The following is a 71,109-nucleotide window of genomic DNA, read 5'->3' on the forward strand; positions in this document are numbered from 1 at the left end:
AAAATGTTTGTGTCTATGTTGCTGATGGGCCTAATATCAATAAGAGTTTGGGTCAAACCCACGGGCCTTTTCCCATGCAATAAGAAATCAATTTTGAATATTTTTTTATACATATTTTAACAAATCGACGATTAGATCATTAATACAATGCTATTTTACATATATTTAGATCTTTTCATTTACTCAAAATTCGATGTAAAATAATAAAATCTAAAATATGATGACGAAATTATTGAAATATAAATTATAAAAATTATTAAAATAAGTAGAAAGTGAGTATATACATTGAATTCCTTCAATATATTCAAGCATTATTAATCCATCGGAAGACACTTTAGTTTGAATGACTATGATCTAGTAAAAATTTGGCATTGAATACTTCCATTCTGAATTGTTGTACTTAAGTGTGTAAATGAAACATTTGAAAATTAAGTTGATTTTGAAAAAATAAAAATTGAATTCAATTCGATAATTATCGAGTTGAGCTTGAGCTATAATTTAGCTAAATTGGAGCTTAATAGTACTTCACTCAAACGGATCGCAAACCTTATTGAACTTTTCATATTTTATATTATTAAATTATGTTATTGCCCTTAATATGTATTATTAACTCTAAGTTTAATTGTCGAGCCAAGTTCAAGCTTAAAAATAGATGTTTGATTGAGTTTAATAGTATTTAGGCTCGGCTCGGCTTCATCACACCCCTATTTGTACATACAATGTTTATCGTTGTTTGCTTGATTTTTGTTTGTTTGTTTCCGTATTGTTTTTGTGTTTTTTTTTTAAAAAAAGCAATTACAAGATCATATAGTCGGTGAGAGTTGTCCATACCAAATCGTGTCTAATATACACTAATTAAGCTCATATGGCTAATGCTATCAGCTACACTATTAGCCAATCTAAGAACATAACAAAAATGTAAAGAGCTAACCTCATTAACAAAAAGACACAAATGTGTTAAGCCTAGATTAACATTTGAGAATCTAGAAACAACAAAAATAAATTCAGTCTCAACAATAATCTTAATGAAGTCCATCTCTTAAGCAAAGTCAAGCCCATTCGAACAGCATAGGCCTCTGCCCATGTAGCATCTCAACACCCAAACAAGTGCAAACCACCTGAGAGCGCCGCACAACAAAATTTGTCGACTATTTTCTTTAATAATTTTATTATAAATTTTGATTACATTAATTTTTTTTAAAAATAATGTCTAAAACTATTCATAACCCCTCTTCAACTTATAAATAAGAGAATAATGCGCTTCAACGCACTCAAATCCATGTCCTCCTGTATTGATAACAATGCCCATGTCAATCGAGTTAAAACTCAATCGACTAATTTGTTAATTTTTTTTATATACTTCATCTGCATTTTATGATCTATGTTCAAGATTCGTAACTATCTCTCTTAACAATATTGTACCATTACACCTCACACTAATTGTTACTATTTAAGTATAATATAAATGTGATTATCCATCATACCGTCTAAAAATAATTTTATATGAGCAGATTTGATATTTAGGTAAAAACCATTGATATGATTTATTAACTATATCCCAATGTATAAACTTTCAATGTACCCTTTACCTCATTTTCGTTCAATTTGTGAGTATGTAAAATATAACAAACTCAATAAAGAAAGTTCATTTAATCTAAAAACAAATCAAATAGGGATAAATATTAAAATTATACATAAACTTTGATTCAATATGCAATGTCATATATAAAGTTTGATTTTATGTAATTTTATACATAGAATTTTAATTGAATTTAATATTAGAATTTTAATTGGATTTAATATTCACAAATCACTAACATTATTATCAAATTACTACCATTTTACGTTAATATACTATATGTATAAAAATAAATGCATACAATAATATAAAAATAAATGTATGTATTCATTTTTTTAAATGTGTACAATTTGAATCAAAGTTAAAATTTTATGTATATATATGATCCATAATTCAAATTTAATGTATAATTACACTAACTCAAAATTTATATATCGAATTATATATTAAATTAAAATTTTATATAAATTTAATATTTATCAAAATGTAACATATAAAAGTTTTTAAATATAAAAAACATAAAAATTTAAAAATAATCTTGACAGTGGATGTTCCTTCCACGTAAGAAAGTAATTAATTTTATGAATATATGGTCCTCATACCTTCGTTCAGTTATATTAGGTTTTGTTGCAGTAAAAGTATAATGGAAGCATCTATATTAAAAGTTAGATTACATTTTGTCACCTCTATTTAAAAATTAAGTAAATTGATAATTGTATATTAGATCAAAGAGTAATATGGACTTTTTGTTAAAAAACCTATCCATTTTTCTGTTAAAAACTGAGCTTTGTACATCAGCCTGTGGTGTACGTGGCATGCCACGTGCTTAGGGGCTGATTTAGGGAGGTTGACAGGGCCCCAATCCCCTTAAAATGGAAAAAAAGGTTATTTTGGACTATTTATAATTTATAAAATTTTAAATTAGTAATGGTAAATTACACTTTGGCCCCCTAAAATAATAAAAATTTGATTTAATGCTCTAAAAATTATAAAAATATAGGTTATTAAAATGATGAAATTATATTTTTATTATCATAAAAATATATAATTTAATTCCGGTCCCCTCAAAATATATAATTTACACACGCCACTGTTTGATTATTCTGTCAGCCACACCAATTTTTAAGAGTACAAATGTATGAAGTTTTTAACAAAAAGGACCAATTTATTCTTTTGATCTAACATATAAGAACTAATTTATCTATTTTTTAAGTAGAAGGAGCAAAATATAATTTGACTCTTGAACAGGGCCTCCATGATACTTTTAGTTATTCAAAACCAAAAGTTTTCAAAATTCATTATATAACAAGGTTAATGCAAGGCAAAAAGACAGTAATCTTAGAAAACCCTTTTGATATTGCAATGGAAAGAAACATAAAACTATGAAGAACAACATGCGTACTTGGTCTTAGATTGCTTCAACTCATCATCATTCACTAGGCTTACCCTGTTGACACTTAACTCGGCTTTGTACGAATCCGAACTCAAAACTTTTCGGCTCACATTGTTATAGATCTCTCGGATAACGATCTCGAACGCAGTCCAGACATTGGTCGAATCGAGCGCAGACGTCTCGATGAAGAACAACCCTTCGGATTCTGCCAAGCTTTTACCTTCGTCTAAGCTCACTTCCCGTGTGTTTTCCAAATCGCATTTGTTCCCTACCAGCATCCTTGCCACTGTTGTATCCGAATGTGCTGCAAATTTTGATTCGTGATAAACAATGTGAAATAACGTATAAAATCTAAAAGAAGCATGGCATATGTTATCAGTAGCAATAAAATTACAAAGGTTACAAATAAAAAATTGGGTAAATATTCATCTAATTATTGGTATTTTTTATGCCACTCAATTATGAAAAATTATAAAATAGTCACTGGACTATTCGATTTTATCTCCTTCTTTTATCACCAATTATTAAATGACTAACAAAAATAGTTTTAAATTAACATAATAGCAATTTTAATCCTCAATATTTATACATTATATCAATTTAATTTTGATTTCAAAAAATTAATCATCAATATTTATACATTGTGTAATTTGATCTTTTATAATTTTATTTTCTCTGTGACATTTTAATCGAAAATAAAAAATACACAAGTACAAAATTCAATATTAATATTTAGAACTGTACTTTTAACTTGACTCAAACTTTACTTGGTACATGGTAGAAACGAAGATAGTGTACAATATTATTATTTTTTAAAAATAATTTTATTATAAATTCTGATTATATTTATTTTTTTAGTATAATATCTAAAATTGTTTATAACTTCTATCCAATTTATGGAATATAGTATGTTTTAGAATTCATATCTCTGCATTAACAATAATATTTATGTAAATTTAGTTAAGAATCTAAATGCATTATTACCCTTGGTTTTCTGATTGTACTTCAACAGGAAAGCAAACAAATGAAAATCGGATACTATTGTTTCAAGAGGTCGAAATCCCAACCATGCAATTCCGAGCATAAAGCCAACAAGGAAAAAAAAAAAAAAAACTTTCTCAGTAACCCAAAAACCAGAACAAGAGCAAGAAGAAGAAAGAAGAACTTACAGTTAAGCTCATCAAGCCACCGAGCAACGTTATCGAACGTAGCTCTTCGGCTAATATCATAAACCAACAAAGCACCGAAAGCACCCCTGTAATAAGCCGATGTTACAGCCCGGAAACGTTCTTGGCCCGCGGTGTCCCAAATCTGAGCTTTAACTTCTTTTCCATCGATTTCAACGCTCTGGGTTTGAAACTCAACTCCAATGGTTGCTTTGGAGTGAGCGTTGAACTCGTTTCGTGCGAATCGAGAAAGGAGGTTGGATTTACCGACGGCTGAATCTCCTATTATCACTATTTTGAATAAGTACTCTTCCACTGTTTCATCGTCTGACATTTTTTTTGGCTTGTTTTCTGGCTATGGGTGGTTCCTTTTTTTCTCTTTGGGATTGTTTGGGTGGTGGGAAAATGAATGAAATAGGATTTAACGTAAAAGTAAACAGGGGAGGGAAGAAGGAAGAGGAGAAAGTTGCAGAAACCAACGGTGGACCTGGTTCTGTAATGGGGAGTTAATTACTAAGCCCACGCGCTTGTTATGTTTTTTTTTTTTAATTTTGAAAATAAACTCTTTTCATAATTTTCAATTTTTCCATCACATTAATACTTTTTAGTACATTTATACATATTTTACCAATAGTTTCTTCCTTTTAAGTCCCTCCTCTTTTCATACATTTTAAAATTTAATTCTTATTTTTATTTATTGAATATTAATTTTATTTATTTTTAGATTTAAAATGTAAGTCCAATGATTAATACAGTTAAAATTATGTTAAGTTTTTCATATTTTAAACGAACTTGTTTATCCTGTATGGTTTACTTTTCTTTGTCATTATGGCCCTATTATTATTATTTTTTGGATCACTTCGATCCTCAACCTTCAAATTTTAGTTGAATTATTTCTCTTTGGGTAAAAAAATTGATTGAAATGCAAAAATTTTAATGATAACGATGTGATAACCCACGTAACAATTTGTGTATACTTAATAAAAATTCAAAAAAATACATAAAATTAATAAAAGTTTCAATTATCTACGTTAGTAATGAAGTACACGTGAATTTTCATGCAAACTGTCACGTCAGTAACAATTTAATCAACTATTTGTCCAAAGAAAAAAAATAGACTAAAATTTGAAGGATGAAGATTAAAATAACAAAAGAAATAAATATTAAATGCTAATTTTATTATTAAAAGTTCTATCAAAAAATAAAATGTGCTTATTTTGATGTAAATTAAATATAAGAACAATTCGTAAATTTTCTAAATATATAGAAATATTTAAATGAAAATGAAAAATCTCCACAATTTTTGTTTCTTAATGTTTGTATGAATATAATAATTTATGGCATATATAGATTTGAAGAATAGAAAATGATGTAAACATTAATGGGCACCGCAAGTGGAAAGATGAAGCGCGTGGGGGAAAATAAAGCTTTCCTTGAGAAAATTGTAACGGATGTGAGAAAAAATGGCCGTTGAGACGCGCGTCGCTATAAAATCCAAGCAAAGCATTCACTTTAGAATTGAATGAGATTGAAAGAGAACAAACCTCCCCACATGTCTTAACCATTACCAATTTACCTTGCCAACCAAATCTTATAAAGCCTAATCAATTTAGCATCAATGCACATTTTTTTTTCAATTTTAGAATCTATTAATATTTATTGATTGAGTTTTAGCTCGATTGATACGGGTATTATTGTCAATGTAGGAGTACGTCGGTTCGAGTGTGCTGAAACATATTATCCTCCTATTTATGAGTTGGGAAGGAGCTATAAGTCGTTCTAGACATTATGTCTACCTATAATCCCTCTCCAACCCATAAATAAGAGGATAATGCACTTTAGTGCACTTAAATTCATATTCTCCTATATTGACAATAATGCACATGCCAATCGAGCTATAAGAGTGGTAGTTGAATTTATATTCCGTCTCCTGGTTAATACTTTAATACTAACACCGTTAGTTTGTGTTGACGTGACAGTGATGATCAATTCAATGATTACACATGACAACTTATAAATTATATAATATATAAAATTAATATAATATATTATATTATAAACTTAGAAAATAAACTGACCCAGGATTAAACTTTGATCTTCACCTATATTTTAGATGGAATTAAATTTTTTTGCCCAAACATATTTTTCGGGCTTAATATTTATGCTTAAATTCTTTTAATTTTCCTACAAACCTTTGGAGTTAGATAAATATCTCAACCTTTAAATATGTCTATTTTTCTATATCATTTCGAGTTTATTAATTTTTAAAAATATTTTAGTGTAATTTTAAGTTTAAAATAAATAAATATTTTAAAAACAAGTCAAATTAAACTCAAAATTTAAGGTTGAATAATATTAAAATTTTAAAATTTAATTTTATTCAAAATTCAAAGATTATAAACATGTACGAATTAAACGAACAAGTAAAACCTTACTAAAAGGGCAAAAAATTCAAGTCATATCAAAACCAGTAACAAGTACAATGAATGGTGCAATGGGAATTGAGGTAGCCAAACATGGCATGATCAAAGAGGGGGGACCAATGGTAAAAACAAATAGATTTTGAGAGGTAAATAGATGTGTGGGCATAGAAATGACACATAGCTTTCTAAAAACTGACCAGACACACCTTCCCAACTTGAATCAAATATACAAAAATCATCATCCAATCTTCTTCTCCAACCCATATTTCCCTTACCACCTTTTTCCCACAATGCCTGTATCCACTGCAACACTAGGCTCAGTTTCTTTCCTTTCCCAGCTCTTCAATCCCGATGTTTCCTCATTATCTTGTTTCTTAAACCACGCAAAGCTCTCCACTTTATACTCCAAACCTTCCCTTCTCAAAAAACCTTCATCGTCATCATTATATAATCTTAAAGTCTCTGCTTCATCTGCTTCAGCTAATCCCAAGACTGATAACTCCCAACAAGCTGAAGCTGCTGTTACTGCTATTCTTGACAACTCTGTATCCACTGATGAGATTAAACCAGCACCAGCACCAGCACCAGCACGGGTGTGTTTTGTTTTTCCCCTTTTCTTTAATGAGTTTTTCATTTTTATTCAACTTATGATAATGGGGGATGTATTTTTTTGGTTGTTCAAGTTCAGTGCTTTAATACGTTGTATATACAATCTAATACTTAGTTCCTGCAAAGAAGTAGAGGTCTGCTGATTGGAAGGCAGCTAGGGCATATTTGCACAGTGGGTTCATCTATGGAGGTAGAGTTGAAGGATTTAATGGTGGTGGTTTGCTGGTTCGCTTTTATTCTCTTGTGGGTTTCCTTCCTTTTCCTCAATTGAGTCCTTCACATTCTTGTAAAGGTACTGTTTTTATTGTTGATTTGCTCTCAATTTGGTTATGTATTTTGAAATTTGAAGTCTCAAATTTCCCAGTCTTTTTGACATTTTGAATGTAGGTTAAGTAACATAGGAAAAGGGTAAATTGCATACTTGCAAATGTGGATTATGGAATTGAGAAATGCTTGTTCTTACTTTCTAGTAAAATATCATATGGTGGGATGTTTTAGTAGACTGATTTGTATGCTTTAATTGAACATGTGATTTGTATGCTTGTTGGTTTTAAGTACTTAGATTCGAGTCCCGTCATGTGCATGCATATGTCACGTGCGAGTTTTGTCTTGTTTTTTTTTCAATTCTTTATTTATCCTGCTTTGTATTAGTTTGATTCTATAGTATTAAATCTTTTGTTTGTACAAATGAGGCCTTAATCTAGGATAGGGAAGGGGCTCAAATCCCACTCAATGTTTCCTTGTAAGAGTGATTACATGAATTAACTGAATTAAACGCGAGGTTCAAATACCTTTTATACCTTGGCATAGATTTAAGATTGAATTTCTATGAAATAAAGTAATTTCCAGTCCTTTTGCCTTCTTAGCCTTTCTGCACGGACTTAAATGCAAAGAATATCTCAAGATTTTCTTTTTTTTTTATATTTTCAGTCCTTTTTATGATAGCACTGAAACCTAATCTATTACCATTTTTTTATGACAACATATGATGTAGAACCCGACAAAACTATCCATCAGATTGCCAAAGGTTTGGTTGGTTCAATTCTTTCAGTGAAGGTAATGACTTTATGTCTTTTATTTCAATTTTAACCTTTGCAATGTTAATGTTCTTCTTTCATTTCATAAAACATCCCTTCGATTTTAGTAATTCAAGTACTTCATCTAATTACTTTAGGTAATCCAAGCAGAAGAAGAGAGCAGGAAATTGATATTCTCGGAAAAGGAAGCTGTATGGACAAAGTTTTCTACACAAATTAATGTAGGCGATGTTTTTGAAGGAAAGGTCGGTTCTGTTGAGGATTATGGTGCCTTTGTTCACTTACGCTTCCCAGATGGTATTTTCGGTCTTTGATTTGTATAGCTCTCGTTTTTCCATTCCATTTCTGCATTTTGTGAACTTTATTATTGTATAATTTCGATGCAGGACTTTATCATCTCACCGGACTAGTTCATGTCTCCGAGGTTTCTTGGGATTTAGTTCAAGATGTTCGAGACATCTTGACTGAGGGGGATGATGTTAGAGTGAAGCTTGTTAATATTGATCGGTGAGTTTGCTCAGCTTCTAGTGTTAACTACATTATCGAATGAACATTCGGACATGTGTATGAGAGAATACGATATTCCAAGGATACTTCGAATATGTTATTGTTGCGATTTTATGCAGGGGCAAGTCGAGGTTAACTCTATCGATCAAACAGTTGGAGGAAGATCCACTGTTGGAAACATTGGATAAAGTGATCCCTCAGGTTCGTGATTTGAACCTATAATTGATGATCTTCAACTTGAATTTTAGTTTCAATTCCATTGAGAATAAATGGATTTAAACTTCTCAGGAAGGTTCGGCTGATTCTGATTCCTTGACTACAAGCAATAGTAGTACCATTGAACCGCTTCCGGGGCTTGACGCAATATTTAAAGAGCTTTTGCAGGAAGACGGGTATGCTTTCGTATCCTTAATTGGGTTGTTTTTTACAAAATCAAAATCTTCATTAATGTTGTTTCATTTCTGTAATATTTATGTTCTTAACCAGTATAAATGATGTGCGAATTAGTCGACAAGGGTTTGAAAAACGGGTAGTTTCTCAAGATTTGCAGCTTTGGCTTTCAAATGTAAGTTACTCTGTTCTTGATCAATACATGTATACTTTAAGAAAAACGAAAGTCCAGACAATATAACATCGTTAATTGTTCGATCATCTGGTTGCAGGCACCACCTAGTGACAATATGTTCACCCTCCTAGCTCGTGCGGGAAGACAGGTAAATCCGTCATGTGATCATTTCGGTTTTTTTGTGTCGAGCTTTTTCGTGTTTAATTTAGATTTTATTTCGAGTTCAGGTTCAGGAGATTCAACTGGCAACATCCCTTGATCAAGAAGGTATCAAAAAGGCTTTACAGCGAGTACTGGAACGTGTTCCTTGATTCTAATTTTCACTGCGACTGCTGTTTATCATTTCAGGTTATTTATCCAGTTTTTATAAATTTTTTTTAAAACTTGTAATCTTGTTTTCCACTTTAATGTTTATTTTGTACAAAAAGTTATAGGAGTGGAGCACATACTCTAATCTATATGTGCTAATAGTTTATATCATAAACATTGATCCACATTCTTGGTGTTTATTTTGTTTAAAAATTAAAAGATTTAGTTTACCCAAAAAAAATAAAGAATTTAGTGCAGAGATCCGTTTATACCGGTATAAAACTTAAGTGATTTTACACTATTTCTTAACCTTTTATACTATTAGTCTTGTAACAATCTTAAGTTACGGAAAATTTTACACTAGCATAATTGGATATTTCCCTTATATTATAATTTGATTTTTGTTACCAACAAGTGTTGGGTGTAATAGTAAGACACATTATATTTTCAAGGGGAGACTTGGGTTTGAACCATAGATGACATTGTTAGGAGGGACAACTACGAACTGTAAAAGAATTGGTCTCTATGGACGGTAAAACAGACTTGGAGGATACCTTGAATATATAGAAAAAATTTATTGTTGAGGGGAGGTCAACTTTTTTCGGAGAAGTTTTCAAAGTGTCATTTATTGAGAGTCGATGGACCGCTTAATGGGTTTATATTATCTTCATTCAGGTTTTGTTTTTTGACTTTGTGGAGAGCACATATGTTTGAGGTGATAGATTCACATAACATAAGCGTCTCATAAGATTGTGCGTGGCACACAATCACTTGCCAAGTAAATGTGAGGATTTATGCCACCACTTGATATAGCTCACATTTACTTGGCAAGTAACTCTGCGTCACGCATGATTTTGATTGGAAAATGCACTTTTGCTATGTGAACTAGTCTCTTCAATCAATTGGACTCTTCGCAAAGTCGGAAGGTCAAATCTTTGATTAAGGACAATATCAACCTATTAAAAGGTTTGTCAGCTCTCAATGAAAATATTTCGGAATTTTTTTCAAAAAGAGTTGACCTCCCCGTACTTTATATTAAATATAAATTTCAAAAATAAAATAACAACTTTTAAAACAAATAAATATTGAGAAATATAAATCAATATCATATTTAAATATAAGTTAAAAAAAAGAGAGTAAAATACTAGTCTATTTACATGTTGAATCTGGGCACCTTGGGGCTTGCAAACACAAGGTGAATTGCATTGAAGTTTATGTTTTGGGACGTTTTTCAATGCTCAAGTCTGTAAGAATAAATTAGATGATGAGAGCCAAAAAAGAAAGAACAGTGATTCAGAGGTAAAATAAATCTTTTAAGAGATGGTTATACCGCTTTCCTTATACTCGAAATTGTCCATTCCGCGAGATACTCGAGAGCTGTCCCTTTGCTTGTAGTTCCATTGCAACTTGTTTCATTGTAGGTCTTTTCTTTCCATTGAGATACAAGCATCTTTTTGCTAGCTTAGCCACCGCTACAATTTCTTCTTTTGCATTAGCATTCATTACCAATGGATCAACAACGTTGAGTAAGGCATTCTCCTCCATTGAGAGTAGAAAAAAGTTTGCCAAGCTTCTCACCACTTCCTCTGATTCGCTTGAGGAGATGGGTTTTTGTCCTGTTATAAGTTCAACAAGAACAACTCCAAAACTATACACATCACTCTTTTCTGTGAATTGGTTTGATCGAAAATATTCTGGATCCAAATATCCAAAAGTTCCTTGTACTCGAGTGGTTACATGAGTTTGCTCAAGCGCAATTGATATTGAAGTTCCGAAATCTGACACTTTTGCTTTGTATTTATCATCCAATAGTATGTTGCTAGATTTGATGTCTCGATGATAAATAGGGACAGAAGCAGCTGAATGCAAGTAGGATAAAGCATTTGCAATTTCAATTGCAATTCGTAAACGTATTTCCCAAGTCAATGGGAACTCTTCATTTGGCCTATGTAGGAGGTCATATAGTGTCCCATTCGGGATGAACTGATACACCAACAAAGGGATTTTGGTCTCTAGGCAACATCCTAAAAGCTTAACCACATTTCTATGGTTAATTTGTGATAAAATTATCACCTCATTAATGAACTGTTTAAGCTTCTTATCATCTAATACCTTCTCTTCAACCAATTTAGACTTTTTAATAGCCACAATGTTGCCATCTGTCAAAATTCCTTTATAAACAGTCCCTTGACCGCCTTGACCAAGAATTCGATTCTCGTTATAATAATCCGTCGCCTTTTCCAACTCCTTTGAAGTAAAAACTTTAATTTTCTCAACCTTACCTTCATTGTTGGACAATTGTTGTTGCAGTAGTAAGCCTCCGTTTCTTTTAAAGTATTTCTGCTTCAGCTTGGTATTGTTTCTTCTTTGCAGAAGTTTGTGCGATTGCCATGCACCAAGTAGCACAAATATTGTCCCAATACTAGCTCCGCAACCTGTATTGTATGAAAGACATTATTTATTACTGCAATATAGAGTAAATATATAAAAACACAAAGCATATATATATAGGTATATTAATATGATTCATACTTTCTGCCAATAAGTGAATTACCATTAACTAAACGAAAACAAATTGGTAAAAAGAAAGTAAATTTAATGCATACCTACGATAATGGGCAAAATTTGAGATCTTTTAGGGTCTTTTGTCATGATACTTGGACTTATGGGTTTGCATATGTATTCATATCCGGCTGGACATGAGGAGGAACAATTGTTTCCTTGAGTATTCAAACAAAGCATATGACAGTATTTATATTTTAAATAGTCACATTCGCCTAATTCTGTCATTTAAAAAATGAATAAAATTGAGTTAGATCTGTGCATGTTATTTGGAAAGGTCAAGTGCAAAAACATATGATTAATACAATACCTTGGCATACATCATCAGAATCACCATAGGAATCCAAGTGGCAAACACATAGATGTGTTTCGCTCAAGCTTGCCCAACAGTATGCACCATCAGAGCGACACGTGATGTTTGAACCTTCTCTCAACTTACACAGCCCACGTTTATGTCTGCCCCATAGCAGTGTTGTGGGGAAGTATGACCGAGCCTGCTTACTTGTGTCATTGCGGTTTGGAATTATTCTCTCTAGTGAATCAGGGTAACGTTGATCAACAATGAAAGCAGATCCACATAATCTATTGTTTTCAATACTAGGATAAATCTGTGTCACTTTTGCAGCAAAGGAACTGAGATTCGGAGGAATATCTGCAGAGCACATAGCTTCGGAAGTCATGTTGTTACAATGTGGTTGCGCACACCAAACAATAGGATAATCATCCGTTGGACTACGAAGAAAAGCCGCCAAACTATCGCAACCTACAGACACAAATCTGTTGAAGACATGTGAGAATAGAAAGGGGGTGCCTGTTAGGTTGACACCAACCACATTAGTTTCTCTGAGACAATTGATATAAACTACCGAATTGTTAACGAGAACTATGCGTTCGGAAAATGACACATCCAATAATTGCAGATTGATGCTACTTATGAAAGGCCTTGACCCATCAATTGTTTCTTTGCAAGTTACTCTGAACCAGTTATTCATGTAACATCCCACTTCAATTCCCAATGGGAATGGAATACCAATATTCCCACATCTTTCAATGCATCCATACTTGTAATTTAAAGGTATAGTTGGTGATTGAACTGGAGGAGGTGGATTGTCAGCTGGTTTTAATTTTTGGCATATCGCAGCTGCATAGCGAAAACAAAAGCACCAATTAATATATAACATTTTTAATAAACGGAGAAGTCATTAGCGACAAGATGATAGTAAGTGCTGACCTTCCGAATTGCATAGGACGGAATACCACATCAGCGTTGCAGGAACATGCGTCGTATTAATACTTATATTGTAGGGAAATTGAGGATCTACATCTGATGATTTCAACCGACTAGAATCAAATATGAAAGCAGATGTACATCTATTGCTCCTAGGATTAGAGAACTCTATACCTGTAATATTTGTTGTATAGGAAACAAGATTATAATCAGAAATACTGGCATGGCAGCCACCTAATTTAGAAATCAGGTCGCCACATCTTCGTTGAAGGCAGACACTGGTTACATCAGCAGCTTGATTATTGAGATATACAATATTGCTGCAACCTACTGACCCGAATACGTTGTATTCAGTTGAGAAGAAAAATGGACTGTCTGTAAGGTCCACGCTTGAAGAAGCTGTGGTACCATTGTTTCCTTTATCACCGCAATTTATGTAACTTACCGGATTGTTGACGGATACGGCGTTTTCAACCGGTTGAAATTTACCAAGTAACTCCAGATTGATGCGACTGATGAAAGGTTTTGGCCCATTAACGGTTTGGTTGCAAGTGACTCTAAACCACGAATTGTTATAGCAACCAGTTTTGATTCCAAATGGCAACGGAATTGCAACATTCCCACATGTCTCATGACAATCAGAATTGGCTGCTCGGATTAGCCACGAAAGCTGCAGGATGAAGTAAAATACCAAGCTAGTGTCCATTCTCTCTTAATTTCTCCCACCACCTGTTGTTAATGAAGATTTTGCTGGATCAATAAGTCGATAATTATAGTCGGGGGGAAACTGGAGTGGATCTAATTGAAGGTTACGTTCAAAGAAATTTTTTAGCTCTGACGAGGTTACTCTCCGTTTTCTACGTTGACACCATTAACGCATGCACTAGTCGTGCCCCATTCGGTACGTTCCTCCCTCGTGTAAGCAAATTCATGGTTCAAAGATATTTCCATTGACTTAAATTTTTACCGACAAAACATTGAGTCTGGTAGGGTTAAAGTAAATGACCTTCTGCCAAGGGCTAACCTTAAAGGTGGCCAAGCTCAAAATTTTGGAATATTTTATTTTATTTTTAAAATTTTGGAATATTTTAATTAAATTATTCTAAAAATTTTGGGAAATTTCATTAATCTTATAAAATTTCTAAAATGTTAATTATACTCATCAATTTTTTTATAAAAATCTCATTAAACTTCTAAAATTATAAAAATTTAGTTAAACCCCAAAATACAGCTATGTAATTTTAACATCACAATTTATTTTTATATATGTAAAAGAGAAAATTATGTGTTTAAGTCTATTTGAACCAATAACTTAATCTGTAATTCATAAATTAATTAATATTCAGTCAATTTTAACAATACAATTTTAAAATATATAAAATAAAAAGTAATCATATTCAACAAATCAAAATAACACAAAATTATAAATTTGTCAAAATTTATCAATATAATACAAATGTAGAATGATTATTATTTGATAAAATGATGGTGAAATTTTCTTAACTTCACAAATAGAATCAAATAATGACCCGACAAATAAATTTTCAAATTTATATAATTTTTATGAAAATAAGTTTTATAAAACATGTCACATACTTCAGAAATCAAAAGGTATAATAATTTATTTGGTCCTCCAATTTTGTATCGTAAAAAGTCATTTTAGCTTTCTATTTAAGTTTTCACTTTTTTTAGCCTTTAAATTTGTGTTATTCATCAAATCATCCTAAAATAATGTTTATTAATTTTGTTGATGTGTCAAACACGTGGATTGTCATGTGAATGCCACATCATCAATTAATTATTTTTAATTTAAAAACTTCAAAAAATATTAAAAAATATAAAAATTAATTAATTACTAACACATTAATTTTTTCATTCATTTTGAAGATGATTTGATGAATAATACAAATTGAAAGAATAAAAGAGATGAAAAGTTAAATAAATAACTAAAATATGTTTTTTTGTAAAATTGAAGAGGGAAATGAAAATTATCTACATATTTAGTTCCTCATCTCTCTTGAATTTTCTTTAATCTCTCATTTTTCTTTAGTCAATGGTCAACTCTATGACTAATACACAAGTTGTCTCCAGATTGAAATGGAGCTTGAATTAAAGATTGTGAAAATATAATTGATTGAAAACAAAGCAATATAGTTTTAGAAAGTTAATTTTGTCATATTTGGGTTACTATTTTTTATAAGATAGTTATTATATGTATTGTTAATTGAATCTTAATTTAATTAATATTAATATTGTTGTTAATGTAGAAATAGGTGTGTTGAAATGTATTACTCTTCTGTTTATCGGTTGGAGAGAAATTATGGGTAGTTTTAGATATTATGTAAAAAAGAACAACTATAATCAAAAGAGTTTTATTTGTTCTAAAAACTGCATGCAAAATGTTGCTACAAGAAAAGTCGGAACCAGCTAAGCTACTATAGCCAGCTTTCCATGGTTTTCTTTTCATTTTTCTTCAGCTTCAGCCTTCACCATTCATCTTTCTAAGCTCTTACCAGTCAATTTCATAAAATATTCAACTTCCCGTAGGTATTTTCTTGCCCCATTTTGTTCTCACTTCACTGTTATAAATTATTATAAATCGTTCATGCTTATATTTTACTTTTGCCTTTTCTTTCTTACAATTTAAAATATAGGAAATACAAAACACAAATGAAACTGTTAGATTGCGTAGTTACTATGACTTGGCATTGCGAAAACCTGTGCAAGTAAAAATACAAAGAACACTAAGGTTTGTTTATGCAGTTCGATTTTCTTACGTCTGCAAAGCATAGCCTAATAACTAATTTTGCTATCTTTAATCAACATTACAAGTGATTTGCACTCTATCACTCTCTGAGTATATATATCTGACATTTGTACCTAAAGATTAGAACACTCACGTACAAATCAGTTCCTCAAATGAACATATTAGAGTACATTCAATAACCTCTCAAATAAAACCTAAACAAGACTCAAAGCTTATATTCATTTAGGCTTGCTAACGTAGCATTTAAGTTAATACAAAGTAACTTCTTGAAAATAATTATTATAATCTCAATAATCAAAATACAATCAATCGAAGATATGATTTCCAAAAATAACAAAAAAACTTGATCGATCCTCCAAGTTTTAAGGCTTGATTTGGTTTACTTGAAATCAATCCAATCTTTAAAAACCAATGATTAGTTTCTATAGAGTCTCACCAGGCTGATCCTCACGATTTTGCTTATCACCAGAATCCATATCAGTCTTGTAATTTAAAAGGTCTATAATTCTGAAGCCAAATACAAAGATAAATATCTAGACACTATAGTTCCAATCTTACAGAACTAATCTTACAATCGAATTTCCACTCGGACTAGCATTGGAGTCTCAAACTTTTTATTTTCCCAAAACCAGTGAAATCATTTTAAAGAATTATGGTATAGTTTATCAATTTTTTTTTACGAACACATGCGCACATGGGTACGTAAAAACACAGGCATAGTTTTTGCTAACCTGACTCTGATGCCACTAAATGTAACACCCCAATACTCAGCCCAGAAGTTTCGATCGGATGTTAGAGGTTACATTGATACCCAAGTGATCTAAAAGCAATTACAAATAAAAATATTTAATCCCATTATGAACACAGTTTGCTAAAATCGAACTGAATCATTTAACAGTTTATAGTTTAAAACAGTAGCTATGTGGCATTAAAAACATTTAGGAATAAATAATTTAACGTATTGGTTTTGTACCGTTTCAAAAAAAAAAATTCATCCATTTTGCCAAACGTATATCGGAATTTTCAAATTAGAAGTTGTGCGAAAAATATGTTGTTTTCTCAAATGTGTACGAACCTTGAGACACTAGCAGAAACCTAATTAAAAACTAAGCGCGAAATTTTCAAAATGATGTTCAACCCGAAATCACGTAATTTAATCAAAAATTCGAACCAAAACTCATACCATAGTTTATATAATCGCCTTACAAATTATCCTAAAACCAACCGTATAAAACTTATGAAAAATTTTAAGTAAACTGTATCAAACCAAACTTTCTGAGACCTCCAATGTGCCTAGTCTGTAGCCTAGTCTCGTGAAATATCTGAAAGAGAGAAAACTAAGGAATGGGCTACACGAGCTCAGTGTGAGTCCGAAACTAATAGTAACTAGCAAGTGATGAAGAAGTAAACCAATATATAGACAACTATGAAAAACTCGAATAAATGATCAGATACACGAAACTTTCCATCAGTCACACAATTCGCGAACACAATATTCCAAATACACCCGTTATTCAATCACACAAGATTAAGCTTATTAGCGGATATAATTCATTTCATAAGTATCCCAACATTCAGACAAACAAACATGTATTTTGATGTAGAATGTATGCAACGAGTGAAGACCCACCCAACCATTCGAACACCACTTCAACCACCCTACATAACACATATGAGTTATATCAAGCCCATCCACCCTGCACACCACATAGGACCATGATAGGTCCATCCATCTTACATACCACAAATGGTGGAACTAAGACACTCTAATAATAATATGCAGTTGAGCTGACATATGTTTTTTGCGGATGTACCGTTGTACAGAAATATTGCAGTTAAACTGCTCAAACAGACTCTCTTCTCTTCATAACCAAAATTCTAGAATTTTCATGGAAATTCAAAATGCACACTATTTGCAGAAAAACATATAGAAACAAATTACGGTATAAGAAATACACTTACTCAATTACACAGGCTCAGTATCAGGTTAACTCAGGTTCTATCATTAAATAGTGCCTCAGTTTCATAAATCACATCACATAAACACTTAAACAAGCAGTAAAATTAACATTATAATTACAAATACTCACAGGATTCTAAGCCGAAACAGAGTCCCTAACACAAATACAAAGACCTCTACGAACGTTGAGCGACATAAGAATTGAAACGGGTCAAAAGACGACACAAAACAAAAATCTATGAAACATGGCCACACGGCCGTGTGGAGGTCTACACACTCGTATGGTGGTCTACATGCCTATGTGCAATTTGAGTATGCCTGTATGGAGGAAACACACGCCTTTGTGACTGAGTTACATGGTCATGTGAGCAACCCGTGTAACTATCTGCCTAGAAGTGCCAAAATTAACTATAGAGTAGACACAACCGTGTGAAAATCTCAAACGCCCGTGTGAAGATCGACAAAATCCCCAAATTGCCAAAAATCGCTTAAAACCCTAATTTTCCAATTACACACGGCCGTGTGGACTGCCCGTGTGATCACGAAACCACACCGAATCAGGCTATAAATCATGCCTTTGTTGTTGAAACGATCCCCAACCCTTGGTAACTCAGAAATACACCATAATAGACCGAATTTCATGCGATTTAATAGCAATACAACACATAAATTACTCAATTATCGAAACACACAACAAGTTATCAAATTCTAGCAATTCGACACTGAGTTACACAGTTTAGAACACATGAGGAAAAATGATTCGCTCCACCAAACTTCTTCAATTTTGATTAATCGGACACACGAGGACAAAGTCCATTGGCAGACAACAAGTAACGATAGAACGGAAGAAGCAAGAAATCAAAAGAAACTGAATTTTTGGGGGAAAAAATAGAAAAATAAAATACCAGAAGATATTGGAGAGCACAAAAAAAAATGTGGAAGAACGTGTAAAAAAATGTGTTTTTAGAATAACTTCCTCTCTCAAAATAAATTAAATTAAAAATAAAATTAAAATACTAAAATATCTAAAACACTCATAGGGATTCAAACAGGAGACCTAGAGTTAAACTCCCACACTCATAACTACTAAACCAATAAACTCATTCTAACATTAAAACACGACAATAAACACAATTTCTCAACCGACTCACTGACCCTAACCACAAATCTCAAAACTTTTAACCAAAATTTCAGGGGTGTTACAATTTCAACGGACTAGAATCAAATATGAAAGCAGATGTACATCTCTTGGACCAAGGATTAGAGAACTCTATATCCCAGATGTTTTGATGTTTGTTGTATAGGAAAAAAGGCATCTAGAAATATTGGCATGACAGCCACCTAATTTAGAAGTCAGGTCGCCACATCTTTGTTGTAGGCAAGAGAGTGATTGCATCAGCCGCTTGATTATTGAGATAGAGAAAGGATTCTATGAAATATTGGCGCTGCTGCTTGATTATTGAGATAGAGAAAGGATTCTATGAAATATTGGCGCTATGTCATTTTAATTCCCTTTTTAATGAAAAATTATTTTATAGATTTTTCTCACCGCATCATCTATGATTAATATTCAATTATTTAATGATATTTTAATTTGTTAATTCTTTTAACTCGAATCTTGAACCTCAAACTCAAATCTTAAACTTTGAACCTTGAACTCCAAACTTAAGTTCAAGATTTGAAATTTAGTGTTTAAGTTCAATGTTTGGATTTGGAATTGTGGTTCGAGTTCAAAATTCAGGATAAAAAATTATTAAAATTATATGTTGAACTCTTAATCTTCAACCTTAAACCATGTCATTGATACATTTCAACAATTTTATCAAGGTTCAGGGTTTTTACTTTAAAAAATTAACAAAATTGTGGCAATTTAGTAATCCGAATATGTTGTATTCAGTTGACAAGAAAAATGGACTGCCTGCAAAGTCCACGCTAACAGCAAAATGGACTGCCTGCAAAGTCCACGCTAACAGCAAATCCAGGTTATCCCTCTGAAATGGAAAATATTTTATTTAGACTCATTATAATTTATAAAATTTTAAATTAAATAATAAACTTATACTTTAACCCTTACAAATGATAAAATATTTGATTTAATCTTTTAAAAATTATAAAAATATAAGTTATTAAAATGATAAAATTGTAAAAATTATATTTTTACTATATTAAAAATATATTTTTTAATTCCAATAAAAAAAATTGAACTTCACCGGTAGTCCACACTTGAAGAAACCGTGGTGCCATTGTTTCCTTTATCACCGTAATTTAGGTAACTTACCGGATTGTTGATGGAAACGGTGTTTTCAATTGGTCGAAACAATGAATTGTTATAGCAACCAATTTTGATTCCAAATGGCAACGGAATTGCAGCATTCCCACATGTCTCATGACAATCAGAATTGGCTCTCGAAATGGCCACGAAAGCCGCAGGATGAAGTAAAACACCAAGCTAGCGCCCATTCTCTCTTAATTTCTCCCACCTTCTGTTATTAATGAAGATTTTGTTAGATCAATAAGTCGAATTATAGTCGGGAGGAAACTGGAGTGGAGCAAATTGAAGGTTCAAAGAAATTTCTTATCTCTGACGCGGTCATTCTCAGTTTTCTAGGTTGACACCCTTAGTGCATGCACTAGTCCTAGTCGTGCCCCTTACGGTAAGAGTCGTGTTAGGTGAGGGACTATTAAATTTCAATTTAGCTTTTATTTTTTATTTTATATAAAATTATTTCAATAGAAAAAATAATTTTTAGCGTCTTCTAACTCATATATTCTTATATTAATAATAAAGTTGATGCCAATCAAATTAAAAGTCAATCACTTAACTTTTATTTTTAAGTAAATAAACTACATATAAAGACAACTATAAAATGTTAATTTTAAAAATTACAAAATAATAATTTAAATTATTAAATTTAACTTTTAGTCTAATCCCATTAAATCCTTAACTGCTTACTGAGGTGGCTGTTAAATGTATAACAAGAAAGTTTATAGTATAAAAATTTTGACACATAATATCCATATCATTTAGAGGTTATATAAATAAAATACAAAAACATTAAAACTTTGAAAAACTAAAGCCTCAACTTCATCTTCCGGGCCAGCAACTTTACTATATATTATATATATATATATATTATATATATATATATTCTTTTTTATGAAACTTCAGATATTACTGATTTGGGGCGACTATTTTCAATATTTTTTCGTTTAGCAATCAAAAGGTATAATAATTTATTTGACCTTCTAACTTTATAAAAAATTTTATTTTAATCTTTTATTTAAATTTTTAATTCTTTTAATCCTTAAACTTGCGTGATTGAATGGTGATAAAAATTAAAGGAATAAAGTTTGAATGATCAAAATAGGCTATTGGAGTTTGGGGTCTTAAAGGGATGGCACAAGAAAAAGGTATAGAATGCTTCGTTTCTTTTATTCACATCAAAACTAGGGTGAAAAGAGAGAAATATGGGCTGATTTTAAAACTTGATACATTTGCTTTAAAACTATTCTTAAATTAATCCCTTTTACTCACATTATTTTTAAAATTTGATTTAACTTAAAAAAAACATAGACGAAGACATTTCTGCTTACCAAGCTAATGAAATTCCGAGCATACTAAAGCTAAAATCCCTAAAACACCCCTAAAATTCCTAAACCTAATTTTAGGATGTTACAAATATCCTTAATCTATTTGGGATAAATCTATTCTTCCAATATGATCTTATTTTATGTCATGATAATCATTAATACATATTCCTTCATAAAAATAAATTACTATCAAATAATAATTAAGTCATTTATCACAAAAATATGATTTGTGATTACGTTTAATTTTCATCTATATATATAATTTCTCATTGTGTACTTCAGCTCATCCTTAATTTCAAGTTTCAATCACTTTTATTTTATCATTTTATTCATATTTATTTTAATTTTCTCCATTCACCCCTTATCTAAGACCATTTTTTATGGTTATGTTTGCTCATGAAAGTGATTAACGCAACTAAGAAACAATTTTTTGGGAAGTTATAAGATTATTTAAAAATTTAAAAAAATTATAAAAGTTTTTGTGACCCAAAATAAGAAACGAAATGTGTGGTTGCAAACTGTAACGAGTAGAAATTTTGCAAAAAACTAACAACAATAATATTAGTTTTTGTGCTAAACAAAATTATTTTTATGAATCTTGGTTTTCCCTTGAAATTTTTTCTTGGAGGTAGAAATAAAATTACATGTTTTTTAAATATCAAAATGTAATTTTATCATGATACTACGCTATAATTTCATTTTTTTGTACTGCCTTATGACTTCTCAAATTCATTAGTTAGTACCCAAATCAAGAAGTTCACATCAATAAAGCTTACTACCGTGAAAGATGTACGTGATCACATCAACAAGATGAGAGAATTAGCAACTCGATTAAGAGCACTTGAGGTTAAAATGTTTGAATCTTTCTTGGTGTGCTTTTTATTGAACACTCTTCAGCCTCAGTATGAACCATTTAAGATCTCATATAACACACATAAGGATAAGTGGTCTATCGATGAGCTTTTGACCATGTGTTATCAAGAGGAGACTTGACTCATACTAGAGATGGGAAAGAGTGCGTTGACGGTTTCTCAAGGAAAGAAGACGGTCCAAGCCAAACAAAAGGGGAAGGCTAAAATGCAGCCCCAAGCTGACATAAAAAAAGAGTCCAAGTGTTTCTTCTGTAAAAAGAAGAGACATTTAAAGTAGGACCGTGTTAAAATTTTAAAAATTGGCTTGAGAAGAAAAATAAATCAAAGTCACTTGTTTGCTTTGAGTCCAATATGATTGATGTTAGTTATAACACATGGTGGATTGATTCTGGTTCTACAATCCATTTATTAAATTCCTTATAGGGATTAAGAAACTTAAGGAAAACAGTGGGAGCTGAGTGACACATCTATTCAGGAAATAAGATGGAGTCGCATGTGGAAGAAATTGGAACATGTGAATTAGTGCTTAGGAGTGACTTTGTTTTAATTTTAGAAAAAAACTTTTTATATTCCCAATTTTTCTAGAAATTTAGTTTATATTTCAAGACTTGCACAATTTGGGCATTGTTTTAGTTTTTCAAACACTGGTTTCAATTTATTTTATAAATCTAAACTTGTTGAAAATGGTGTTTTATCTGATGATCTTTATTCTCTTTATTTGCAAAATAACACCACTCATTATGTGATGTACATTCAAATTGGTACTAAACACTGTGTTATAAATAAAGTTTCCTCTATTTTATGGAATTGGAGATTAAGACACATCTACATTGAAAGAATTAAGAGATTAGCAAATGATGGGGGTACTCAGTACCTTAGATTTTACTAATTTCAATACTTGTATAGACTATATTAAGGGCAAACAGACTAACAAGTTAAAGAAATGTGCCAAGAGGAGTTCGTCCATATTGGAAATCATTCATTCTGATATATGTTGCCCAGATATGGATGTGTAAGATCAGAAATACTTCATCACTTTCATAGACGATTACTCATGATACATGTATCTCTACATGCTTCATCATAATAGTGAAACATTAGAAGCCTTTAAAGTTTTCAAGGTTGAAGTAGAGAAATAATGCAATAAGCAAATCAAGATTGTGAGAACCGATAAATATGGTGAGTATTATGGTAGATACACTGATGATGGACAAGCACCTAGTCCATTTGCAAAGTTTCTTCAAGATAACGGTATAGTTGGCCAATATACCATGCCAGGTTCACCTGATCAGAATGGTGTTGCGGAAAGAAGAAACCAAACTTTAATGGACATGGTGTGAAATATGCTTAGTAGCTCTAAGCTCCCTAAGTCCTTATAGGTTGAAGCTCTCAAAACGGTTGTGTATATATTAAATCGAGTTCCAACCAAGGTTATCCCAAAGACACCTTTTGAGTTGTTTAAAGTTTAGAAACTGATTTTGCGACATATACGTGTATGAGGATGCCCGTCTAAAGTAAGAATTTATTACCCACAAGGAAAAAAATGTACCTAAGGATTATTAGTGGGTATTTTGCTGGATATGCGAATAGATCCAAATGATACAAATTCTATTGTCCATCACATAGCCCTAGAACTATGGAATTGAGAAATGCAAAATTTCTTGAGTATAATTTAATTAGTGGGAGTGATCTGTCTCAGGACACAATTCTTGTAAGTCAACCTTCCACCTCAGATGAGAGATTGGTTATCATACAAAACACCCCTCAAGCTCAACTAAGTGTTGAACCACCAATTAATGAAAATCCACAAGCTGCTGAAAACACTCTAGTAGATCAAGTTGTTCAAGAAAATTTGGAAATTATTGAATAAGAAGTTGAATAACATGATCCATAAGAAAATGTTAGTTCAACATTGAGGAGATATACTAGAGATAGGAAATTATCCATTTCTAGTGACTATATTGTGTATCTGCAAGAGTCTGATTATAATATTAGAGCTGAAAATGATCCTAGGTTATTTTCACAAGCCATTAGTTACAAAGAGTCAGAATTGTGGTACAATGCTATGAAAGAATAGATGAATTCCATTAAAAGTAACAATGTTTGGGATCTTGTGTTGTTGCCTAAAAGTGTAAAAGCCATTGGATGTAAATGGGTCTTCAAAAAAAAAAAAGACTCAATGGGCAACATAGAAAGATATAAAGCTAGACTTGTTGCAAAATGATTCACTCAGTGAGAAAGAATCAATTATACTGAGACTTTTAGTCCTGTATTTAAGAAAGATTCCTTGAGCGTTGTGTTAGCATTAATAGCTCATTTTGACCTTGAGTTGCAACAAATGGATGTGAAAACCACCTTTCTCAAGGGTGACCTAGAGGAAGAGGCATAAATGAAACAACCTGAATGATTCTCATCTAGTGATGGTGAATACTTGGTATGCAAGCTAAAGAAGTCCATATATGGATTGAAACAAGCCTCCAGACAATGGTATTTAAAGTTTCATGAAGTTGTCTCTTCATTTGGTTTTGTCGAGAATGTTATGGATTAATGCAAATACCAGAAGGTCAATGGGAGTAAAATTTGTTTCTTTATTCTATATGTGGATGACATTTTACTTGCAACAAATGACAGAGGTATCTACCTGAGGTGAAACAATTTATTTTTAAAAATTTTAACATGAAAGATATGGGTAATGCGTCTTATATCATTGGAATTAAGATTCATCGTGATAGACATCGTAGTATCTTAGGTCTATCTCAAGAAACCTATATCAACAAAGTTCTAAAAAGATTTTAGATGAAAGATTGTTCATCAAGTGTTGCTCTTATCGTGAAGGGTGATAAGTTTAATTTGAACCGGCGCCCGAAGAATGAATTTGAGAGGGAGCAAATGAAAAACATTCCATATGCTTCTATTGTTGGAAGCTTGATGTATGCTCAAGTCTGCACAAGACCTGACATTGCATTTTCAGTTGGAATGTTGGGCAGTTATTAGAGTAATCCAGGTATTTACCATTAGAGAGTTGTAAAGAAAGTTTTGAGATATCTTAAAGGGACAAAGGACTACATTCTTACATACGAACGATCAGACAATTTGGAGGTGATTGGCTACTCCGATTCAAACTTTGTCAACTACATATATTCACGTAAATTAACATCGGGTTACATATTTATGTTTGTTGACCAAGCTATATCTTGGAGGAGCGTTAAGCAGACCTTAACTGCTACTTCCACTATGGAGAATGAGTTCGTTTCATGATTGGAGGCTATCTCACATGGAGTATGGTTGAAGAGTTTCATATCTGGGCTTAGACTTGTGAATTCGATTTCTAGGCCATTGATGATATATTGTGACAATTTAGTTGCTGCCTTTATGGCTAAAAACAAAAAAAGTGGAAGTCGAAATAAACATATCGATATTAAGCATTTAGCCATAAGGGAACGTGTTAAAGAAAAGAAAGTGATCATTGAGCACATTAACACTAAGCAGATGTTAGGTGATCCTTTGACTAAAGGCATGCCACCATACAAATTCAAAGATCATGTTGTCATAATGAGACTTGTTCCCACTTTGTAAATTTTCGTTATAAGAACGATTATAATGGAACTCTGTTAAATTTGATGTTTCTCATATTTTATGTGCACATTAATTTGATTGTTTCAAGAGATGTTACTAAAGTTTAAACCTGGAATAAACATTGGGTTTATTCATTAAGAAATTTGGGCTAAAGCGTTAAGACATGATATATTATGATACATAGAAGATATTGATCAAATTCTAAGAGAAAATATCACCATGATTCGTGCATATTTCAACTTTAAGTATTCATGGGCAATATGAACCAAGTGGGAGAATGTTGGAACCGTTTTAGTTAATAGGTTATTCCCACTTTTGCTGCCCACTACTTTGTTGTGCGGTAGTGGGTGTATATGTGATAGTGGGATGGTGGTTTTTTATAGGAACCACCGCTATAAATACCTCCCAAGCATAAGGTCCCTAAGCACCAAAAACATTTTCTAAAAACGATTTCATCTAGTGAGGTTTTCGAGTGCTTAGAAGACTGACAATTTTGTGTTTTTCCAAATTTCGTGTTTTCATGTAACAAAATACAATGTCCTCGTCAGTTGTTTGACACCCTTGAAAAGTGGTGTTACAACATCTCGACTTTGGCATTTAATTCGAATAATGGTCGAAAGTATTTATATTTGATTTTTTCCGCTACTTACATTTTGTTTAAACCGTGATTTGTGCTTATAAGAAAATCTTACATCTGTGGTAGTGGGTTCGAAACAAAGCCAACAATGGACAGTCAAGTGCAATTGGTACACGGTGGAGGGTTGCCAATGACTAGATTGCCTCAACCTCAACCACAAGCTAAACTTTGAGAATTTATATGGACTGTATTTATTCATTATTTTAAACTATTTATGATAAAACATTTTCTTAAATGTCTGCATAGGTTTTGGTAAAGATTTGGGAAGCTGGACTGAGTAAATTAGGAGTTGAGTTTTCAATTTCTAAGTTTTTGCTTTGTATTTCTAGAGCCTTGAAGGAAATGTAGGTGATAACGGGAAAGGGGAGGGGGAGACTAACTTATTATATATACATATAGGGTATTTTCATAAATATAACGAGACGAATGGAGCGAGTTTACTTCAAACCTGATCCAACTTTATTAGTTTTTACAATTAATTTGGTCTAACGTATCCCGAATCTTTTTTTTTTTTGTCAAAATCGACTCTGGGCCTACTCGAGGGCTACAAGTCGTTGAAAATTAATTAGTAAAAAACAAAGCCTAAACAGCCAAGAGCCCAGAAATCGCTTCCAACCTTAAATTTGTTCAAGTTCAGTCTTTTATTGACTTGTCAACCCAGCTAAGTCTTCACAAAGAACTGATGAGAGAATGGGCATTATCATGGTGTTTTATTTCATCCTGCAGCTACCATGTCCCATACGATCAGCATCACCGTTCGAAGCAGGTGAGACTGGTTGTGAAGAAACATGTGGGGCTGTTGCTATTCCTTACCCATTTGGAATCAAAACCGGATGCTATTACAATTCATGGTTTAGAGTAACTTGCAACAAAACTGTTAATGGGACAAAGCCTTTCATCACTCGCATCAATATGGAGCTCCTTCATTCACGTTGGTCATTCGAAGATAACGTAGTCACCGTCAACAATCCAGTGACTTATCTAAATTGCGATGATAAAGGAAACAATGGCACTACTACTGCTTCAAGTGTCAACCTACAAGGCAGTCCATTTTTCTTCTCAAGTGAACACAATTCATTCGGATCAGTAGGTTGCGGTTATTTGGCCATGATTTTTCGCAACAATCAAACTGATCCCATCGCTTTATGCCTACAACGAGGATGTGAGGAAGCAGTTTCTTCTAAATTAGCTGGCTGCCTTGCTACGGTTCCTGAAAACCTCGCTTCCTATACAACAGCCTTGAGGTCAATGGCAGAGATCATAAGTCCCGAGGAAAAAGAATTCAGCAAGGGATGCACATCTGCTTTCATGTTTGGTCACTCTACTGAGTTATCAGAAATAAGCATTGATATGACGCATGTTCCGGAAACGCTGGAGTGGAATCCGGTCAGTTGCGATTTGGAAGGTGACCATTTACTATCATCACTTTACTTTTGATTTTATTAATTTTAAGTATAAAGTTTTTTTTTTATATTATTATATTTTTTTTATGGTTTGAATTAGAGGTGTTCATGGGTTGGATGAAATTTGAGTCGGGTCTAAAATTTAGGCCTTAAAATTTTGCTCAAGTTCAGCTCGAATAAAAATGCTAAAACCCAAGTCTAGCCATATTAATTTTTATATAATTTTTAAATATATATAATTCATAAAAAGTATTAAAATATTAAAATAAATATTTTCCAACAAATTGAAAATAAATTTTAAAAATATATATACTTAAATAACACTAGGTGTAACTTAACAAGTAAAGGCCTCTAAAATAGTAACAAATTTAATAATAAAACGAGTGTTATACAATATTCAAATAATAACAACAAATTAATAACAACATAATAGTGAAATGATAGTAAATAGGAGAAAACAACAAGAAAATAACAAAAAATAAAAAATAGTAATTTTTTTTGCAATTTTGTGAATTTGAGCCGAGCTCGGTCCAAAAATACCTTACTTAAGGCCTAGTACATTTTCTAAATGAATTTTATTTTTTTATCCAATCATATTTTTCAGATCTATCAAATTCTTATTTTCCGAGCTGGGACACCGAGCAAGTCTAGTTTCAATGAAGAGTTTATGGTTTAGGAAATTTAAAATTTTAATACTTCAATTCATTTTCATGGTCACTTTGCACTCTTTGCATAAATTAATAATTTTTATCATTCTTTTTTCCATTAATTGATAAGGCGTAACAAGTACAATAGTTATGGTGGTAGTAGTGGAAAATAAACATGTTTCTTATTCTTTTTCCATTACATTTTAGATATAAAATGATAAAACTTACAGATTAATAATTGTTTATTAGCAAATAGAAGAAAACACAAATAATATTATTACTAGTTATATAATAACTGAACAATAAACAAATTTCAAATAAGTCATAAATGATTTTTTTAAGAATATACAAATGAATTTAATAAATTTTATTCGAGTTCATTTTCATTAATAAATATGTACGAATGCACGGATCTCGTAAATACTACAGGGTACCAGGCATGCTAATATGGATAAAATACTTATTATTAACTAATTAATCGGTGTATGTATAGGTGCTTCTTTTTTAATTGATTAACTAATTAATTGGTGCTTATTTGTTCTTCCATGTAGCCTCACTATGCTCAACACTAGGACGACATCATGTATTTCCTTACAAAACAAGCTGTAATGAAAGATGTGGGAATGTTGATATTCCATTTCCATTTGGAATTAAAGCGGGCTGTTACAAGAGTAAATGGTTCAGAGTAACTTGCAACAAAACTGCTGATGGTGACAAGCCTTTCGTAAGTAGCATAAATATGCAACTTCTCAGTGTTTCTTTTTACGAAGGCACAGTTCTCGTCAACAATTCAGTAACTTATTCCAACTGCCCTGGCAAAGATCGAGAAAATAATGAGGGTAGTGTTAACCTAACAGGCACCCCATTTTTCTTCTCACATATCTTCGACAGCTTCATGTCTATAGGTTGCGGCGATTTGGCTACTTTTCTTCATAGTCCGACTAATGATCATCGTATTGGTGGCTGCAAGCTACCTCCTTGTGAGAATAATATGACTTCCATTTTTAGATGCGCTGTCAATATTCCGTCGGGTCTTAGTTCTTTTGTCGCAAATATCACACAGATTTATCCTAATAATGGCAGCAAGAGATCATGCACTTCTGCTTTCATTGTTGACACACGTTTTCTTGGTTTCCCCGAGTCAAATTCTGACCACAATGACACAACAACCAATCGTAGTTGGACGCATGTTCCCACAACACTGCAATGGGGTAAAACAAAACGTGGGCTCTGTGAGTTGGGAGAAAAGGCTGGCACCCTTTGTAGCCCCGATGGTCGATATTGTTGGACAAGCTTGAGCCAAATGCATCTATGTGTTTGTACCTCGGATTACTATGATGATCACTATGATTATCTTTCCACTGATGTATGCCAAGGTATCATATTAGTACAAGTCTTAGGCTTCATTCGTATAGGCACCATCACATGGCTTTGCTACTTTATGAAGCATTACTATCTTATAAAATATTTTGTTTTAGAGTGAAATTTTGTACAAAATAAAGGAAAATGAAACTTGATATCTATATTATAAATGTCCATTTTCTTTAATATTTCTTAATTAACATTTATTATATGGATCTAACTTTACTTCATTTCATAAATGGCAGAGAAAGGTGAATGTGTGGATACGAAATATAAAAATTGTTTTATGCTTTGTTTGAATGCTGATGGCAACAATTGTTCGTCATGTCCTGATGGATACAAATACTCGAAATTGGAACATATGTGCAGGCATGTTTCGGATTCATCTGAGTTTCGAACAAAAAAGTCTAAAAGATCTCAAAATTTGCCAGTCATTATAGGTACATGAACCTTAAAGCTCAAGTGATACTAAATAGGTATATATATATAATTTGAAATTTTATGTTTTGTTTGAATAAACCATATTTTTTTCATGCTAAATAGGTTGCAGCACTAGTATTGGGACAATAGTTGTGCTAATTGGTACATGGCATATGCACAAACTAATAGAGAGAAGAAACAACATCAAGTTGAAGCAGAAATACTTTAAAAGAAATGGAGGCTTACTTCTGCAACAACAATTGTCCAATAATAAAGGTAATGTTGAGAAAATAAAGTTGTTTGCTTCAAAGGAACTGGAAAAGGCAACAGATTATTATAACGAGAATCGAATCCTTGGTAGAGGCGGCCAAGGAACTGTGTTTAAAGGGATGTTAACGGATGGAAGCATTGTAGCAATTAAGAAGTCAAAAATGACAGAGGACAAGAAACTAGATGAAAATGAGCTTAAACAGTTCATTAATGAGGTGATGATTTTATCACAAATTAACCATAGAAATGTGGTAAAGCTTTTAGGATGTTGCCTAGAGACAAAAGTGCCATTGCTGGTTTATGAGTTCGTCCTCAATGGAACACTCTCTCAACTCCTACATGTGCCAAACGAAGAGTTCCCACTGACATGGGAAATGCGTTCACGAATTGCAATTGAAATTGCTAACGCATTATCTTATTTGCATTCAGCTGCTTCTGTTCCTATTTATCATCGAGACATCAAATCTAGCAACATACTTTTAGATGATAAATATAGAGCAAAAGTGTCTGATTTTGGAACTTCAAGATCTGTTGCACTTGAGCAAACTCATGTAACCACTCGAGTTCAAGGAACTTTCGGATACTTGGATCCTGAATATTTTCGATCAAGTCAATTTACAGAAAAGAGTGATGTTTATAGTTTTGGAGTTGTTCTTGTTGAACTTATATCAGGACAAAAACCCATCTCTTCATGTCAATCAGAGGAAGTGGTGAGAAGCTTGGCAAACTTTTTTCTACACAAAATGAAGGAGAATTCCTTACTCAACATTGTTGATCCTCTGGTAATGAATGATAATGCAGTAGAAGAAATTGTAGCAGTTGCTAAGCTAGCAAAAAGATGCTTGAATCTGAATGGAAAGAGAAGACCTACAATGAAACAAGTTGCATTGGAGCTAGAGCGGATTAGATCTTCAGAAGAAGCTAATTTCATTCAACAAATTGCAGATGAAGATTCTGACATGGATGAAATGATTGAAGCTTTGATTGCTTCCTTTTCAACGTCTGGTTCATTTCTAAAAGATAGTGCAAATTTGTCAATAGATGCATAGTTGTAGTTAGTTGGTTTCAAATACTCAGTTAAACGTTGCTCACCTCATCCTCATCCTTAATTACTCATCCTCACTTATAAGAATGGATCACATTTTAAAGCTAGTTGTTGAAGGTGGCCAACCATGCTGTTATTATGTTTTTGTTGAAGTGCATGCAGTCTGTAAGGCACAAAATTTACTCGGGCCTACCAAATAATAAAAAAAAAACAATCAAACCAAACCCAAAAAAAAAGCTAAAGCCCAATAGCCCAACACCTAAACAATTCTTAGCCAAAAAAGGAAACAAAAACCCTAGCCGCCGCACCTGGGCCCGCCACTACCAGCTGTCTGCCATTGCCACCTGAAATTATGGAAAAGCAACAGGGGCCACGCACGAGTTACTGTAGCAAATAGTAAAAAATTATTATTATGTTGTAAAAGCCATATCAATATGCTGGTTAAAAGGGGGGTGGATGGGATTTTTGAGGAGGGGAATCGATTGTATTTTAGAGGGGGAGATTACATAGAGAGAAAAAAGAGGTTTGAAGGATTTTCAGATCAATTTTTCTTTTTGATTCTTTTGGGTTCTAGTTTTTTTTTTCTTCTTAATCTTTACTTGCTGCATATTTATAACAAAAAAGAGAACATTACAAAGCAACAAAAATAGGAAAAGCAGTGATTTCAAGGTTTTCGTTTTTTTTTTTGTGTTCTTATTCTTTTCTTACCTTATTTCGAATCTACTTGACAAATCTAAAAGAGGAGTTTATTTACTATTTTTGGTGTCGATTTAGTCGACGTTGGCTCCTCCGGCCTGATGGTCGACAGATCCTTGTGGTCTGGCTGAAACCGCGACGGTGGTGGAGGCGTATTATGCGCCGGTGAAGCCTAAGAGTCTGCCAAGGTAAAGAATAAGAAAAAAAATGGGGGGGTTAGGTATAAGTTTCATTGAAAATGGCAGAGTTCAGTGGTTCTGTTTTTTGCTTTTTTAATATTGAAATGGTGGTGTTTAAGGGTGGGGGCCGCGTGTTGATCCATGCCCAGACCCAATTTATGCATTTATATGTCAAATGGGAAATTTCCACAATTAATCCCTCATTTTTGCATCACATTCCAGCAGACCCCATTGGCATCCATGTGTTTTATTTTAATTTTTCTCCAAAGAATTTGTACACCATTTCATTTTAGTCCACTCCAAGGTGCAGCGTTTTGGGACCTGGATTATTTCCAGTCCTAGTCCCTATACATTTATATACTTTGCACTTTTTATTTTTTTAAAAAAACTATCTTATTTGTAAATTCTTCCTTTTATTTTAGGTTTAATTTTAATCTAGTCTTTTATTTGTATAATCTGCTATTTTAATGCTTTCATATAACATCTTGTTTAAATATTTATATATATATATTACTTGTTTCAAATTTATTTTTCATCTGTTATTATTTTAAACCTCTTACTATTTATTTTAAATTGCTTTATAAATTATTTATTTTATTTGTTCTATGTATCATTTTATTGTTTTATACATTGATGACTTTAAATTGTTTCATATTATTTATTTTGAATTGCTTTTTGTAATATTTATTTTAAACGTGTTTTTACATATATTACTCATCTAGAATTAGCTTGTTATTCATTTTTTATTTATTTTAATTTACTTTGTACATTATTTGTTTTAAATCGTTTTATACCTCCTTCATTTTAATTTGTTTCATACTAGTTACTTCAAGTTGTTTCATTTATTGTTTTATTTCATTTCTTTAGCATTAATATTGATGCCAATATAATATGTGTTGTATGGTTTTTGTCATTAGATACTTTGTAGTTCGTTTACCCATATTGTCATTGTGATTTATTGTGGTAGGATTTTATTCGCTAATTATTATGCCACGTTTATACCATCATTTTTCCTCGTTTCATTCAAATCACAGCGTGCATTAAAGCTCGAATGCATACATTTAATGTAGATTGTTTTACCTTATTCCAAACAAATCAAATACACATAGTTTAAAATTTCATGTTTGCTATTATTTCATAAAAAGAGAATTCTCTAATAAAAGCAATATTTCGTATTCAAAAATTCGGGAAATCGTGCTCTAACTTACTGGGTTTCGATTTTTCTCATTTAACCTAAATAACGGAATACTTTTTTAAATCGCTATGCGAGTCTTGAAAAATGCTTATTCTCGGAGATACGAGGTGTTGTGCCCTAACTTACTGGGCATGGCATTTTGTTACCTCGAAATAAGATTTTTGAAAGTAAAGGCAATATTCGGTGTTTGGGAATTCGAGGAAACGTGCCCTAACTTACTGGGTTTCGATTTTCCTCGTTCACCTTAACTAACTGAATAACCTTTTGAAATACACGAATTTTTATATAAAAGGCAAGCTCGATCTCGAAAATTCAAGATGTCGTGTCCTAACTTACTGGATGTGACCTTTTATATTGTGAGACGAGAAGGTCCTTAACATTTGAGCATTTTCTTTACAAAGAGGGATCGTATTTTAAATCCTTTCAAGTTTTCAAATTCTCGACATTAAGACACTAATTAATCAACTAGGTACCAATTTTGGGCGTATCGAGGGTGCTAATCCTTCCTCGTGCGTAACCGACTCCCGAACTCATTTTCTGATTTTCGTAGACCAAAAATTATCGTTTTAGTAAATCTTAACTTTTATTAAAATGATTAACTTAAGGTGATCCGATCACACCTAAAAAGATTGGTGGCGACTCCTGTTTTTATTTTTTTTCCCCAAGTCGATACCCGTTTTTTTTTCAAAAAAATAGTTACGACACAGTCTATTTGCATGCTGCAGCTCGTGTGCATGCTGCATTAGCAAGTTTTTTATTTTTGATTACATTGTAATATAGTTTGGTTGAAAATGAACCAAGTGGATATGTGTTTAGTTGGTTTGTACGGTGTACAAGTAATGTTTTTTGTAGTTTCAATGCCGGTTTGTGGTGTTAGTTGAGTATTAGGTATGTAAACTCAACCTTTTATGTATGGTTTTCAAGTTGAATGAAAATTAGATCAGCTTCTTGCTTCATTTTTGCTCACTTTCTTCGTTTTTTTCTTTCTTTCTTTGCTTAAAAATACTAACATTAGTAGTTGACCTATTCAAAGAGCACCCACAACGAGAGAATTAATCACTGCTACTAGTAATAGATACCGTGGTTACGGTCACATACTTTTTAAATGTCCCTCCTTATTTCTTTCGCAAAATTTTTTTTAAAAAAATTATGTTTTATTCGAATTTTATTTGAAAATATCCCTTAATTAAGAAGGTAAAATAAATTTTACAACAAATACTTATGTGATTATTATTTTTTTATGATATTAACAACCATTTATATAATTTAAAATTTATGAACTTAATATTAAAATAATTCTATCCTTATTTAAAAATTAAAATAGTATCTTTTTAAGTTTAAAATATTATGTATTCAAATAATTAATTGATTAGTGGCCAAAAATAATAATTAATCGATCAAAATTTCAAATAAAAATTCTAATATAATAATACATGCAATTATTTTTAATTAATGCTTATGATGACATATAAGATTTATTCATAATGTATTAAACAATTGAAGTAATTAATACTAATAATAATGTGTAAAATTTTCTTAATCATAAAATCTAGAACAAATAATAATTTTTTTATAAAATTGCTTGACACGTGCATGTTGCAACAACCATGTATTTTGCTTCACATATCGAGAAGGCTATTGTTTATTGTTGTGAAAAATAAAATAAAAATAAAATAAATAAAATAAAGAACACACAAATTTTACGTGGAAACCCTTTCGGGAAAAAACTACAGGCTAAGGAGAAGAAAATTCACTATGTCGAAAAATTTGACTCAAATACAAGAGGAACAGACTATGTCTATTTATAGGCTTGCAAAGCCATATTCTAGTAGGATTGAAACACCTTATCCTAATCAATATAAAATAGATGGAGTTTAATAAGGTTTAAAAACCTTATTATAAAATAAAATAAAAGAAGTCTAGTTCTATATGGATTTTACTTTTATTTTATTTTCCATCATATTTTATTTAAATAAGAATTTGGGTCACTTAATTCTAACAATCTCCACCTTGACACAAATTCTCAATGAACAAGTTCTTCATCGCGAACTTTCAATAAACAAGTTCTCCACCTCTTCCATAAAACCCCTTAAGGGTTTAACTTCAACAATGAACACCAACCAAGTCTAAGCAATGCTCAAACTTGGTTATAGGAAGTGACTTAGTCATCATATCTGCAGGATTTTCATGAGTACTAATTTTGCTCACAACAATATCACCACAAGCAATAATATCACGAACAAAATGATACCAAATATCAATGTGTTTTATTCTCTCATGAAACATTTGATCTTTTGTAAGAAAGATGACACTCTGACTGTCACAAAATACTGTGCTAATTTGAAGGTCTTCATTGAGTTCACTAAGTAGTCCCTTCAACCAAATAGCTTCTTTACAAGCCTCAGTAATCACCATGTACTCAGCTTCAGTGGTAGACAAAGCGACTGTAGTTTGCAAAGTGGCTTTCCAACTAATTGCACAACCTCCGATTGTAAAGACGTAACCTGTGAGAGATCTTCTTCTATCAAGGTCTCCAGCAAAATCAGCATCAACATACCCTATAACTCCATCTTTAGTTCTTCCAAATTGTAAGCAAACATCAGTAGTGCCTCGTAAGTATCTTAAAATCCACTGAACTGCTTTCCAATGTTCTTTACCAGGATTTTCCATATATCTGCTAACTGCACTGACTGCATATGATAAATCTAGACATGAACAAACCATAGCATACATGAGAGATCCCACTGCACTAGAGTATGGAACATGTGACATGTACTCAATCTCATCATCTGATTGAGGAGACAAGGCCGATGAAAGTCTGAAATGAGCTGCTAAAGGAGTACTAACAGCTTAGCACTCTGCATATTGAACTCCGCAAAGAACTTTCTCAATGTACCCTTCCGACTTAGGTACAATTTACTTGCTTTTCTATCTCGAGAATCTCCATACCAAGTATCTTCTTTGCTGGTCCTAAATCTTTCATCTCAAATTCTTCACTTAGTTGGGCTTTAACCTTTCTTATCTCTCCTTTATCTTTTGCTGCTATCAACATGTCATCAACATAAAGAAGTAGATACACAAAAGAACCATCATTGTTTTTCTTAAAGTAAACACAACTGTCTAAACTACTTCTTTTGAAATCATGAGAAGTCATAAAGGAATCAAACCTTTTGTACCACTGTCTTGGTGACTGTTTCAAACCGTAAAGGGACTTTCTCAGCAAGCAAACATAGTCCTCTTTTTCTGAGACTATAAAACCCTCTGGTTTTTGCATGTAAATATCTTCCTCAAGTTCTCCATACAGAAATGCAGTTTTTACATCTATCTGCTCAAGCTCCAAATCGTGCATGGCCACAATACCAAGCAAAGCTCGAATCGAACTATGCTTAACAACTGGAGAGAACACATCTGTGAAGTCCACTCCTGGAATTTGACTATAACCCTTTGCAACAAGCTTTACTTTATATCTGGGTTCTTCAACTCCTAGAGTCCCTTCTTTCTTTTTAAACACCCATTTACAACGAACAACCTTTTTACCTTTAGGAAGTTTCACAAGGTCCCATGTTCTATTTTTGTGGAGTGATTCCATCTCTTCTTGCATAGCAAACATCCACTTTTCTGAGTCTTCACAGCTAACCGCCTCAGAATAATTAGATGGCTCTTAATTCGCATCTATATCTTCAGCCACATTTAAAGCATAAGCAACTAGATCAACCTCGGCATACTTCTTTGGAGGTTTAATTTCTCTTCTAGTTCTGTTTTTGGTGATAGAGTATTGTGGTAAAGAAGCAACTCTATTCTCAATTTTTGTTCTGGCTTGAGGAGTTGACTCTGTCTTAATCTGATGCTCTACCTGCTTTTGATTTTCTTTATTGGAAGGGTCTTTAAGAGATAAGTTAGGTAGCATAGCAGTTTCATCAAAAACAACATCTCTGCTAATCACAACTTTTCTATTTTCAGGACACCATAACTTATACCCTTTTACACCAGCTTTATAACCAAGAAAAATGCATTTAATAGATCTCGGTTCCAATTTTCCATTATCAACATGAGCATACGCAGGACACCCAAAAATCTTTAAATCAGAATAATTAGCAGGATTACCAGACCATACCTCTTGTGGAGTCTTTTTCTCAATGGTAACGGATGGAGATCGGTTGATCAAAAAACATGCAGTAGAGGCCGCTTTTGCCCAAAATGCCTTCGGTAAGTTGGCATTTGACAACATACATCGAACCTTCTCCATGATCGCTTCGTTCATTCGCTCGCAACGCCGCTTTTGTCGTGGAGTATGACGAACCGTCAAGTGTCTCATGATCCTTCCGACTTGCACAATCTATTAAACTCATCGTAACAAAACTCTAAGTCATTGTCTCATGGGAGGTATTTTATCTATTTTCCTTCGTTTTTCAATCATAATTTTCCAAGACTTAAATGCGGAAAACACATCGCTTTTCGCTTCGAAAAATGCCCAAACTTTTCGGAAAAATCATCAATAAAGGTTAGCATATAATTAGCTCCACCTCTCAAGGCACTCGGATAGCCCCACAGATTAGAATGAATATACTCCAACGCTCCTTCGTGTTATGGATTCCTCTAGTGAATCGAACTCTCTTTGCTTCCCAAAACACAAGGCTCACGAAATTCAGTTTGCAAATTTCTTGCCCATTAAGAAGTCCTCTTTGCTTAATTCGCCATGCCATTCTCACTCATATGCCCTAGGCGATATGCCAAAGTTTAGTAATGTCATCATCGACAAGGAAGAGGAAGCGACAATGCATCACCAATAACAAGAGAACCAGAAACATATAACTTGGCAATCTTTCTCCGCCTTTCATCACAACAAGGACCCTTTGAAATCTTTAAAACCCCACTTTCACCGTGTATCTCAGCATTCTTTGAATCAAGAATACTCAACGAAATTAAATTTCTTTTCAATTCGGAACATGCCACACGTCACTAAGTGTTCGACAACTCCATCAAACATCTTAACTTTAATTGTTCCAACACCGCGATTTTACACGAAGTATTATTTCCCATCAAAACAACACCTTCAGACATCTTGTTTAGTAAGTTGTAAACCAATCCCGATTGGGACTCATGTGGAAGGTGCACCTGAATCAAGTATCCACTCGCCACTTTAGAATCATTGATGAAGTGACTAGAAGTTCACCATCACGTAGTCTTCTACAACATCACTTCACCAAATTTTCCGGTTGTTTTCCTTTTGATTCGCACCTCCTTTTAATCTTATTTTGTAGCTTATAGCACTCAGATTTAATGTGCCCTTTCTTCTTGCGAAGTTACAAGTTTTACCTCTGTTTGAAGACTTGATCTACCCTTAGATTTACCACGAGGATTCCGTTTACGTGTCCTACCACGATCATCATCAAGATTCCGATCTTGTCTCCCATGAACAATGAGACCTCTCCCGAGAGTCGAGTTTAACCACAAGATGTTTCATCTTATCATACGAGGTTAAAGAATCATAAACCTCATCAACTGTGAGAGGCTCATGGCTATATAAAATCGTGTCTCTAAAGGTTGAATAAGACGGGGCAACGAACAAAGTAGAATCAACCCTAGATCTTCCTTATCATACCGAACCTCCATGGCCTCCAAGTTTGAGAGAATTTCTTTAAACACTGTTAAGTGTTCGTGTACAGACGCACCTTCCTCCAAACGATGAGCATAAAGACGCTGCTTCATATGCAACTTGTTTGTTAGAGTTTTCGACATACATATTTGTTCTAGCCTCTTCCATAATGCAGCGGCAGTTTTCTCTTTCATCACATCCTGCAAAATTTCGTTGGACAAATGCAGATGTAATTGTGTTAATACCATTCGATCCTTACGCTTCTTCTCTTCATCTGTTAATGTCGAAGGCATCTTATCTATCCCTAGCAAGGCATCCTCCAGATCTATCTGTGAAGGAACTACTTGCATCTTAATTTGCCACAACGCAAATCTGGTGTTGTGATCCAACAACGAAATTTCATACTTCGAAGACGCCATTACCGTGATCGAGATGAATAACCCGGAAGCTCTGATACCAATTTGTGAAAAATAAAATAAAAATAAAATAAATAAAATAAAGAACACACAAATTTTACATGAAAACCCTTTCGGGAAAAAACCACGAGCAGAGGAGAAGAAAATTCACTATGTCGAAAAATTTGACTCAAATACAAGAGGAATAGACTATGTCTATTTATAGGCTTGCAAAGCCATATTCTGTAGGATTAAAACACCTTATCCTAATCAATATAAAATAGATGGAGTTTAATAAAGTTTAAAAACCTTATTCTAAAATAAAATAAAAGAAGTCTAGTTCTATATGGATTTTACTTTTATTTTATTTTCCATCGTATTTTATTTAAATAAGAATTTGGGTCACTTAATTCTAACAATTGTTTTTTCGATGACCATGAAAATGCCGTAGGGCCAATATAGAATAAATATTCGGATCTGCTTTTGCGATCATCCAAGTCACTATCTAAATAACTAACCAAATTTGAACTTTGTGAGTGTGTATAAAATAAACCATGATCCATCATACCTTTAACATATCTCAAAAATCTCTTCGCTGCAATCAGGTGAACTTGTTTTTGTTTCTCCATGTATTTGCTAATTATTCCCAATGCATACATGATGTTTGACTGTGTGATAGTCAAGTACCTTAAACTTCCAACAATACTTTTAAACAACATTGGATTTACCAAATCTCTTGATGAATCAACACTTAATTTCATATTTGGTTCTGCTAGCATGGCTATCGGCTTGCAAACTTTCATTCTAAATTTTCTTAAAATTTGTTCTGCATACTTCTTTTGAGACATAAATATTCCATCTTTCATTTGTTTCACTTTGACTCTAAGAAAGTAACACTTCACCAATATCTGTCATTTCAAATTCTTTAGTCATAGTTTTCTTAAATTCATTGAACATACCTAGATTGTTTCTTATGAAAATCATATCATCCATGTATAATCACACAATCATGATGTCACCAACTCCATTTTTCTTCATATATAGGGCATGCTCGTATGGGTTTTTCATAACCCATTCTTTTAAAGGTATTCATCTATTCTTTTTTTCTATGCTCTCGGGGCTTGCTTTAGTCTATATAAAACTTTCTTCAAGCGATAAACTTTGTTTTCATGTCCTTATTTGCTATATCCAGGTAGTTGTTCGATATAGACTTCTTCTTCTTGGTAGCCATTAAAGAATGTTGACTTCGCATCTATTTAATAAATCTTTCATTTATTTTGTACTGCAATTGACGTAAGAAGCCTTATAGTGTCAATTCTGGCAACTGGAGCAAATATTTCATGATAATTCACTCCATGTCTTTACTTGTAGCCTTTTGCAACTAGTCTTGTTTTTTTTTTTCCTCTATTTTTCCTTTGTACACCCATTTGACTCTAATTGGGCTATGTCCTTCTAGTAGACTTGTTAACTCCCACGTGTCATTTCTTTTTATTGCTACAATTTCTTCATTTATTGCCTTTTTTCATTTGATATCTTTAATCGCATCTTCATATGTTATCAGGTCACATTCTGTCATTAAACAGAATAATGAATAATCGAGTGTTGTTTCTATGGGTTCTCTGACCTCATGAATATCGTGTAAACTATGTATTCTTACAGGTGCTTCTTCTGAACTACTGATTGGTGATGACGATGTTGTAGGAGCTGCTGCAATAAGATTTGACTGGAGGGTTTTAATCATCACCATGTTAAAGAAGATATGTTATAGGGTTAATTGCACCAATCATCCGTAAACTATTTCTCAAATTTTAAGTTGATCCTTAAACTTCAAAACATTTTAATTGAGTCATCAAAGTATTTGTATTGTATCGATTAGGCCTATGCCTTTTTTTTTTAAGACCTAAGTCTTAAAGTCATTCATAAGATACGTACATGTGTCTAAACAAATGGTAAAACCGTTATAATTATATCATATTTTTTGTTGTATTTATGTAATAAATTACATAAGTTTAACTATAAATTCATATATCATTGATAATTTCTATGTTATTTATATAATAGCTGTGTAACAATTTTTACATCTAACTCATTATTACATTTAATTCATTATTTTAATTTTCTTAATATTATGTAAATATATTGTGAATTTGAAGGCACAGTGGTTCGATTTGAGTAAATGAAATGGTGATGCGGCAGACACACAACAGGAAGCAGGACCCGTATGGTTGTTATTCTGGTTGGGCCATGGGCTTTGAGGGTGATCCAAAAATCATAGCAAAAAGCTAGGCGCCTTTTCCCAACCTTATGGTATGCTTGTTATTTGACCCAAAAATCATAACAAAAAGCTAAGCGCCTAAAACACCTTTTTCCCTACCTTTTTTTCATCTTTATTAAATTTCCATGTCTTAATCTATAGAGCACACCACCTATTGCGGCACTTGTTGCTGCTGCTGCTCAACCTCCCAACTTGCCTTGGCTATTATTCCATTATGCACAGGCACGTACTCCTAATCAAAACAAACCACTGTTACCATTTACAAGCAAACAAGACGGTGGAAAGTAATCTGAGAGGTTCCTTTTCCTTTTCATTTCTTTTTTTTTTCTTTTTTTTGGTTTTGATAAAAGAGATTCCTATTTCTAAACCACATTACATTCCATATATGTTGAAAATGTGACCAACCATGCTGCTAACTTGTTTAGGTAGTGAAAAATTTGCTTAACTGACTTGTTTTAGTGTACAATCAATGTTTTAGTGAGAAGTGCATATCAGTTTGCAAACAAGTTTTTTAGTTGCAAACATTAGCTCATTTGTGCAGCAAGTAACCCACCTCAAGCTTCTGGATTAATTCTTTGGCGTTTGGTGTAGAGACAATGATGTGGCGTTCGGAAGGTTTGACAAACTCATCATCCACGGCTTTGTCGATGAAAGCCAATAGATTATCATAATAGCGATCAATATTAAGCAAGCCCACCTGCATATTTTTGGAAACATAAGTTTGGTTTCAAAAGAGAGGAACCAAAGGACCTATAAATCAACTTTGTCTTTTCTATAATGGAAACAATAACATTATACATATTATTATTGCTTACAGGTTTGTTATGGATACCCAACTGAACCCAGGTTATCACTTCCAGTAACTCCTCCAAAGTTCCATACGGACCATACCCACCTGATACCCAACAAGAGAACAAAGTAAGCACTTTTTGGTTATATTTGTTGGAAAGAATGGGTAAAGTACGTATGAATTTGGATATTATATTTAAAAGGGTAGATGGGACCTGGTAGGGCAATAAAACAATCAAAATGGTTGGCCATTGCTTCTTTTCTTTGGTGCATGTTGCTGACTGGTTTCACTTCCCCTACCGTTTCACCAGTTATCTATGTCTCCACATGCAACATACACTCAAGACATCATTGAAAAGCTAGACTCATATCTCAAAAGAAAAAAAAGGAAATTGATATGCACCTCTTTCCTCATTAGGGTTTTACGAATGATACTGTTCACAGGAATATAACTAAATAACTAACTAAAACTAGGTATCTATGAACAAAGTTACACTATCTTTTACAACAGAACAAGACGTTGAAAAGGAAGCAACACCCAAAGCTTCGGTCATTTCATCCGTATTAGAATCTTCATCTGCACTTTGTTGAATGGCATTAGCTTCTTCTGATGATCTAATCCACTCCAGCTCTAATGCAACTTGTTTCATTGTAGGTCTTTTCTTTCCTTTGAAATTCAAGCATCTTTTGGCTAGCTTAGCAACTGCTACAATTTCTTCTTTTGCATTACCATTCATTACCATCGGATCAACAACGTTGAGCAAGGAATTCTCCTTCATTGAGAGCAGAAAAAAATTTGCCAAGCTTCTCACCACTTCCTTTGATTCACTTGAACTGATGGGTTTTTGTCCTGTTATAAGTTCAACAAGAACAACTCCAAAACTATACACATCACTCTTTTCTGTAAATTTACTTGATCGAAAATACTCTGGATCCAAGTATCCGAAAGTTCCTTGTACTCGAGTGGTCACATGAGTTTGCTCAAGTGCAACCGATCTTGATATTCCGAAATCTGACACTTTTGCTTTGTACTTATCATCCAAAAGTATGTTGCTAGATTTAATGTCTCGATGATAAATAGGGATAGAAGCAGCTGAATGCAAGTAGGATAAAGCATTTGCAATTTCAATTGCAATCCGTAAACGCATTTTCCATATCGGGAACTCTTCATTTGGCTGATTTATGAAGTGATAAAGTGTCCCATTCGGGATAAATTCATACACTAGCAAAGGGACTTTTGTCTCAAGACAACACCCTAAAAGCTTAACCACATTTCTATGGTTAATTTGTGATAAAATCATCACCTCATTTATGAATTGTTCAAGCTTTGTTTTATCTATTATCTTCTCTTCCATCAATTTAGATTTTTTAACAGCGACAATGCTTCCATCCGCCAACATTCCTTTATAAACAGTTCCTTGACCACCTTGACCAAGGACTCGATTCTTGTTATAGTGGTCCGTTGCCTTTTCCAACTCCTTCGAACCAAATAGCCTTAGTTTCTCAATGTTACCTTCATTTCTAGATAATTGCTGCTGTAGAAGTAACCCTCCGTTCCTTCTAAAATATTTTTGCTTTAGCTTTAATTTTTTTCTTCTATCTAGTACTTTGTACAAATGCCATGTACCAAGTAGTGCAAATAGTGTCCCCAAACTTGTGCTGCAACCTATGTAGTATAGAAAACATATTTTATTGAAACAAAAGCGAAAATTGCATATTATTAAATAAAATGAAGTCATACTACTAAAAATAAGAAAAATAAAATGAAAGTTAGCACGTACCTATAATGACAGTCGACATTTGATGTTTTTTGGACTTTTCTGTCAATTTTATGGGCTCACACATAACTCCCGAGTACTGATATCCATCAGGACATGATGATGACGACGAACACTGGTTGCCAGGAGCATCCAAACAAAGCATATAACAATACCTATAATAAGTACATGTATATGGTTGATCTGTAGACATTAATGAAATGAATAAAAAAATAGTTAGATACATATATAATACATATTATATAGGATAAACCAAAGTAAATAAAAAGTTTATAGTATAGTTAAGGTTCATGCGGAAAGTTCCAAGTAGCAAAACAATGAAGTACGATACCTTGGCATATATCAGTAGAAAAGTTATTGTCGTCCTCATTTGTGCAAACACATAGATAGCTTTGGCCCAAGTTTTTCCAACAGTATTCATTATTGATGCTTGAAAGATTATTTGAACTGCAATTACAAATCCCACGTTTCAGTGTGGCCCATCGCAGTGTTGTGGGAACGTGCGTCAACTTCCAATTGCTTGTGTCATTTTGGTCTGAATTTATTATCTCAAGATAACGTTGATCGACAACAAAAGCAGATCCACACGATCGTCTGCCGCTATGACTAGGATTAATCTCTCTCATGTTTACCGCGAAAGATCTTAGATCCGTAGGAATATCAATGGAGCAGGTAGCATTGGAAGTCACAGAATCATCACAATAAGGTTGTTGGCAGCCACGTGCAGGATAATTATCCTTTGGACTGCGAAGAAAAGTAGCTAAACTGCCGCAACCTATAGAGACAAATCTGTTGAAAGAATGTGAGAAGGAAAAATGGGTGTCTGTTAGGTTGACACTAACCCCATTAGTTTCTCCATTTTTGTCGAGGCAACTGAAATAAGTTACTGAATTGTTCACGACAACAGTGCTTTCGGAGTTATCGGAAAATGAAATCTTGAGTAGTTGCAAATTGATGCTACTTATGTAAGGTTTTGGCCCATCAGTAGTTTCCTTACAAGTCACTCTAAACCATTCATTCATGTAACAACCGGATTCTATTCCGAATGGGTATGAGATATCAAAATTCCCACAACTTCTGCTACAATCATCACGCTTGTAAGGTAGTGCTACACTTTTATCTACGTCAAAGCACAGTGCGGCTGCATAGAGATTAAAAACAACATACCAATTAATCAAAAATTGAAGTCCGTGGCAAAATTTAATCAAACAAAAGAAAAAAATAATAATAATGAAGTGAAGATAGTAGATAATGACCTTCCAAATCACATGGATTCCACTCGAGAATTGCAGGAACATGCGTGGTATTGATGCTTATCTTCCATGATGGTAATTTGTTAGAATCAAACACGAAGGCAGATGCACATCTCTTGCTCCCTGCAGGGTTTTTCACCTCTGCTATGCTTGTTGTATAGGAAGTGAACTGTTCCGAAATTAGAGCATAACAGCCACCGAACCCCAAACTCGGGTCGCCACAACTGTGCTGTACGCAGCTAACGATTGGATCGATTTGATTGTTGCGAAAAATAGTAGCCAGATTGCCGCAACCTATAGATCCGAATGTGTTGTGTTGATTTGAGAAGAAAAACGGGGTGCCTTGTAGGTTGACACTTGATGGAGAAATGGTACTATTGTTTCCTTTATCGCCGCAATTTAGATAAGTTACCGGATTGTTGATGGTGACGACTTTATTGTCCCGCCAAAATTTACCAAGTAGCTCCAGATTGATGCGAGTGATGAAAGGTTTTGGCCCATCAGCGGTTTCATTACAAGTTACTCTGAACCATGAATTGTTATAGGCATAGCAACCCCTTTTTATTCCGAATGGGTACGGAATAGAAACAGTCCCGCATGTTTCACTACACCCAGAATCGCCTGCTTCGAGCGATGTTGCCGGTCCTATAAGCCATGGTAGCTGCAGGATGAAGTAAAACACAAAACTAACGCCCATTCTCTCTTTAATTTCTCCCACCCTCGATTGCTAATGAAGATTTAGGTGAGTCTTTAAGTCAATAAATATAGGCTGAAAGAGAGTGCAGTGGAGCAAATTAAAGGTTTAAAGAAATTTCTTAGCTCTTGCTCAGTTAGACCCAGTTTTCTACTAATCAATTTTGACACCATTAAAAGCATTAGGTAAAAAATAAAAATCTTTGAAATTGAATAAATTGGAGCCTCTTAAAAGGGTTAAAGCAATTTAATCTCCGGTAATTTTGAACTTGAGAAACTAAGAATGATTAATCATAGGTTAATATCTTTCATCAATCGTACATGATTTTGATTAGTATAATAATAAACGTAACCTTTAATATTTACATATTTTATCATTTTAACCTTAATTCTAAAAATTTAATAAATTAAATTTTAACATTAACACATTTACATAAATATTACGAAATAAATTTATATATATAGTCACACAATTGAGTATTCCTCCTTGAAAAATCAAAATTATCTATTCTTTTTCTTTCTACAAACAAAAGTCTTTTTGGTTTGCATCAGTGGAGATTGTGATAAAAGACAATTGAGCTATCTAAAATGTAATAATTCCATACATCTACATCATGAGACCATTCAAACTTATTAAATTTCATAATTTCATATCTAATTTAATTACAAAAATAAGAATTTATTGTTATAAAATTTCTCATTAAATTAATCACACAACTTCAGTTCAATTAAATAATAAATTTTGTTCATACTTCCACTATCCAAAGGAAGTCCATTTTTCTACGTTTTCTCTTCCTTGAATTTTTCTTAGTCTTCTCTCAAATTTTTTCTTTAGAAATTATAGTCTAGCCGATGCTAGGATATATTCTATAGTCTTTGTTGCGACGTAAAAATTTTAGCTTTCGGTCGCTAATTGAGGTAATTTATTGGAAATTTGAAAAACTGACTTTCGTTTTTTTTAAAAAGGGGAGTCGCCACCGATCTTTTTTTAGGTGTGATCGGACACCTAATAAATTATCTTTTTTGAAAAGAAAATTTATTTGAACAAAAATGAAGGCCAAATTTGGGTCTACGCAAAAATCCAGAGAAAAATAGGGTTCGGGAGTCGGTTACGCACGAGGAAGGTATTAGCACCCTCGCAACGCCCAAAATTGGTATCTTGTTAAACACGCGTTGTCTTTAATTTAAAAGAACGAATTCAATTTAATATTTAATCATGATCCAATTGAAAAATGAGAAATTTTAAAACACGAAAATTTTAAAAACACGAAAATTTTTGAAACCTGAATTTTTTTTTAGAAAAACACGAAAAATTTTGGAAACACGAAAAGTTTACAACACTGGAATTTTGACAAATTACCTATCCTCATCTGCATCTTAAAAATAAAATTTGATTACTTACCAATAATCACAAAAATAAATATCCTATTTCAAAACACAAGAATTTTTAAGTTTTTCGATTTTTTTAAAAGGACGTCCCATTTTTAACACGAGCCAATGATATTCACCCAACATAGCGATGAAATCGATGGCTTAATGTTGAATCGGTACATCGCATTATTTTTTAAATTAATTAAAACATGAAAAAAAATATTTCTAAAGTGAGAATTTAAAAATAGATAAACGACGCAAACAATGATATCATTAATGAAAAATATTAACATGGAATATTAGAAACTAGAATAACAATAATAATAATATTTCCAAAAAAAGAAAATAAAACAAATCATGTACTAATAATAAGAAGAAAATGATATACTTGGTAATGATAATATAAAATAATATGTGCGTAAAAGATACTTCATATGTATGCATATAATAATAATAATAATAATATCTACAATAAAAGAAAATATTAGGAAATGTACAAAAATATATATATATATATAAAATATTTACAATAATGATGTAAATAAACAACATATAAAATATTTGAAATAACATATAAATGAAACATAAAAAAGGTTAAAAAATGAATTAAATAGATTTAGGACATGGTTAAAAACAAATGAAAATTCGGGGTATAAAAATATAAATATTGGATAGTTAATTAGGGATCAAAATGAAAACCAAACAAGATCTGAGGGCCAAATTTAAAAAAAACAAAGGAAGATAAAAAATGGGGGGTTAATTGAATGAGGTTGCGAGGAAGGAGGACTAAACACATAAATTTCCCTTTTAGGGAAAGTGCACAGACCCCACCCACCAAACAAAAACATGCCGTTTCAACACCATTACAAAGATTTTTTTTTTTTGTGTTTCATTTTCAACCCCCAATCTAAAAAAACAAAAAAAGCTTCCATGCTCTCTTCCCCTCCCTTAAAATCCTCTTAAGCATTTTCTTCTCCGGTGGAATCCGGTCATCAGGCCACCACTGCTGGTCGCGCCACCATTGTCACCGCCACCACAAGCATGGTGGCGAAAGTTCAAAAGGTAACTTTTTTGTTTTTTTCTTAATAATATATATATATATGTATATGTATATAGAAAGAAGAAAAAAAAAACAAAGAAAAAAATTGAAAAAGAGAAAAAATGCAAACCTTTTATTGATTTTTTCTTTGTATTCAAGTTCGGAGGATTTTGTGTTTTTCTCTTTTTCAATCTTTGTAAAATCCCCCCTCGTTACAAATGATAGATTTTGGCTTTTTTTTTTTGCTGGAAATGTTTTGCTGGAAATGTTTTGTTGGAATTTTCTTTGCTGGAATTTTTTTTTTGGCTGGAATTTTTTTGGCTGGAATTTTTTGCTGGAAAATTTTTTTTGCTGCTGGAATTTTTTGTTGGAAAATTTTTTTTGCTGCTGGAATTTTTTGCTGGAAAATTTTTTTGCTGCTGGAATTTTTTGCTGGAAAATTTTTTTGCTTCCCCCCCCCCTTTTTTATACTTGTTTTCATGGCTATAACAGCTGCCCCTCTTTACTCATTGTCGTGTAACGAGAACAGAGTTGTCGTGTAACGAGAATAGAGTAAAGACTTTAAGGAAAGACCAATTTTGCCCAAATTCGTCGAGCTTTGACCTCTTTAGCGCTTATCTTCTTCAGTAGTCTCTTTCCAGTCCTCGCATCTTGTAGCTTTAGTTCATTCCATCGTGACTTCAAAGAGATAGAAACTTGTATTTTCAGTCTACTCGCATCTTCGTAATGTAAGATCCGTCGTGTTCGCTTCTTCGCAACTTCAGAGAGATGAGATCGATATCTTCAATATGTTCCGCTACAACTTCGTGGAAGTGAGGTTTGTGGTCTTTTCTTCCGCAACTTCGAAAGGCAAGATCTTATATCCTCGATCAGCTCTCACGCAACTTCGAAAGACAAAATCGGCGCCTTCAACCACTTCAATCTTTATTCTCTACTCGGCATGTGATCTTGAGCTCAACTCATTTCTCGCAGATGAATTGATTCTTTAAAAATGACATTAAAACAGAATTGAAAATAGCTCAGCACATGAGCTAAGGCTCAACTCACTTCTCGCAATGTGAGTTGATCTTTTTGAAACTTAATTTGAAAAGCAGATTTTGAAAATACCTCGACATGTGACCCGAGGCTCAACTCACCTCTCGCAATATGAGTTGATTTTTTTTGATGAACAGAAATTGAAATTACCTCAGCGTGTCCTGAGGCTCAACTCACCTCTCACAATATGAGTTGATTTTTTTGACAACAGAAATTGAAATTACCTCAACGTGTCTTGAGGCTCAACTCACTTCTCGCAATATGAGTTCAATTTTGAAAATAGAAATTGAAATTACCTCAACGTGTCTTGAGGCTCAACTCATTTCTCGCAATATGAGTTGAATTTTGAAAACAGAAATTGAAATTACCTCAACGTGTCTTGAGGCTCAACTCATTTCTCGCAATATGAGTTGAATTTTGAAAATAGAAATTGAAAATACCTCAACGTGTCTTGAGGCTCAACTCATTTCTCGCAATATGAGTTGAATTTTGAAAACAGAAATTGAAATTACCTCAACGTGTCTTGAGGCTCAACTCATTTCTTGCAATATGAGTTGAATTTTTGAAACAGAAATAAAAGCATCAGAATACCAAAACATGTTATCTGGTGGAACTCAGGTGTCTTTTCCTTTAATTCAATACAACTATCATCACATCTTCTTATTCTCTTGAGTACTGATATGTCATGCATGATGTTATCATGATATGCACATGTTTGTCTTAAATGCCTTTATGCCTACATGATTATGCTATGCGCCTTAGGCATGTTTGTCGTATATCCCTTTCCGTCATGATTTTTAATGATCTGTGTTCATTGCTTTGACTCTTGACTTTCTCTTCAGGCCCTGTACCCGTCCTCTAGCTTCACGAGTAATCTGCGTTTCTCAGTTATCGCTCTCTTGCCCCTGGTTGAACTTTGTCCTTGCGTTGAGGCTCTTGTACTTATCAAATTTTCATCCAGGTAATGCTTAACATTTCTTTTGTTTAGAGTATGTCATTTTACCATTTATCATGTAAATAAACACATAATGAGATGCATGAAAAAGGTCAGATAGGGACAAAAATGATCTTTCATATTCATCTATTTCAAATGTGGCAAACAAAGCAAGTTAAACAATGAGAGTAAAAAATGTCAAAAAGGAAGAAAGGATCGTATTCAACGGATACAAATGCTCTAGATATTCAACACATGAACTCTTCCTCGTTCCTCAATCAAGAATCTTTTAGAGTCTGGCTCCTTGCGTAGAAGATTTCGAGCTTTCAGAGATGCTTCCAATACTGTAGTCTCACTGTTTGTCGTACAGTTTAAAACGCCTTGCCTTGCAAGCTTCATTAGAACGCCTTCTTGGGTCTTCATCCTAATCTTTTATGTTTAACCAAAGCGCCCTTTTCGGGTTTTCGCTCTGATCCCCCCCTTTTTTTTTGGTGTTTTTTTTTTTTAGATGCCCCTTTTCGGGTTTTCATCTCAAGCATAATATTTCTTTACTGCATCTGAGTTCACTGGATTCGGTAGCTCCTTCCCATCCATCTCAGTAAGGATCAAAGCTCCGCCTAAGAAGGCCTTTTTTACAACGTATGGTCCTTCCCAATTTGGTGCCCATTTTCCTCGCAGGTCTTTTTGTATTGGGAGAATCTTCCTCAGCACGAGTTCTCCTTCATGGAATTCTCTTGGTCGTACCCTCTTGTCATGGGCTGCGATCATCCTCTTTTGGTACATTTACCCGTGACAAATTGCCTTTAGACATTTTTCTTCAATGAGGTTCAACTGATCATATCGAGCTCGAACCCATTCTGCTTCTTCTAACTTTGATTCCATCAATACTCGCAGAGAGGGGATCTCAACCTCGATAGGTAGCACAGCTTCTATTCCATAGACTAGAGAGAAAGGAGTTGCTCCCGTAGATGTTCGCACAGATGTGCGATATGCAAACAAAGCAAATGGAAGCTTCTCGTGCCAATCTTTATATGTCTCACCATTTTCCCAATGATCCTCTTAATGTTCTTGTTAGTCGCTTCAATGAATTCCGTTCATCTTTAGGCGATAGGGTGAGGAATTATGATGCTTTATTTGGAACTGCTTTTTCACCTCTTTCATCATTTTATTGTTCAGATTCGTGGCATTATCTCAAATGATTCTTTCAGCAAACCATACCGCAAATGATTTCCTTCTTCAAAAACTTGCAAACTACATCCTCGTCACATTGGCAAATGAAGCGCTTCTATCCATTTTGTGAAGTAATCGATAACCACAAAATGAATCGATGTCCATTTGATGCTTTTGGAGAAATTGGCCTATAACATCCATGCCCCACATAGAAAAAGGCCACGGAGAAGTCATGACGTGAAGGGCGAAGGGCTACATGAATTTTATCGCCATAGATTTGACATTTGTGGCATTTTCCGCAAAACTAATACGATCGCTTTCCATCGTCACCAAGAGTAACCGTGTCTCATAATCTTTCGCCATATCGAAACCATTGGCATGTGTCCCAGATTCCTTCATGGACATCTTCAAGTATCTTTCCGCTTCGACATCATCCACGCATCTCAAAAGTACTTGATCCTTTCCTCTTTTATACAGATATCCCCATCAAGAACAAATCCACGCCATTCTTCCGATTGTTCTTTTGTCGTTCTCATTCGCTTGTTCGGATAGCTTTGATTCTTGATATATTCTAAGATATCATGGAACCATGGCCGTCCGTCTGCCTCTTTCTCAATGCTACAACAAGTGCGGGGACCTCGATATGCTAATTTTGAGGGCATTATTTACGCTTTACTTGCTTTGAACATTGAAGCCAAAGTGGCTGGGCATCGGCCAGTTGGTTCTCTTCTCGTGGAAGTAATGAAAAGTTATTTCTTTGAATTCCTTGATCAATTCACCACTAAATCGCATACTTAATCAATTTCAAGTCCTCACTTCCCACTCTCTACGGATTTGGTAAATCACTAGGTTTGAGTCCCCGTACACCTCCAAGATCTCGATGTTTCGCTCGATAGTGCACGAAGCCCCATGATCTGAGCCTCATACTCTGCGATATTATTGGTACGTAAGAAGTTCACCTTGCGGTGAACGGATAATGATTCCCATCTGGTGATACCAGGATTACTCCAATTCCATGCCCTAGAGCATTTGACGCACCATCAAAGCACATCTTCCATGACTTCTCTTTTGATGACTCGGATTCTATTTCTGTGATACACATTAAGTCTTCGTCTGGGAAATCGAATCTTAAAGACTCATATTCCTCCGTCGTTCGAGTTGCTAAGAAGTCAGCTATTGCGCTTCCTTTTATCGACTTCTGATTTACATAGGCAATGTCATATTCCGAAAGGAGGATCTGCCATCGCGCCATTCTTCCTGATAGTGCCGGCGATTCCATCATGTATTTTATTGGGTCCAGCTTTGAAATTAGCCATGTCGTGTGATACAACATATATTGTCTGAGTCTCCTAGCTACCCAAACCAGAGCGCAACAATATTTCTCAATGGACGAATATTTTGCCTCATATTCAGTGAACTTTTTGCTGAGGTAGTAGATCGCTTTTTCCTTCTTTCCTGACTCGTCGTGTTGTCCCAGTATGCAACCCATTGAATTTTCGAACACAGTCAAATACAAAATCAATGGTCTTCCAGGAGTTGGTGGTACTAGCACTGGAGGACTGGACAAATATTGTTTTATCTTATCAAAGGCCACCTGGCATTCCTCGTTCCATTCCCCCGGGTTATGTTTTCGAAGGAGCCGAAAGATTGGGTCGCATTGGTTGGTAAGTTGAGCGATAAATCGGGCGATGTAGTTTAATCTCCCTAAAAATCCTCTAACTTCCTTTTGCGTGCGCGGAGGTGGTAATTCTTGGATGGCTTTTATTTTATCTGGATCAACTTCGATACCTCTCTCACTGGCAATGAAGCCTAGCAACTTTCCCGAGGTAGCTCCAAATGTACATTTGGCTGGATTAAGCTTTAGTTGAAACTTTCTCAGCCTTTCGAACAACTTCTTGAGGTTCACTACATGCTCTTCTTCCCCTCGGGATTTAGCAATCATGTCGTCGACGTAGACCTCTATTTCTTTGTGCATCATGTCATGGAATAACGTTACCATAGCCCTCTGATATGTTGCCCCACCATTCTTTAACCCGAATGGCATCACCTTGTAGCAGAACGTTCCCCACATTGTTATGAAGGTAGTTTTCTCCATATCCTCAGGGGCCATCTTGATCTGATTATACCCCGAGAATCCATCCATGAAAGAAAACAATGAATGTTTTGCTGTGTTGTCCACCAATGTGTCAATATGTGGCAAGGGAAAATTATCTTTTGGGCTTGCTCAATTCAGGTCACGGTAATCCACGCACATCCGTACTTTGCCATCCTTCTTTGGTACCGGAACTATGTTAGCCACCCATTCTGGATATTTGGAGGCTTGTAGGAAGCCAGCGTCAAATTGCTTCTTGACTTCCTCTTTTATCTTCAACAACATCTCAGGCCTCATCCGTCTTAGCTTTTGTTGAATAGGCTTGCATTCTGGCTTTAATGGGAGCTTATGGACTGCTAAATCTTCATCTAGCCCTGGCATGTCCTGGTATGACCATGCGAAAACATCTTTGTATTCGCGGAGTAAAGTGATCAAACTATGCCTGGTACTGTCTGAAATAGAAGTCCCAATCTTCACTTCTTGTTTCCTCTCTTCAGTGCCCAAATTTATTGTTTCCACGGATTCTTCATGAGGCAGAATTTGTTTATCCTCTTGTTCCACCATTCTTAACAATTCAGGAGACGAGACATAATCTTCAGCATTTTCTTCGGCTTCAAATTCTCCTAAGCAAACAGCCTTCTCAAAATCAATTTCAAGATTCGTAACGGGCTCATTCATGTCGTCAATATCTGAGCACCTGAAAGTTGAATGGAAAAAAAGGAAGCTATAGGGGGACATCCAAGTATTGGAAACAACAAACAAAATGTTATGTCATGGCAATGAGGCAAATGTAAGGATAGGCTATGAAATGAGAAAATGATTATGAAATTAGGGATAATGCGAAGAATCGTGACAAAATGCATCTTCATTGATATTCATTTAAATGATAAAGAGCGAATACAAGCTCTTACAAAAGGATTCTATTATATCTAAGGACACAATAGAAGGTTAATGTTAAGCATTACTCTGAAGACTTATAAACTACAAGAAGCTCCTCGCAAGTCAATTGTTCAACATGAAACCGGAGGGCAAGGCGTATCCTCGAGACATCTTTACTTGCACCACTTCTTTGTCAATGACATTTATATCGACATTCAAATCCCTTTCAATTAACCCCAAGATGTTTCGTGGATCATCTTGTCCAGGGTACATTATTCCCGCAGATGTAAATGTTTTTGACAAAGGAGGGTACTCTATCGGTTCCCATTCTGGTTCTCGGCCCAAAGTTCTTGCAATTCTTCTCTCTTGATCCTTCTTCCACTGTCTTCTTCTTTGGCACATGTCAGGTTGAAACCCCAAATCGTATCGAGCCTTGTGATGCACTGGCTTTAAAGCCCTAACTATGCCCTGTAGATGTCTCCCTAAACCTCTTCTCGCACGAGCTCCCCTTCCTACGGTCAACTTGACACTCATTCTAGTACTTTTCGACAGTTTTGGCATCGGAATCCTGTTTCCCTCAGCGACGAAAGTGGCATTGACGAATTCAAGGGATCGAAAGGAACATTCCACTGCGTCCTTGCTTACCTCCAGGTATGGCGCATCAGCAGAGATAGATGCGACAATGTCTTCTTCGCCCTCGACTGTGACCAAACAGCCATCCATGATAAATTTCAATTTTTGATGGAGGGATGATGGGACTGCTCCAGCAGAATGGATCCAAGGTCTTCCCAAAAGACAGTTATAAGAGGGTGTTATGTCCATGACTTGGAACTCGACATCATAAATGTAAGGGCCCACTTCCAAAGGGATTTCAATCTTTCCCATGACTTCGCGTCTCGTCCCGTCGAATGCCCTTACCGTGGAATGACAGGGCCTTAAGTAGGACAAATCCATCGGTATTCTGAAAAGCGTGGCCAGTGGCATAACATTTAGCGCTGACCCATTATCGATGAGTACGTTTGGTATTATGTATCCCTTGCAACGAGTCGTGATATGCAGCGCTTTCACCAAGCCTCTACCATTTGGCGGTATCTCATCGTCACTAAAAGAGATGAAATTGTCCACATTCAGATTGTTTACCCACCTATCAAGCTTTTCGACAGATATGTTGTTGGCCACATAAGCTTGATTTAACACCTTCAATTAAGTATTCCGGTGTGGGTCTGAGTTTAACAGCAGAGATAGAACTGAGATTCACGCTGGCTGTTTACTCAATTGTTCCACCACACTATACTCGCTGTGCTTGATAAATTTCAAGAATTCTTGAGCTTCTTCCTCATTCACAGGCTTTTTGGTTTCGTGCGCGGGTGGGATTTCTTGCTCGTCTTGGACTTCGTGCATCACTGCTTTCCCTTTTTGTTTCAAGTCGCTACTTTTCTTTATCGGTTCAACTTCTTTAGAATAGCACCGTCCACTGCGGGTAAAATGACCTACTTCCCCAATGTCTTCAGTGGTGGCTTCCAGCTTTTCACCTTCAGGTGTAGCGATATTGACGTCGTACTTCCACGGTACTGTTTTATTGTCCTTATAAGGAAAAGGAGATGGTACTTCAATTATCATTTTTGGTTTCACCGGCTCCTTCTTCGCGTCATAATAGATTATTAACGGTCGATCGGCGCTATATGGGAAACCTGATGATTGATTGTCAGAGGCACATATTTCTCCACTATCGGCCTCTTTGGCTTTACAAAAAATCCCAATCTCCTTATTGTCCATCATACTTTGCAGTAAACTTCTGAATTCCTCGCAGGATTGAATATTATGCTCCCCAATACCATGGAGCTTGCAACAACTGTGACCTTTTGCATCTTTTCCTTTGGATACTCTGTTAAAACGACAGAGCAACCCTTTCTCACTTAGTATCTCCCAGATTCTCTGCAGAGGTGTTTGTACTTCAGAAACCCATCTTCTATTTTGTCGTTTATCCTCCTCTCCTACTGCGCTCACATTCCCTTCGGTGTGGTTTGGGAATGGATTCCCGGTCGTACTGCCAGTACCATCAAATCGCAAAATGCCCGCATCGATGAGCCCTTGAACTCTCCTTTTGAAAGCAAGACAGTTTCTCGAGAGAATGCCCTCGTTCCCGCATGGTATGCGCAACTAGCATTTGGATCGTACCATTTCGGGTATGGAGGTTTAAGGGGGGCCATGTAATGGGGAGATATTAATTGCTTCTCTAGAAGTTTTGGGTACAATTCCCCATATGATACAGGAATGGGGGTGAATTGCTGTCTCTCGGGATTGGGCCTTGTTGGTCTTGGTTCATTTCTGGGTTGGCTTTGAGTGGGTAGAGTGTTTTGTGGAGATGTGGTGACGGGCCTTTGGTTATTCATGGCGTATACAGGGTAGGAAGGAGGTGATGCTTGGTAGTGAGGAGGATAATAGAAATTCGGGGGTGGATAATTTCGAGGTCGGGGTTGGTTAGGATACGAATTGGGAATGTAACGACTCCCAGTTCCCACCATGTGGGTTTCTGGCTCTTTCTTCCTTACGGGTGCTGCTTTTCTTGAGCCTTCTGATCCTTCCATTCTACCGCTCTTGACGGTATTCTCTATGAGTTCACCGGATATTACGATATCCGAAAAATCCTTCGTAGCACTTCCCACCAGCTTGTCATAGAATGGTGCTTTCGAGTATTGATGAAAAGGATTATTATCTCGGTCTTAGTCGATGGAGGTTCTACTTGGGCCGAGATATCTCTCCATCTTCAAGATACCGCCTAAAGGATTCTCGCTGGTTTCTTCTCCATCATTTGCAAGGTCATACGGTCGCACCATCTCCGATACATGCTTGTATCGATCGCAAAATGTCGACGCCAAGTCCTTCCAGATCGAATCTTTTCTCTACTAAGTTGATTGTACCACCGAGAGCTGACCTCGTTAGACTATCTTGAAAGCAATGTATGAGTAGTTTATCCTCGTTCACATAACCATCATTTTTCGTAGAACATGACCAGATGCGCCTTTGGACATCTTGTCCCATCATACTTCTCAAAATCGGCACTTTAAACTTGGGGCAAATCGATCGGTACCAAATCGAGTTCTTTGGCACCTAGTGCGAGAAGACTTCAGGTGCCTTCTATTGCTTTGAGTCTTTCCTCTAGACTCTTATATTTTGCGTCATGGTTATCTCGATTTCAACTTGGCTACCTCTCTTTGGGTCATCCAGATCCGAACTAGTGGATCGCAGGACTAGCCCCTGGTTTGACGCGAATATTCCTTGCCCCAAATTAGTGGGTGGAGCAGTGGCATAGGTCGATGTTCCAAGCCGTGGGTTCCCTTCAAGATACCCTCTTTGTGTTGTATATGCGGCGGTGGAGTGAATCCTCGGAGGATAGAGTGGATCCCGGTCGTGGTGAATTCTTGATCGAGATTCTTCAATGTCGACTTCGCATGGGTCCCTTTCCTTTAACTAAGGCTGACATCATCTCCATCATCTTGGCCATTTGATCTCTTTGCTCGAGTGATTCCTCTCGAGATCTCACCATTAGGTCTCCGTTTCTTGTTGCGATTTGGCCGCTTGCTCTTGCAATTCCTTTTGAGCCCTTTCCAACCTTTCAATTTTCTCATTGAATTCACCTCCATCACTCTAACTTGTCGGCTGCGTTTTATATCGATGACGTGGTTCCATCTTGTGGTATTACAACTGCGAATTATATATTTTGTCTTCAGTGACCGAGTACGGAATATGCAATGTATGGATGAATGCATGAATGAATGCACGAATGTCAAAATGTTAGTTATGCAAGGAATGCAAAAAAAATTGGTGTTAATTTCAAGGTAGCCCCATATTTAGGCATTTCATTTATCAACATAGTCTACTACACCAAGTTTCCATTTTTCCAACGGTTACACAAATTTCCTAGCCACATTGCCTTGTTTCTTCACTTGCTCTAAAAACTCTGATATGTTCGATCTTTGGCTCGGAGGGAATTGGCAACTGAGAACTTCGGCTTCATCTGATAACTGAACAACTTGCATAGCCGCTTTGCGAATTTCATTGATCAAGAAGTTGAGTTGCATTTCTTTTCTTTGAGGTTCCTTCATACGCGTGAATGTCCCTATCGTCGCTTCACTCTTTTCTTCTAGAGCCTTCAGGAGGTTGTCTAATTGTTGTTGACGAGATTGCAGCATATTTTCTAGATCTCGTGTTTTCCTTTTTAATTCCTGATGTTCATACTGACTATTCACCAATTCTGCTGTCACTATTTCATACTCGGCGTTTTTCCTTCTTAACTCTATCATAGGGCGCACAGCCTTTTCCTCCTCTTTCTTTGCTTTTCCCTTCCAAAACTCCATTCCTCCCTTGATATTACTAATTTCTTCCCTCCATTCTGCTGTCGACTTGCCCAACCCGCTATTCTTTATAGTGTTTCTTAATTTCTTGTTTTCCAAATGAAGGTCCCTTAAATCGTTTCTCACAATCTCGGCTTCTCTTTGTACTTTTTCAGTTCTGGATCTTTCAACCTGAACTTCGATTTTTAGTTGATAGTTTTCTTCTTGAAGGGCACTAAGGTCCCGAGACATCTTGGCCTTTTCTCGTTCGAATTCTTGTCTTGCCATTTCTAGCTCAGACGGCGTTTCCTCCGAGAAAGGATTCTGGATGGTGTAGTTTGTTGACGGGATTTGCTGACTATTTACCCGTTGCTTCCTCCATATATCGTAATCTTGGGTAAGGGTATCAGCATACAAAGCTAATTCCATGTAATGAATTTCCTTCCAAGACTTTGCAGCGTCTCGGACTCTCTTCATATACCCTTCACCCGCGAAAGTGAACTCGAACTATGCTAATCCTCCAGTCGCGGGGAGGAATTGTCGCGAAGAAAATTGCCTCTGGACCAATAGCGGAGCATATCCAACTCCTCCCCATAACCCAAGTAAAGGTACCCAATCTTGGCTTCCACATTTGTATAGCAGAACTGAAGGACGGATCCAGGGTGCTCTCCATGTTATGTCCTCGGCCAAGATTCGAAGACTGATACCCAATGTTGCTCGGTGACTTCCTTCGGCCATTCTTTCTTGAGGTAAGCTTCTAGCGGGGAGAATGTTTTAGAAAACATATGGAACGGAGTGCGCTCTACCTTCCAGAAGTGACTCAAAATCCAAACATTGAGCAATCACACAGATCCGATATATCGTCCCTCCCCTTTTCTTCGACAACTACTCAGGGACCTGAAGGTCTCGGCTAGGATGGTTGGGACTGGGTTGACTCCTTGTTTTATCCTTTCGAAGAAATCAACTACTGCAACTTCGAGATGTCCGAGAACTTTTGGGAAAATGACCAAACCATAAATGGCTAAAGCGAATAAATTTACCCTTTTCAGCATGTCGGGATGGTTCAGAGCCAAATCTCGTAAGGAGGACCATGGAATGCAAATGGTTTCATTCTTCTTCTTTATCTGTTTTTCAGCCCATGCATCGGTCATGTCTGTCAGTCTCACTAACTTTTTCTTGAAGGTCATCGGCTTAGGCTCCTTCACATATATTTTGCCGAATTGTACATTGTCGATGCGGAGTAAAGCAGCATACTCTTCTATGGTTGAAGTCATGTCTTCTTGATTGAAGGTGAAACACTGATAAGCTGGGTCCCAGAACCGAACCATGGCTCGAATCAACTGTTCATCTACACGGATGGTGATCAGGTGAGCTATATATCCGTACCTTTCGGTGAAAATGCCCTTAGTATCTGAATCCCACTGGTTCCAAATTTGAACCAAATCTTCGAGGTTATTTTGGCGAACATTCACAGTTATTTGTTCGGGTAAATTGGCAGCACACCCTTCCACAAGACTATCCCCTTCGTCCCTCTGAGTTTTTAGAGACCAGTCCCGAACCACAGCATTCTTCTCGGTTATTTGTGTAATTGACTCCTCCATCAGAAACCCGTTTTTTGGCAACCAACCTTTAATCAACACCTTCCTAATATGATGCCTATGATGCATGATGAAAGTAAAAATAAAACAAACAAACTTGGTTAGTAAACACAACAAATATAATTTGAAGAACAAACTAAACTACCCAATCCAATTATTTTGCATAAACAAGTAAATGAAAGGAAAAGGCATTTTCCCGTGTACTTATTTTGGCGACTATAAGCGGACAGAGGTTCGGCATGGCTCTAATTGGATAGCTCAGATGGTTCATTATATGCGTCTCGGTTCTAGACAGTACTCGAATTGCTCGTACTATCATCTTGCTAAGATTAGCACGAAGCCTCGGTCATAACCCATCACAGCTCACGAGTTCAATTCGAGGATTACATTTACTTATGCCTATGCGGAGGGACAAGTTAACTCACGAAAGCATAAGTCATATGGAACCCGAAAGTATTCACTAGCCTGTGCGGAGGGACGAGTTAACTCACGAAGGCGTAGCGTTTACTTTCACTTAAACGGACGGAGCCCGGGTAGAGAGCTCATGTTATGCAACAAAAATGCACGTGCACGGTGTGTGGGGAGAAACTTGCAAATTAAAAAACTAAACCAAAACTGAAATCACAAAAATTTAAAGCTGAAAAACAACCGGATAAAACAAGTTAAGATATATACAACACGATGCAAATGCATGATTTTTTTTGAAAACAAAAAATTTGAAGATCACGACTAAATGTTAATTTGAACAAGGAACTTTGAAAATTTTGACAACGCGAGTTTAATTCGACTCGACTCTCAAAAAGGCGTCCCCAGTGGAGTCGCCAGCTGTTGCGACGTAAAAATTTTAGCTTTCGGTCGCTAATTGAGGTAATTTATTGGAAATTTGAAAAACTGACTTTCGTTTTTTTTTAAAAAGGGGAGTCGCCACCGATCTTTTTTTAGGTGTGATCGGACACCTAATAAATTATCTTTTTGAAAATAAAATTTATTTGAACAAAAATGAAGGCCAAATTTGGGTCTACGCAAAATCCAGAGAAAAATAGGGTTCGGAGTCGTTACGCATACGAGGAAGGTATTAGCACCTCATAACGCCCAAATTTGGTATCTTGTTAAACACGCGTTGTCTTTAATTTCAAAGAACGAATTCAATTTAATATTTAATCATGATCCAATTGAAAATGAGAAATTTTAAAACACGAAAATTTTAAAACACGAAAATTTTTGAAACTCAATTTTTTTTTAGAAAACACGAAAAATTTTGGAAACACGAAAAGTTTACAACACCGAATTTTGACAAATTACCTATCCTCATCTGCATCTTAAAAATAAAATTTGATTACTTACCAATAATCACAAAAATAAATATCCTATTTCAAAACACAAGAATTTTTAAGTTTTTCGATTTTTTTTAAAAAGGACGTCCCATTTTTAACACGAGCCAATGATATTCACCCAACATAGCGATGAAATCGATGGCTTAATGTTGAATCGGTACATCGCCTTATTTTTTAAATTAATTAAAACATGAAAAAAAAATATTTCTAAAGTGAGAATTTAAAAATAGATAAACGACGCAAACAATGATATCATTAATGAAAAATATTAACATGGAATATTAGAAACTAGAATAACAATAATAATAATATTTCCAAAAAAAGAAAATAAAACAAATCATGTACTAATAATAAGAAGAAAATGATATACTTGGTAATGATAATATAAAATAATATGTGCGTAAAAGATACTTCATATGTATGCATATAATAATAATAATAATAATATCTACAATAAAAGAAAATATTAGGAAATGTACAAAAAAATATATATATATATATATAAAATATTTACAATAATGATGTAAATAAACAACATATAAAATATTTGAAATAACATATAAATGAAACATAAAAAAAGGTTAAAAATGAATTAAATAGATTTAGGACATGGTTAAAAACAAATGAAAATTGGGTATAAAAATATAAATATTGGATAGTTAATTAGGGATCAAAATGAAAACCAAACAAGATCTGAGGGCCAAATTTAAAAAAACAAAGGAAGATAAAAATTGGGGGGTTAATTGAATGAGGTTACGAGGAAGGAGGACTAAACACATAAATTTCCCTTTTAGGGAAAGTGCACAGACCCCACCCACCAAACAAAAACATGCCGTTTCAACACCATTACAAAGATTTTTTTTTTTTGTGTTTCATTTTCAACCCCCAATCTAAAAAACCAAAAAAAGCTTTCATGCTCTCTTCCCTCCCTTAAAATCCTCTTAAGCATTTTCTTCTCCGTGGAATCCAGGTCATCACACCACCGCTTGGTCGCGCCACTGTCATGCCGACCACCGCATATGGTGGCGGAAGTTCAAAAGGTAACTTTTTTGTTTTTTTCTTAATAATATATATATGTATATGTATATAGAAAGAAGAAAAAAAAAAGAAAAAAAAATTTGAAAAAAGAGAAAAAAATGCAAACCTTTTTATTGATTTTTTTCTTTGTATTCGAAGTTCGGAGGGATTTTTGTGTTTTTCTCTTTTTCAATCTTTGTAAAATCCCCCCTCGTTACAAATGATAGATTTTGGCTTTTTTTTTTGCTGGAAATGTTTTGCTGGAATTTTCTTTGCTGGAATTTTTTTTTTGGCTGGAATTTTTTTGCTGCTGGAATTTTTTGCTGGAAAATTTTTTTGCTGCTGGAATTTTTTGCTGGAAAATTTTTTTGCTGCTGGAATTTTTTGCTGGAAAATTTTTTTGCTTCCCCCCCCTTTTTTATACTTGTTTTCATGGCTTTTATAGCCTTTACACTTTCATTTTCTATTAGTTCCTATCTCTTTATTGCTGCTTGCAGGGTAAGGAGGTGCCAGGCATGCGGGGATGGTGTTGGCAGAAGCATGGGGTGTGGTAGCTGACATGGTGGTGACCAAAGATGGTGCTAGTGTCAGATGAAAGTGAGGTGTGGTAGCTTGTTGTCTGTTTCTCTTCTTTTTTTTTCTTTTTTTTTTTTTTATGTTGGGCTAGTTGAGTATTGGGCTGGTGGTATTTGGGCTATAGGATTTGGTTTGTTGGTTTGGGTTTAATGGGTCTTGTGTATTGGGTAGGTGGGTCAAAATTGTAAATGGGGCAAAATTTGGGCTATAACAGTCTTCTATTTAATAAATTTTCATAGACATTAAATTAAATTACAAATAATTTAAAACAATAATTACGTATAATAATAAAATAATAAAAATATCATATATATATATAATAGCTTATACATTACATCAAAATTCATATATATAAATTTTAGATTTACCCAATTGTGTAATATTTATGAAGAAAAAGTATTTCTTTTGTTTGAATAAAATTTCATTTTCATGTGAAAAACAGTAAGAGTGTCCAGTACGGCTGAAACTCATTGTCCTTCGACCCTACTTTTTTGACTTATCTAAATTGTGACAATAAAAGAAACAATAGGCTAATAGCATCACTCCCCTTTCAAGTATCAACCTACAAGGCACTCATTTTTCATCTCAAGTGAATACAACGTGTAATGACCCATTTTTGCCTGGGTCAAGAGAAGAGTCAAAATTAAAATATAATAAAACCTTTAATGTCCATCAGTCAATTACAATTAGCCCAAGTAGCCCAATTAACCCCAGCCTAAAATTACAAGGCCCAATTGGCACAAAACCTTAAACACCATTAGCTAAACGAAAACCCTAACTCCTCCATGTGCGCCGCACCCGTTCGTACGCCCTCTTTGGTCGCCTCGCCAGTGCCTGGTCCCGAGACCTGGCACCTTTCGTCGTTTTGCACCAAAATAGCGAAAACCCGCCCTGTTAACTTCCAAAATCTGCAAAAGAAGGCACAAAAAAAGAACAAACGCAGAAATAGCAGCAGACGATAGAGAGCTGTAGCAAGAAACTTAAAAATATTGTATTGAAATGTCTATAAGAGCCAGATCCGAATGTAATATAGGGGGTTCTTTTTTTTAAATACAAAAATTGTATTACACATATATTTTCAGAGATCGAAAGCAAAAAAACAAGTCTAAGAGGTGTTTGCTCTTATATCTTTTTTGATCTTTTTTATTTTCGATTTTTCTATTTTTGTTTTTATTTTGCAAATCCTTTTTAACAAAAAAAAGGCTTGGAATAAATAAAAAAGGGAGGGGAAAGGGAACTTACCGAATCGCGTCACCGGAACTCCTCCCTCCATCGTCGAGTTCGAACTCCAAAAGGAGGGGGAAGCCTCCCGATCTCGATTGCCCAGGCTTTGAAGGTTTGGCCTTCAAATATGGCTTAATCAAGGGCTGAAAAGCCCGTTTGTTGTTGCCACGACCACCGTCCAAGGTGGAGGGATGAAGAACCGACGACGGCGCTAAGAGGGTTTTTGAAACCCTAGCAGAGGAAGAAGAAGAGAAGAGGGTGAGGGGTTTTTGTTTTTGTTTTTTTTTTTGGTTTGATAAAATGAATTTTTTTTTATAAAAATTTGAGTTTTATAACAATGCCTATACGACGTCGTTTTGGGCTTGAGATTCAAGCGCCAAAAAGGCGTCGTTTCGGTCCATGCCCGTTGACCTGACCCAATGACCAAAGGGATCCGTTTTTTTGGTTTTTGGGTTATTTATGTTTCAAGCCCTTCCCCTTTTTCGTTTTGTTTTAATTCAATTCTATTTTCTTTTATTTTCTTTAAATTCGTCTCTTTAATTTTATTTCAGTTCTGATTTAGTCCCTCCTTTATATATTTGCGTTTATCTTCTTCGAATTTGGACCTTAAAATCTCATCTTATTTCCAATCAAGCCCTTATTCGTGTGGATTTAAACTTCTTCTATTTATTTAAAACCATTTTATTTATTTTAAACTTTACATTGAACTGTTGTATGTGACTTATTTTGAATAATTTTATGTATATCATTTGTTTTAAATATTATATATATATATATATATATTATATATATATATTTATATTAATTCTTTGCTGTAGGTTTTGTATATTATTACTTCAAACTTTTTACAAAATATATTTGTGTTATCTATTTTAATTGTTTTATATATAATACTTATATGTAGACCCCTTTTTTATATACATTGTTTTACTCCAGATTCTCTTATATATATTATGTATTTTAAACTATTTATTTTAAATTATTATATATATATATATATATTTAAAACTCTATTTATTTATTTTAAAATATTTCATTTATTATCCATTTAAAATTTTTCTTTCATATTATTTATCTTATACTTACGTGTGTATTCATTATCTATTTCAAATTTCTCTTTTATATGTTTTTATCTTAAACCCTTTTATATATTATCTATTTGATTTACTTATTTATTTTTTTCTACAATGAAATTGTTTTATGTTGTTTATATTTAAAGTGTTTTAAATATCAATTATTCTAGATGGCTTCATATATTGTTTATTTACCCTTTTTTTACTTTTATGTATCCTATTTTATTTTAAGTTGTTTCATGTGCATTATTTACTTTAGATTTTTATATCTCGCTTTTTTTGTATATACTATTTATGTTAAATAGATTTAAGTTATTTATTTTATATACATTTGTGCATTTTGAATCCTTTTCGTATTATTTATTTGCTTTTTCTCTCACGCATTATTTAATTTAACTCTATACATGTTATCTACTTGAATCGTTGTATATGTTACTTTGTTTTGCTTATTGGTTATTGATGTTGATTTTAAAATAGTGTATTATGCAAATATTTTCATTTCGTGCCCTATAAATCATTTGTTATTATATTCATGTTGTCGACATTTATAAATATAACATGTTCACGTAGTGTTGTTACATATTATATATTACATGTATATTTTACTTTACATGTATATTTTACTTCGTTCAAATCACATTGTGAATTATGTTTCAACATACTCACACATAATTAGCGGCTTTATTATACTCTAAATCAAATATGCACCGTTTAAATATCGCATTTGCTATTATTCAAAAACCTTTCTAAAAAAGAGGGCAATATTTCGTTTTTAGGAAATTCGAAAGATCGTGCCCTAACTTACTGGGTCTCGATTTTCTCGTTTAACCTAAATAACCAAATATTCCTTCAAATTTCAAAATATGTGAAATTTAAGTAAAATAAAGGCAATATTTCGTGTTTGGAAATTTCGAGAAGTTGTGCCCTACGTGCTGGGTTTCGATTTATCGTTTGACTGAACAACCGAATATCCTTTTAAAATTTCAATGCATAAGTTTTGGAAATTATGAGATGATTTTGGTATCGAAGGTTCGAAATGCCGTGTCCTACGTGCTGGATGTAATATTTTATTTCTTCGAAACAAGAGAATCTTAATATCCACTTCAAGTTATCCAAATATTCATAAAAAGGGATCATATTTTAAATTTATTTTAAAATCTTTTTTAAATTTCGACATTAAGACATTAATTAATCAATTAGGTACCAATTTTGGGCGTTACGAGTGCTAATCCTTCCTCGTACGTAACCGACTCCCGAACCCGTTTTTTTTTTAATTTCGTAGACCAAAATTGTTGTTTTAGTAAATCAAAATGTTTTATTAAAATGACCAAATCACCTAGTGATCTGATCACACCTAAACAAAAAAGATTGGTAGCGACTCTCAATTTTGGTTTTCTTTTCAAAATATAAAGTCGATCCCCGTTATTTCAAAAAAATGGTTTCGACACAACGTATTCGGGGGTCAGTTGTTTGAGGTAATTTTGTCACAATTTTTTGCAATAGTGAAACTGATCCAATTACCGGCTGCCTACAGCAAACATGTGTGGCGACCCGAGTTCTAAGTGAGGTGGCTGCTCTAATGAGAAGCATACAAAGAACTCGAGTAACAAAAACACAATCCATAGTGATTGGAAAGGCTCAATTTCATTGTATATAAATTGAATACCAAGACATGGTATTTAAACACAATCTGTCAATTGATAACTAATTATAACAATTTTCATTCCTTAATAGCTGTTGTTTGTTCAAACTTTGCAACGACTTTAAGATACTATCTAAATTTTGCAAACAAATGAGCTAATAAAGGTTTGGAAAACACATCTGCTACTTGTTCCTGTGCTGGAACATGCCCCACACTTAGCTTTCCAGTAGCAACTTTCTTTCGAACAAAGAACAAAGTTAACTTGACATGCTTGAACTTCGAGTGCAACACTGGATTAGCAAATACAACAACTACTCTTGAGTTATCACACCACATTGCTGCCTTTCTTGAGGTAAAAACATGCAACTCAGACAAAAGAGACTCTAGCCAAACCACTTCAGTAACAGTGTGAGCTTATACTCAGCTTCTACAGTTGACCTGGAGACAATTTGTTATTTTTTCGATCCCCAAGCCATAAGAGTACCCCTAAGGAACATACAAAACCCTGTAGTAGACCTCCTATCATCCACATCAATTCCCCAATTTGCATCTGAATAACCAACCAAATCCAAGTGGAGCTACTATAAAGTGAAATCCATAGTCCATAGTGTGTTGAAGATACCTGAGAATGTATTTTACAGCCTTGAAGTGTTGGTCAAGAGACTTATGCAAGAATTGATAAACTTATTGACAGTAAAAGTAATGTCAGGTCTGGTGATGATCCCATATTGTAGAGCCCTCACAATGCTTCTATACTCAGATTCATTCTCTATTGCACTGCCAACATGTTAAGACAAGTTTGTTGAAGTGACCATAGGTGTGGGACATTCTTTTGCCTGATCCATTTGAGCCTTCTTGAGAAGATCAAGAACATATTTGCGCTGACTTAAAAACAAACCATCAGTGGTAGGAGTTACTTCAATACCAAGAAAGTAACTTAGAAGCCCCAAATCTTTTAATGAAAGCTAGGTATCCAAGGTTGAAAATTATATGCAAATGAATATATGTATATTTAAAAAATATTATGTCAATCGAGTTTTAGCTTGATTGGCATGTGCATTATCTTCCTAGTTATGGGTTGAGGAAGGATTATAGGTAGTTTTAAGTATTGTGTCAAAAAAAATTAGATATGATCAGAACTTATAATGAGATTATTAAAAAAAATTATTGTATTAATGAAATTAAAATTAATGGTGTAGCAAGTGTTTAAATTCAAAAGTAATAGCGACCATAAGATAAAGCATAGTAAAAATGGATTCTTTATGAGATGAAGCATAATAAAAAAGGATCATTTCTTTAGAGTATCCTGTCTTTGATTTTGATCAAATAGTGCTCTTTTGATCGAAAGATTGCTACTTGTTGAAACAATGGCAGTAATACAAGGCCAAAACAAAAGCAAAAATAGAAAGATAGAAGCAAAAATAATAAAAAAGAGTTTGAACAAGATGATAACCGGACAACAACTTGATTTTCATTGATGAATTTCAAAATATATGAGAGTTACATACTAATTTGACAGCTACCTAATAATGTAACTGCTCCCACTAATATAAAGAAAATACAATCTTTGAATTACAAGTAAAAGCAAGCTGACGTTTCAGCTATTACATCAAGTACAAATAAAAAAACTAATCCAACTAGTTTTGTGAACAAATTACAAAGAAACTAAACTAAGTTACATAGGAACAAAATATCCAAAATGAAGTAAACAAGCTGCTGCTTCTCGATTCTGCTCATTTGCTGGTCTATTTGGTGAGCTGCTGGTCACATGTTGCATTGCAAGCCAATGCTCCACACTCCTTCTTGGACTGTATGCAACAAACACTAATATTGCTTCTTAAGACCTCAAATCTTGTAACCCCAAGTGGCTTAGTTAAAATATCAGCTAACTGATTTTTTGTGCTACAATGAACAAGACTGATTTCTCCTGATTGCTCAACTTCTCGAACAAAATGAAATTTGATTTTAAAATGTTTAGTCTTACCATGGAAGACTAGATTTTTAGCTATGGCAACTGTTGATTGATTATCAACCATAATCTTAGTGACTTCACTTTGATCTTCATTCAAATCAAATAACAACTTTCTAAGCCAAATGGCTTGATTCACTGCTGCTGCTGCTACAATGTACTCTGCTTCAACTGTGGATTGAGTAACTGTTTGTTGCTTCTTTGAGCTCCAGCAAAAGACTCCTGAACCAAGGGTAAAAAAGTAACCCGATGTAATTTTCATGTCATCCACAGAGCCAGCCCAATCACTATCTGAACATCCAATCAGCCTAAGTTCCTTTTCCTTCTTAAATATGACTCCAAACTTCAAGGTTCCTTTAACATACCTAAGTATCCTCTTAGCTGCCTTGAAATGTGTTGTATCATAACAATGATGAATCTTGATAATAAACTAACAGCATGGATAAGGTCAGGTCTAGTTGCTGTTAAATAAAGCAAACAGCCAACTAAGCTTCTGTACTCCTTCTCATCAACTCTCTCTTGACCTCCAAAGTTGGTCAGTTTCTCTTATTGAGCTAATGGTGTGCTCACTGTTTTGCAGTTTGTCATGCAAAACTTGTCTAGGATTTTCCAGGTAAAGGCTTGTTGACTGATGAAAATACCTTGATCAGACTAGTTCACTTCCATACCAAGGAAGCATGTCATGATTCCCAAGTCTGTCATGTCAAACACCTCTTGCATTTGTGTCTTAAAATCATTGATCAAATCACTTTTGCTTCCAGTTACTAGTAAATCATCCACATAGATTGAAACAATCAGTAAAGTTTCATCTTCAGTCTTCTTCACATAGAGTGTTGGTTCACTCAGGCTTTTCTCAAACCTGAGCCTAGACAGGTATGCATCAACCTTGTCATACCAAGCTCTAGGTGCCTACTTCAGACTATACAGAGCCTTTTTCAGCCTATAGACTTTATCTTTTTTCCCTGGGACTTTGAATCCATCTGGCTGCTCGATGTAAATCTCTTCCTTAAGGAAACCATTCAGAAAGGCTGACTTGACATCATGT

The 71,109-nt window shown here is 34.2% G+C and overlaps 7 protein-coding genes and 1 long non-coding RNA gene across 11 annotated transcripts in view; 2 read left to right on the plus strand and 6 right to left on the minus strand.

Moving 5' to 3' along the window:
- Positions 1-2,811: 2,811 nt before the first annotated feature.
- Positions 2,812-4,664, minus strand: LOC108462876 (ras-related protein RABA5e-like). Of its 2 annotated transcripts, XM_017762785.2 has the most exons (3): positions 4,142-4,664; positions 3,957-4,010; positions 2,812-3,276 (listed from the first exon to the last, which is right to left on the minus strand). In XM_017762785.2, exons 1-3 carry the CDS (start codon positions 4,470-4,472, stop codon positions 2,960-2,962), a joined length of 702 nt encoding a protein of 233 aa, XP_017618274.1. In that variant the 5' UTR covers positions 4,473-4,664; the 3' UTR covers positions 2,812-2,959. The 2 variants fall into 2 exon arrangements, with proteins under 2 accessions (XP_017618274.1, XP_017618275.1); XM_017762786.2 differs by lacking the exon at positions 3,957-4,010 and having other exon boundaries at positions 4,142-4,648.
- Positions 4,665-6,726: 2,062 nt separating this feature from the next.
- On the plus strand, positions 6,727-9,870 carry LOC108461639 (uncharacterized). 2 transcript variants are annotated; one of them, XM_017761540.2, is made up of 10 exons: positions 6,733-7,154; positions 7,303-7,462; positions 8,165-8,226; positions 8,345-8,504; positions 8,594-8,714; positions 8,834-8,915; positions 9,003-9,106; positions 9,201-9,279; positions 9,377-9,427; positions 9,507-9,870. In XM_017761540.2, exons 1-10 carry the CDS (start codon positions 6,852-6,854, stop codon positions 9,588-9,590), a joined length of 1,206 nt encoding a protein of 401 aa, XP_017617029.1. In that variant the 5' UTR covers positions 6,733-6,851; the 3' UTR covers positions 9,591-9,870. The 2 variants fall into 2 exon arrangements, with proteins under 2 accessions (XP_052882019.1, XP_017617029.1); XM_053026059.1 differs by having other exon boundaries at positions 6,727-7,154; positions 9,377-9,870.
- An 803-nt stretch (positions 9,871-10,673) lies between these two features.
- On the minus strand, positions 10,674-14,268 carry LOC108462562 (wall-associated receptor kinase-like 8). 2 transcript variants are annotated; one of them, XM_053026058.1, is made up of 5 exons: positions 13,382-14,268; positions 12,461-13,291; positions 12,195-12,371; positions 10,919-12,023; positions 10,674-10,832 (listed from the first exon to the last, which is right to left on the minus strand). In XM_053026058.1, exons 1-4 carry the CDS (start codon positions 14,082-14,084, stop codon positions 10,927-10,929), a joined length of 2,808 nt encoding a protein of 935 aa, XP_052882018.1. In that variant the 5' UTR covers positions 14,085-14,268; the 3' UTR covers positions 10,674-10,832; positions 10,919-10,926. The 2 variants fall into 2 exon arrangements, with proteins under 2 accessions (XP_052882018.1, XP_052882017.1); XM_053026057.1 differs by having other exon boundaries at positions 10,674-12,023.
- Positions 14,269-27,400: 13,132 nt separating this feature from the next.
- Positions 27,401-31,932, plus strand: LOC108462561 (wall-associated receptor kinase-like 8). Its single transcript, XM_017762491.2, has 4 exons — positions 27,401-28,186; positions 29,383-30,207; positions 30,439-30,633; positions 30,737-31,932. The coding sequence occupies exons 1-4, from the start codon at positions 27,472-27,474 to the stop codon at positions 31,930-31,932; spliced, it is 2,931 nt and encodes a 976-aa protein (XP_017617980.2). The 5' UTR covers positions 27,401-27,471.
- Positions 31,933-32,036: 104 nt separating this feature from the next.
- LOC128290460 (uncharacterized) lies at positions 32,037-33,029 on the minus strand. The gene is made up of 2 exons (XR_008280314.1): positions 32,637-33,029; positions 32,037-32,272 (listed from the first exon to the last, which is right to left on the minus strand). It is a non-coding gene; the product is annotated as an uncharacterized LOC128290460 (long non-coding RNA).
- A 9,386-nt stretch (positions 33,030-42,415) lies between these two features.
- On the minus strand, positions 42,416-45,853 carry LOC108475388 (wall-associated receptor kinase-like 1). Its single transcript, XM_017777348.2, has 8 exons — positions 45,163-45,853; positions 44,835-45,014; positions 43,573-44,719; positions 43,457-43,487; positions 43,269-43,368; positions 43,080-43,159; positions 42,818-42,961; positions 42,416-42,496 (listed from the first exon to the last, which is right to left on the minus strand). The coding sequence occupies exons 1-8, from the start codon at positions 45,851-45,853 to the stop codon at positions 42,416-42,418; spliced, it is 2,454 nt and encodes an 817-aa protein (XP_017632837.2).
- A 119-nt stretch (positions 45,854-45,972) lies between these two features.
- On the minus strand, positions 45,973-46,850 carry LOC128290670 (wall-associated receptor kinase-like 6). Its single transcript, XM_053026399.1, has one exon. The coding sequence runs from the start codon at positions 46,779-46,781 to the stop codon at positions 46,032-46,034; it is 750 nt and encodes a 249-aa protein (XP_052882359.1). The 5' UTR covers positions 46,782-46,850; the 3' UTR covers positions 45,973-46,031.
- Positions 46,851-64,913: 18,063 nt separating this feature from the next.
- Positions 64,914-71,109, minus strand: part of LOC128290624 (uncharacterized) — an 8,522-nt gene continuing 2,326 nt past the window's right edge. Inside the window, exons 6-12 of the mRNA XM_053026353.1 lie at positions 70,733-70,973; positions 70,430-70,525; positions 70,080-70,286; positions 68,595-68,645; positions 68,244-68,490; positions 65,399-65,611; positions 64,914-65,064 (exon numbers count right to left, since the gene is read on the minus strand). Of these exons, the coding sequence (XP_052882313.1) occupies positions 64,914-65,064; positions 65,399-65,611; positions 68,244-68,490; positions 68,595-68,645; positions 70,080-70,286; positions 70,430-70,525; positions 70,733-70,973 (1,206 nt within the window). The remainder of the gene's footprint in view (positions 65,065-65,398; positions 65,612-68,243; positions 68,491-68,594; positions 68,646-70,079; positions 70,287-70,429; positions 70,526-70,732; positions 70,974-71,109) is intronic.

This window comes from Gossypium arboreum, chromosome 3 (assembly GCF_025698485.1).
Source record: "Gossypium arboreum isolate Shixiya-1 chromosome 3, ASM2569848v2, whole genome shotgun sequence".
Lineage (NCBI taxonomy): Eukaryota > Viridiplantae > Streptophyta > Magnoliopsida > Malvales > Malvaceae > Gossypium > Gossypium arboreum.

Coding starts and splice junctions, on each gene's coding strand:
- LOC108462876 (XM_017762785.2), bottom strand. CDS start 4,472: ATGTCAGACGATGAAACAGTGGAAGAGTACTTATTCAAAATAGTGATA. Junction 4,011..4,141: donor GTGGCTTGATGAGCTTAACT/GTAAGTTCTTCT, acceptor TTGAAACAATAG/TATCCGATTTTCATTTGTTT. Junction 3,277..3,956: donor GTACAATCAGAAAACCAAGG/GTAATAATGCAT, acceptor CAAAATTTGCAG/CACATTCGGATACAACAGTG.
- LOC108461639 (XM_053026059.1), top strand. CDS start 6,732: ATGACACATAGCTTTCTAAAAACTGACCAGACACACCTTCCCAACTTG. Junction 7,463..8,164: donor TCCTTCACATTCTTGTAAAG/GTACTGTTTTTA, acceptor CATATGATGTAG/AACCCGACAAAACTATCCAT. Junction 8,227..8,344: donor GTTCAATTCTTTCAGTGAAG/GTAATGACTTTA, acceptor TAATTACTTTAG/GTAATCCAAGCAGAAGAAGA.
- LOC108462562 (XM_053026058.1), bottom strand. CDS start 14,084: ATGGACACTAGCTTGGTATTTTACTTCATCCTGCAGCTTTCGTGGCTA. Junction 13,292..13,381: donor CGTCCTATGCAATTCGGAAG/GTCAGCACTTAC, acceptor TTCGCTATGCAG/CTGCGATATGCCAAAAATTA. Junction 12,372..12,460: donor TTCTGATGATGTATGCCAAG/GTATTGTATTAA, acceptor TTTAAATGACAG/AATTAGGCGAATGTGACTAT.
- LOC128290670 (XM_053026399.1), bottom strand. CDS start 46,781: ATGGGCGTTAGTTTTGTGTTTTACTTCATCCTGCAGCTACCATGGCTT.
- LOC108475388 (XM_017777348.2), bottom strand. CDS start 45,853: ATGAATGAATGGTTTAGAGTGACTTGTAAGGAAACTACTGATGGGCCA. Junction 43,369..43,456: donor AAACCCTAATGAGGAAAGAG/GTGCATATCAAT, acceptor GTGGAGACATAG/ATAACTGGTGAAACGGTAGG. Junction 43,160..43,268: donor TTGTTTTATTGCCCTACCAG/GTCCCATCTACC, acceptor GTTGGGTATCAG/GTGGGTATGGTCCGTATGGA.
- LOC108462561 (XM_017762491.2), top strand. CDS start 27,472: ATGGGCATTATCATGGTGTTTTATTTCATCCTGCAGCTACCATGTCCC. Junction 28,187..29,382: donor GGTCAGTTGCGATTTGGAAG/GTGACCATTTAC, acceptor TCTTCCATGTAG/CCTCACTATGCTCAACACTA. Junction 30,634..30,736: donor AAATTTGCCAGTCATTATAG/GTACATGAACCT, acceptor CATGCTAAATAG/GTTGCAGCACTAGTATTGGG.